This window comes from Neoarius graeffei, chromosome 4 (genome assembly GCF_027579695.1).
Source record: "Neoarius graeffei isolate fNeoGra1 chromosome 4, fNeoGra1.pri, whole genome shotgun sequence".
Taxonomy (NCBI): domain Eukaryota; kingdom Metazoa; phylum Chordata; class Actinopteri; order Siluriformes; family Ariidae; genus Neoarius; species Neoarius graeffei.
The window spans coordinates 66,091,824-66,154,646 of NC_083572.1; the positions used below are offsets into that span (position 1 = coordinate 66,091,824).

General features: G+C 41.6%; 2 protein-coding genes across 2 annotated transcripts in view; both read right to left on the reverse strand.

Annotated features, from left to right (window-relative positions):
• Positions 1-20,690, reverse strand: part of LOC132885150 (MICOS complex subunit mic25a-like) — a 97,684-nt gene extending 76,994 nt beyond the window's left edge. The window contains exons 1-3 of the mRNA XM_060919494.1: positions 20,514-20,690; positions 4,473-4,566; positions 4,248-4,296 (exon numbers count right to left, since the gene is read on the reverse strand). Coding sequence (XP_060775477.1) covers positions 4,248-4,296; positions 4,473-4,566; positions 20,514-20,597 — 227 coding nt within the window. The 5' untranslated portion in view covers positions 20,598-20,690. The remainder of the gene's footprint in view (positions 1-4,247; positions 4,297-4,472; positions 4,567-20,513) is intronic.
• Positions 20,691-25,464: 4,774 nt separating this feature from the next.
• tpra1 (transmembrane protein, adipocyte asscociated 1) lies at positions 25,465-53,381 on the reverse strand. The gene is made up of 11 exons (XM_060919495.1): positions 53,200-53,381; positions 44,199-44,369; positions 41,987-42,119; positions 41,734-41,820; positions 34,689-34,761; positions 34,019-34,098; positions 33,803-33,913; positions 31,690-31,750; positions 31,483-31,585; positions 31,316-31,396; positions 25,465-27,040 (listed from the first exon to the last, which is right to left on the reverse strand). Exons 2-11 carry the CDS (start codon positions 44,366-44,368, stop codon positions 26,794-26,796), a joined length of 1,146 nt encoding a protein of 381 aa, XP_060775478.1. The 5' UTR covers position 44,369; positions 53,200-53,381; the 3' UTR covers positions 25,465-26,793.
• Between the last annotated feature and the right edge of the window lie 9,442 nt (positions 53,382-62,823).

Here is a 62,823-nt window from a genome sequence, read left to right on the forward strand (position 1 = left end):
AGTATTGCTGATCTTGCCAGTGCATTCTCTCTTTTTAAGAATGTACCGAATTGTTGATTCGGCCACCTCTAAAGTTTCTGCGATCTCTCTAATTTTTTTTTTTTTAACCCCCCAGTCGAATGATGGCGTCCTTCACCTGCATCAACACCTCTTTGGGCTGCATATTGAGAGTTCCCATGAACAGCTGCCAAATACAAATTCAACACTTGATATCAACTCCAGACCTTTTATCTTCTTTGTCATGAAACTACAAGGAAACATGTCACACCTGGCCATGACATTACATTGCCCAAATACTTTTGAGCCTGTGAAAACGGAAGGACTATAATTTGTCAATGGTTCGACTATTTTGATAAACCCCTTGAATTAAAACTGAAAGTCTACACTTCATCACATCTGGCTTACTTCACTTCAAATCCATTACGGTGGTTTACAGAGGCATCCATCCATTACCTGTAGCCACTTATCCTGTGCAGGGTCGTAGGCAAGCTGGAGCCTATCCCAGCTGACTATGGGCGAGAGGCGGGGTACACCCTGGACAAGTCGCCAGGTTATCGCAGGGCTGACACATACGACCATTCACACTCATGGTCAATTTAGAGCCACCAATTAGCTTAACCTGCATGTCTTTGGACTGTGGGGGAAACCGGAGCACCCGGAGGAAACCCACACAGACACGGGGAGAACATGCAAACTCCACACTGGCTCGAACCCAGGACCTTCTTGCTGTGAGGCGACAGCGCTAACCACTACACCACCGTGCCGCCACAGTGTACAAAGGCTAAATTTACAAAAACCTGTAACTGTCCAAATATCTATGGACTCAACTGTGTATATGTTTCAAGGGCCAGGCAAAACATTTTCTACTGTATATAGTTCTAAAAATTACAGGTTTTAATGAAATTAAATATCTACATCGTTAGCATGTACAAGGTGCGATCAAAAAGTTGCAGGATCGTTCCTGTTGCAAACTAACGGAGCGCAGCAAGGTCTTGCGCATACAGCAAGTCTGAATACCATGTGACATCACGCTGTCAAGACTGGGACCTGCGCTCCACCCATTTGTGATTTCCGCAGTGCGCAAGCATTTGTAATCGGCAACGGAGACACTTGGAAAACGTCAGCAATCCTACGGCAATGAAGCAACGAGCTGCACAAGGTGCTTTGAGTGGCATTTGTGCTTCAAGAGGAGCAGAGCGAAGTCCACTGGAGGACAAAGTTCTGCCCCTCTTGACGCACGAATGCCACTCAAAATATCTTACACAGCTCATTGTTTCATTGCCGTAGGCTTGTTGAAGCATTTCCAGGATCTACGTTGCTGATTCCCTGAGTCGGACACAGAATTTGGTGTTCGCTCCGTGGTCCATAATAAAATCTCAAATTCACATGTTCATATTGCCACAAAAACTTGTGAACACATGTCCCAACGTCGACAGCTCAATGTCACGCGGCATACAGACTCATGAGAGTTACCGCTTGCCCCTGCTGCCCGCATCTCTGTTTGCAAATGGAACAATCCAGGAACTTTTTGATCACACCTCGTATCTAAACCAGAAGTAAAGCTTATTCAAAGCATAGATTTTTAATGCCCTATATGGCCAAAAGTCTGTGGACACTCGACCACCACGCCCATATGCCCGAACTGTTCTAAAGCACATAACTGTATAGGATGTCTTTGTTGCTGTAGCATTAGAATTTCCATTCGCTTGAACTAAGGAGCCCAAACATGTTCCAGCATGGCAATACCAAAGCAAGGTCCGTAAAAACATGGTATGCCAAGGTTGGTATGGAAGAATTCAACCTCAACCCCACTGAATACATTTGGGATGGACTGGAAGGCTGACTGTGACCCAGGACTTCCTGCCTGATCTCAGTCCCTGACCTCGCTAATGCTCTTGTGGCTGAACGAACACACATCCCCACAGCCACGCTCCAAAATCTAGTGGAAAGCCTTCCCAGAAGAGTGGAGGTTATTATAACAGCTAAATCTGGACTGGGACGTTCAACAAGCACATATGGGTGTGATGGTCAGATGTCCACAAACCTTTGGCCATATGCATACCTGCCAACCTTGAAAAAATTTTATGAGTACAATTTTACAATTTCATGAGTACCCCCCGCGTCAACCTCACCCCAACCCGGCGCGCATGCGTCCCCACAGACCACAACCAGCAGACCAAAAACACACTTTCAATCCAGTTTTATTGATTGACCTTGGGAACATAGTCCAGTTTTGTAAAACATTCCTATTGATAGACTTTGGGAAACTGTTATTGATGGCTCTTGGGAACTTCCTTCCGTTTTGAAAAGCACAACAAACATTAAATACATGTGCAAATGAAATGAAATTAAACCAGAGCCACTCTTTCAAAATAAATAACACATTAAATTAATACAGTATGTAAAAAAGGCACCTTCAACACAAAACATGGTATGCACAAATTTCCCATGCAATATTAGACTTTTGCATTTTTTAACATGTTGGAAGTATACTGCATTATACAGTAAAAATATTGCATTATACAGTACACTGCAGTATTTTGTAGTATGCCTTTTTCATGTGCAAACTATTGCATTTGCATTCGAAATATTGCATTTACTGCAGTAATACTGTAGAAAAAAGCATTTGATACTGCAGTACCACGCAGGTTTTTTCATAAGAGGGGTGACCAATTTTCGACTTCACATCATCTGCAAACATTCTAGGCTACCACTGACAGAAGTTAGCAACTGCCCTTAAGATATACAACACGCTACGTTTTGTTGAGCACATCAATAAAGTGGTACTTATCATAGTGATTCAACGAGAGCGCGAGAGGAATTGTAATCAGGTTTCGTTGGTTACCGCATCTATTATGCAACCTCGAGTGACGGCTTCCAAGTTAAATGAAGAACTAGCCTGTACTGTTGGTGGTGTAAATGCACAAAATAACGGCTAGGAAGCTCGAGTACACGTGAAACACAACCGTTTCTGTTACAAATATAAAAACGACGTCTCTAACCGACGTTTCAATCCCCGACTCGCTCTAGCCACCTGGCTGCACCGCTGCACTCAAGTCAGAGACGCGAAGGAGGAAGGGGAGCGGGTGAAGAGGGCAGAGCCACACGCTCTGGAAGAGGGGCGGGGGGATTGGGCAAAGCGTCCCATTCTGGCTTTGAGTTTTCTCACAGATCAGCGGTATCAACTTGAGCGAGAACTTGACTGAAATGCGAGTTCGGACGATACGCGTACTTTTTAATGTGAAAACGTACAGTCGTACAATGAGGTCAAAATTCGTAGCGGCTACTCAAGATGCGTAGAGGTCGGCAGGTATGCATATAGCGTACCTGGTTACCCTCAAAAGTGCAGGAGCATCAAGGACATTTTGACAATTGGCATCCGATTACGCAAAAAAAACCCATTAGTTTCAGTATGGCATGCAGCAATCCAAAAACATTCATCGTGTCAGGAAATCACATTTAACTACGAAGGTCTTAGCAATCTTTAGACAGAATAAATATTTTTAAAGCACCACATCTGATAAAAAGGTTATATGATTAAAAAGTAAATAAAATCATTTCCGTGCTTTTTTTTAGTGAAATAGTTATGATTTCTTAAAGTTCAGGTATTCATATACGATTTAACTATAAAAAGCATAATTTTTACGTTGGGTTTTTTTGGCCAGAATTCAGCCATAGAGACTTGCAAGTTTTCCCAGACCGTCACACACTTGCATCCATCACCGGATAGTGAAAGTGCTGGGTTTAACATCTGAATTTCCATCTTTTCAGCTTGGAAACAGAGAAATGTTCAAGAGAAAAAGGCTTAATTTTTGCTTAAGTTAACATGACCTGAATCAATTATCTGATAATGACTGGAGAAGACACGCTGATGGCACTGCATTAGCAGGTATAAGATTCAACGGATGACAACCGAGGCACACATTTTTCGACACCAGGGAATATCAGTGTCGAGTAGCAAACTGAAGCAGAAAATGAAAATATAATGGCAATTATGTCAAGAGAAGAAAAGCATGCCTGGGAGATTTTAATATGATCCACAAATGATCTATATATTTTTGCTTTGCTTTTACATTACCGGCAATTTCTGCTCGTCACAGATGAGATCACTACAGACTACCACATAACCACGGCATAGAACCTCTAACCAAACCAAACTCCTACAGACCCCCATCATCCCAGTTCAGACTCTGTTCATGCTTCAAACACACTTACTCACTCTCTCGGGGCTGGAAAATATTACTGACCGTTTTCTTAGCTCCTCTGGCATCTCAGCTGAAGAATGTCCACCTGGAGCTGTAAAACATGCCATGAGTGCATTATATGAAAAAAAAAAAGAAGCACCACACCCTTCATCACTGTTGTTTTATGAGTAAATGGCACAGAAGCAGAAATTACATTATGACAAAGTCGTTGAATAAACAGAAAGAAAGTAGTGTCGAGGGTGAGGTGGTGGTGGTGGCGGTGAATACCTGGGTCAGGCTTCCGACTCTCTGGTTTTGGGGACTGAGGTTTTTCTGAAGAATGGCTCGCCTCCCGCATCCTTTGACGAACATCTTCAGACAACTGAAAGCGCACACACACAAATTCACACCGCTGCTCTTAGTCTCATCTCTGCGAGAACAGCAGCCCTACTGCAGATTCAATTACTGAGCTCCAGTAACACTCACTCACCCTTTGGCAGTTCCAAATTTAATCTAGTAAAATGATCTATGAAAATGCTAAAACAATCTATTCCATTGTAAAATGAGGCTCGCATGCATTTCATCTTCCATTCAATATTCATTCATTCATTTTCATTAACTGCTTTATTCTGGTCAGGGTTATGGCGCATCCAGAGCCGATCCTGAGAGACAACGGACCTGAGGTGGAAATATACCCCAGTCCATCACAGTCCATCATATACGCACACATTCACACCGAGAAGCAATTTAGCAAAGCTATTCCACCTACTGATTTACGGGAGGAGGAATACCCACTGCACCATGTCACCCTTTCGCCTTACACTTGCCTTTCATGTCGTAATTCACCAATTTGCATCTGTTATTTGTTTATTGGCGCTACGGTGGTGTAGTGGTTAGCGCTGTCGCCTCACAGCAAGAAGGTCCTGGGTTTGAGCCCCGTGGCCGGCGAGGGCCTTTCTGTGCGGAGTTTGCATGTTCTCCCTGTGTCTGCGTGGGTTTCCTCCGGGTGCTCCGGTTTCCCCAACAGTCCAAAGACATGCAGGTTAGGCTAATTGGCGGCTCTAAATTTTCCATAGGCGTGAACGTGTGTGTGGATGGTTGAGAGGAGAAAACCTCTATAATAATCCAATAGAAGGCAACAGGAAACCATCAGAGCGGCCACGTCACTGTAGTGATGTGCCAAAATGGATGGATTTATTTCTTTATTTTTCTATAATAGATAATTGTCCTGTTTTTATTCATTATTTCAGTAGCATTATCGCCTCACTGCTCCAAGGTCCCTGGTCCAATCCTGAACCGTTTCGATCTGGTTTTGCACTCTCATGTTCACATGGGTTTCCTACAGTTTCCTCCCAAAAACATGCTGGTGGATCGGCTACCTAAAATTGCTCCTAAGAGTGAATAAGAGTGTGTGTGTGTGTGTGTGTGTGTGTGTGTGTAGGGGGGGATGCAATGGACTGGCATCCCATCCAGTGTGCATCCACCTCATGCCCAGTGACCCTGGAATAATGCTGTGTTCAAACTCTGACGAGGAAAACTCAAAGAAAACAACTTGGAATTCCTGATTTGAAACAGGATGGTCTCCTCGAGTCCGAGTTCAGCAAAAGACATCAAATTAGCATGACTGCTCAGGCATCAGCAGTAAATAAAATAGCATTTCTTCCCCTTAAATGAGCTACGCTGTATACACTTTAGCACTGACTTTAGATGAACCCACATACAGACATATTTGCTTGTTAAATCGAACACTGACAACACAGTCCACTGTTTTGAGGAGACAAATATACATCGCTCATTACAGTTAGGCAGCTGGCTTGTCGCTAACAAAAGATGAACATGGAGATGTCCACGTTTTCTCCCCACTCTGTAGCTCGAATGCAAAGCAGCTAGTGAAGGTGAATGTATGTTACTCTTGTTTTTTAATCACTGGTTAATTGAGAGCATTAATTTACTTGCTGTATATGTGTGTGTATATACATCTCATCTCATTATCTCTAGCCGCTTTATCCTGTTCTACAGGGTCGCAGGCAAGCTGGAGCCTATCCCAGCTGACTACGGGCGAAAGGCGGGGTACACCCTGGACAAGTCGCCAGGTCATCACAGGGCTGACACATAGACACAGACAACCATTCACACTCACATTCACACCTACGCTCAATTTAGAGTCACCAGTTAACCTAACCTGCATGTCTTTGGACTGTGGGGGAAACCGGAGCACCCGGAGGAAACCCGCGCAGACACGGGGAGAACATGCAAACTCCGCACAGAAAGGCCCTCGCCGGCCACGGGGCTCGAACCCGGACCTTCTTGCTGTGAGGCGACAGCGCTAACCGCCGTGCCGCCGTGTGTGTGTGTGTGTATATATTATATATATATATATATATATATATATATATATATATATATATATATATATATATAAAAATGTTTTTCTTCTCATGATTCATCATGATTGTTGTCTACAATTATGTTCATAGCCTGTGTTTTTTGGTCACTTTACACACACATTCCATCCTCATTATTTAAGTTATACTGTGCAATAACATTCACTACCTGGTGCAATATTTCTACTTCAGGTGAAGTACGACTCTTAAAGTTCCACTCTTATTTTGTTGTGTACATTACATACATGGCTCGTGTTTTTACTCTTATACATAGATGTATACAGTTTTTTTCCTATTGGATTTTTTTTATACTTTTATTGCACTTTTTTTTTGTTACTGTCTATTCCTGACTCTTTCCAATCTGTGAGCTGCTGAAACGTAAATTTCCTCACTGAGTGATGAATGAAGTTTATCACATTTTAGAATTAAAACCCCGATTCCAAAAAAATTGGGACAAAGTACAAATTGTAAATAAAAACAGAATGCAATAATTTACAAATCTCAAAAACTGATATTGTATTCACAATAGAACATAGACAACATATCAAATGTCGAAAGTGAGACATTTTGAAATTTCATGCCAAATATTGGCTCATTTGAAATTTCATGACAGCAACACATCCCAAAAAAGTTGGGACAGGGGCAATAAGAGGCTGGAAAAGTTAAAGGTACAAAAAAGGAACAGCTGGAGGAGCAAATTGCAACTCATTAGGTCAATTGGCAATAGGTCATTAATATGACTGGGTATAAAAAGAGCATCTTGGAGTGGCAGCGGCTCTCAGAAGTAAAGATGGGAAGAGGATCACCAATCCCCCTAATTCTGCACCGACAAATAGTGGAGCAATATCAGAAAGGAGTTTGACAGTGTAAAATTGCAAAGAGTTTGAACATATCATCATCTACAGTGCATATCATCATCAAAAGATTCAGAGAATCTGGAAGAATCTCTGTGCGTAAGGGTCAAGGCCGGAAAACCATACTGGGTGCCCGTGATCTTCGGGCCCTTAGACGGCACTGCATCACATACAGGCATGCTTCTGTATTGGAAATCACAAAATGGGCTCAGGAATATTTCCAGAGAACATTATCTGTGAACACAATTCACCGTGCCATCCGCCGTTGCCAGCTAAAACTCTATAGTTCAAAGAAGAAGCCGTACCTAAACATGATCCAGAAGCGCAGACGTCTTCTCTGGGCCAAGGCTCATTTAAAATGGACTGTGGCAAAGTGGAAAACTGTTCTGTGGTCAGACGAATCAAAATGTGAAGTTCTTTATGGAAATCAGGGACGCCGTGTCATTCGGACTAAAGAGGAGAAGGACGACCCAAGTTGTTATCAGCGCTCAGTTCAGAAGCCTGCATCTCTGATGGTATGGGGTTGCATTAGTGCGTGTGGCATGGGCAGCTTACGCATCTGGAAAGACACCATCAATGCTGAAAGGTATATCCAGGTTCTAGAGCAACATATGCTCCCATCCAGACGACGTCTCTTTCAGGGAAGACCTTGCATTTTCCAACATGACAATGCCAAACCACATACTGCATCAATTACAGCATCATGGCTGCGTAGAAGAAGGGTCCGGGTACTGAACTGGCCAGCCTGCAGTCCAGATCTTTCACCCATAGAAAACATTTGGCGCATCATAAAACGGAAGATACGACAAAAAAGACCCAAGACAGTTGAGCAACTAGAATCCTACATTAGACAAGAACGGGTTAACATTCCTTTCCCTAAACTTGAGCAACTTGTCTCCTCAGTCCCCAGACGTTTACAGACTGTTGTAAAGAGAAAAGGGGATGTCTCACAGTGGGAAACATGGCCTTGTCCCAACTTTTTTGAGATGTGTTGCTGTCATGAAATTTAAAATCACCTAATTTCTCTCTTTAAATGATACATTTTCTCAGTTTAAACATTTGATATCTCATCTATGTTCTATTCTGAATAAAATATGGAATTTTGAAACTTCCACATCATTGCATTCCGTTTTTATTTACAATTTGTACTTTGTCCCAACTTTTTTGGAATCGGGGTTGTAGTTAAAACCACTATGTGGTGTTTCCGTGTGCACAGTATCGAGTGCTTTATTTTTTACAAAAGTTTGACTGATACAAATGGAACAAACTAGGAAGAGGACTCACATTTAGGAAAACCCCCATATCCTACTGTCACACAAGCATATTTATACCATCAGTCACATAAGCCAAATATATTTGGATTTTACATTTATTAAAATACGCAGTTAATAATTAACATTACACACTTTCTACAGAAATCAGGCGTATATATTTTGTAAGCAGCAACAAAAACGTACGTCTTGGTCGACGGAATCAAACTGGAGACCTTTTGGTCCCAGAGCTGCTTCTCGAAGCTTTAGGCTATAGCTTCCCCATGGAAGTAATTAACCTTTTTTCGACTTGTTTGGATTCGAAGCTTTATTGGTTCAGAAAGCTTCACTGCCCCATCACTACTAGGTATCTTCGCAGTGAATTTTGTGGCTAAAAGTTTCCTGGGAGCACATAATCCTCTGGAGATGGGCCAAACTTGTGCAAAGCTGTAGAGCTGATTTTATAATAATCTCAAAAATTCTCTCGTACACAACACGCCTGAATCGGTTTTTACAGAAGTGCTGAGAAGGCAACAACCACGATTAGCGAGTCAGGTCGCTGGAATTCAGAGATACCTGAATGGAGACTGTACTTTCACTGTGGATGACATGAAGTCACCAATTAAACGTCTAGCTGTTGCTTTAATAAGCTTAATAAAGCCACTGGTCCACTGTCTTACAGTATGACCCTGTTTGTCTCTGGCAGGACGTCCCAGCCATTAATCACCAACTCACTTACTTTAATCTGTCTCCGTAGGTCTCGCCAAAAATCTATTTGATGGATTAGTTGATGAAGAATGCTGCAGAAAGTCTTGAGCAATATGAGAGAGAGCCTGTGTCACGCCAGCGCTTGTTCAATTGTATTGGCTACATGGGAATTTCAGAATCAATTTTCAGACTGTCTTGTTTATAATTTATTTTAATGGCTGTGTACAAAAATGTGTTACAGAAAGCCCTTTAAAACATCTCCCATTCTCTACTCGCAGCTTCTCAAGTGACAGCCCGCTGCACCGGCATGTTTCAGAAACTAAACAAAACAACCAGACAGTGTTTTTCTGTTACAAAATCCCACTCTGACAGAATGAGGCTGCGCCGTGAGGCTACTACACAGTTTATCATTCAGCTCACGGCGTGCATTTGCTTTTAATTAGTGTCAGTGTTAATTAGTGATTTTTCTAAAATACACTAATTTACCTCTTTTTTTATATCATTTTGATTTATTATTTTACCCATTTATATCCTAATTCAGTATCGTTTTACACCTGGAGGCACTGATTTACTATTTTTCCGTTTTTGTTGAAAACCATGAATGAGATTACAGTATATTAACATTATTGCCAGAGCCCTTGAACGTTTGTAGGTCAGCTATAAGTGGCTCTCACATCACATTTATTTTGTTCAATACGAAAACTTTAAATAAGCTCACGAGTTTTGCACGTTTTCCCTGCATCTGTGTGGGTTCTCGCTCACCCTCTAAAATCATGCCTGCAGGTAGACCGGTCACTTTAAAGTCAAACAAAACCCAAAAATAAACACCGTTTGCCGATGACGGCAAGTGTCCTGATGTGCATGTTTAAATTTCGTGTGTGTGTGTTCACTGCTTCAGCAGGGTTAAATGCAGAGAAAGAATTTTACCGTGCTGTAATGTACGTGACAAATAAAGGCTTCTAATTCTAATCACAAATTCTCTGCAACCATGCGATTTTTACTGGCAGCAAAACACATGAATCAACAGACTTCACTTTTATGAAGTTTAAATCTCACTCGGCTAGATAACGCATACGCAGTACTGACACAGATGCTCGTAAACAATGGCTGTTGTCATAGCAACTTGATTCTTGCCATCTAAAAAGATTGCTTTGCTCAGTAAATAAACACAAACAAAAGCATGTCACATGAAAATACAATTACATTCATTGAAAGAAAGGGAAAAAAAAAAAACACTGCAAGTAGCCGGCAATTGAGGTATTTCACTCACATGACCAAGTCATGTGATGCTACCATTTTGGACGTCACGGCTCGAATCAGTTTGAATGCGAGGAAGGCGACAAACGAAAAACATAAAAGAAAAAGGAGCGAGATGCAGAAAACACCTTCACTATCCAGCGACGTAGGGCATTTACAGGGCAAGCAGAGGGAGAGGTATTTGCAAAAATTGAGGTTAGCAGGCTTAGAGAACGACGTTTACCTGCTTCCACCAGGATTGCTCACTGACGTACGGAAGTACACGAAGCCCTCGTCTTTACCTGACTTCGGCCCACATGATCTGTATACCTATGTCGTTAAAAACCCATCGCCATACACAGGTATTGATCTGAAAGCGTATACGAGTTTGGATGCCTACAAATATTTTGTGTCAGGCTGGGTAACATGCCTACATCAGCGGGTCGTCCCTGGAGCCGGTGGTCGCTATCTTATTACAGCTAAGGTTTGTTCACATTTTCATTTACTTTCGGTCCTCAGGATAAACAAAATGTTATTAAATGTCATTGAAATAACTTCTTAGTCTGTTGAGACATGGCCCGTTATAAATTTGCTGTTACCAGGCAATGACTAAGAACTGTATTATTAGGGTCGGTGTAGTTGTAGCAGTGTATTAGCAACTAGCTGTTAGCACTAGCTAATGTCAACAACATTGTAGCTGGTATGTTACTGTAGCAATATTTACGTTCAGTCATTTGGATGACTGTTAAAACCTTTCAGTCTCAAGTTTTTCCTTTACTGGATTTACTAGTTTACTGAGCTAGCGTGCTCGGCCAAGCCGGGAGCCATCGCGCGCTCTCCGGCCGAGCCGGGAGCCATCGCGCGCTCGCCGGCCGAGCCGGGAGCCATCGCGCGCTCACTCAGTAAACTAGTAAATCCAGTAAAGGAAAAACTTGAGACTGAAAGGTTTTAACAGTCATCCAAATGACTGAACGTAAATATTGCTACAGTAACATACCAGCTACTGTTGTTGACATTAGCTAGCTTGCCGTCCAAAATGGTGGACACCGGGGCGTCACGTGACCCTGTGACGTCAGGTGAAATACCTCAATAGTGTGTTTATAGGCAGTAAACAGCCACCTGGCTGGGTGTGCGCGCACTCACTGCTCACTTGTGTGTGTGTGTGTGATCACTGCTTCAGTGATCTGGCTTATTTTCTTTTTTTTTTACACACCCAAATGCTTGACATTTGGGCATCTTTAGGGTTGTTTACAGCAATTTAGAAGCAATGTATCCACTAGATCTCAGACTCGGTAAGTCATGTAGTGAGTGACATCGCAATCTCATATTCTCTCGTGTAATTTGTACTCAGAGCGTGATACTTGAACCTCAGAGAGAGTGAGATGGCAGCGCCCAGGGGCACTGTTTTTCTTTTAAAATAAAATCTGTACACGATATGCAGGTACAAATGTGAACATTCAAACTAGTCTTGTATGGATATTATCTGTCAGAATAAAATAGCTGAATTTTTGGGTTTTGTTTGCCTTTAATTGCCCTAGGTGTGAATGAGTGTGAAACAGACACACACAAAATATACACACACGTGTATGCAAGTGTGTGTTTGTATATACACACACACACACACACACACACACGTGTTGCCCTGAGTAGACTGGCGTGCGTTCCATCCAACCAACCAGCAAGTGAATAAAACAAGCTCAGACTCCAAGTAGTTTGCTGTGAGAAGTCAAGTTATGTGTCAAAGGAATCAGGAAGACAGCCATTACAAGAACAGACAATATTAAATTTTCAGGGAATTGTAGAGAGCTATGGGTGGTGCAGTGGTTAGCGCTGTTGCCTCACAGCAAGAAGGTTCTGGGTTCGAGCCCAGCGGCCGGCGAGGGCCTTTCTGTGTGGAGTTTGCATGTTCTCCCCGTGTCTGCGTGGGTTTCCTCCAGGTGCTCCGGTTTCCCCCACAGTCCAAAGACATGCGGTTAGGTTAATATGGGATGGCCTTGGGCTGGGGTGCCCTTGAGCGAGGCGCCTAACTCCCGACTGCTCCCCGGGCGCTGTTAGCATGGCTGCCCACTGCTCTGGGGGTGTGTGTGTGTGCTCATTGCTCATGTGCGTGTTCACTGCTTCAGATGGGTTAAATGCAGAGAGGAATTTCACAAGTGCGTGATGAATAAAGTTGTGCTTTTTCTTCCTTTCTTTAAAAAAGTAGCACACCACCAGTGAAAGCCATTATTCAGAAACGTTAAACACCGATAAAAAGAACTGAAGAATATCCCGTAACTGAAGAGCGAGACTTACAAAAAATCCAAAACAAACACTCAGAAATATTAATTAGACTATTTTGGTATTAATATCCTAACATACATCAGACCAGATTTTTTTGTGAACTGGGATGATGCCAAGAATAAAATCTGTAAAATGAACAGCAGCTTGAACAGATGCAGGAGGTTTGCTTCCCTTGTATTGAAGGAAACACAAATTTGTCCATCTCAGCTGGTAGCTTTCGTGTGATAGAGGAGAGTTAGCTAGTGGGTGCGAATTTGCAAGACCAAATTGGAGGAGGAAAAACCTGTAAATCCAAAGATTAGAAAAAAAAAAAACTGTGCAAACTTTTGACTTAATTTGGACAGGAAAGGCAGACTCTTATGGAGAAGATTCTGTGCCAGACAGAACACTGAAAGAAACTGGCTCACTCCCAAGTCCTACTCTGTAACACTTTTTAATTATATTAACACTCACAGTAAATATTTTACTGGATCCGGAGCCTATCTCGGTAACACGGGGTGAAAAGCAGGAGTACGCAATCGCTCATACCTAGAAACAATTTCTCTTAGCGAATCCACCTACTGGTATGCTTTGATAGTTGGCGGGGAAAACCCACACGGACACGTGGAGAAGATGCACAGAAACTCTGCACAGACAGTAACTCGTGCTCAGGATCGAACCCAGAACCCTGGATCGCTGAGGTAGAGATGCTACCCGCTATGTCACCATCATGTTAACCTGAATAAAACATACTGTTGTAAAAAATTTTACAAAATATTGATTATGGATACAACAAGCAATAGAGAAGGAATTAAGAAACCAACAGGATACTTTAAAAGGGCGTTTCTTTATATGGACGGAAACGCCGCGTGAAAAAATTATGCATTCGGGCCCTTCTCCATGCCACCAAGTAGGGCTGCAACGATTCACCACAGTGCACCGAAAATCGACTTCATACCTGTTGTACCGATTATCGATCCATGTAGCTGTATTTTCGGTTCAATTCGGCGACATTTTTCATTTCAATTTTTACTGATTTATAAATGCACTTTTACCGCGTAACCATTACACTTACATTGCTAAATCGATGCGAGAACGTGATCGGCTGGAATAGAGCACAGCTCATCTCATCTCATTATCTCTAGCCGCTTTATCCTTCTACAGGGTCGCAGGCAAGCTGGAGTCTATCCCAGCTGACTACGGGCAAAAGGCGGGGTACACCCTGGACAAGTCGCCAGGTCATCACAGGGCTGACACATAGACACAGACAACCATTCACACTCACACCTACGGTCAATTTAGAGCCACCAGTTAACCTAACCTGCATGTCTTTGGACTGTGGGGGAAACCGGAGCACCCGGAGGAAACCCACACGGACACGGGGAGAACATGCAAACTCCGCACAGAAAGGCCCGCACCGGCCACGGGGCTCAAACCCGGACCTTCTTGCTGTGAGGCGACAGCGCTAACCACTACACCACCGTGCCGCCCTAGAGCACAGCTTTGCTTCTAAATAAAACGTGGAATTTGATGGGTTTGGGTCCTTGCTCTTGTCCAATCAGAGTAGTCGACACTTTACATGGCAACGCTGTTGCTGGGCACCAAAATGACGGAAACGAAGCTTAAAGATCCTTCATCTCATATTAAATTGAAAGTTTGGCGACATTTTGGGTTTCGAGAAGACATGAAGGACATTGCAACGTGCTGCACGTTATGCTGATGTGAAGTATAAGGTAGGGTCGACTACAAACCTCGCAAATTATTTAAAGCGAAAACGCAACATGGATGTAAGCGAAGTAAGTGCCGCCGAATTGAAAACTGAAAGTGTTACGAAAGTAGTAAAACCAGATACGCGGGGACCGTTAAAACTGACCGATGTTGTCAACAGACCAAAACTGTATGAAACTAGAAATAAAGCTATTTTGAAGGCTGTTGGTGGCTGCCTCGCTTATGATATGCGGCTAGACTCTACCGTACAGAATGATGGGTTTAAAAACGTCATAAATGTCCTTGAGCCAAGATATTCCATTCCTAGCAGGACATATTTCAGCAAATGTTCAGGAATTCATCATCAATTCAAGTTGCCAAAACATCCTTATTGTAACTTATTTTAAGCATTTTACACTTACATATCCTGGTCCCTCATCAGCATTTGGAAAGTTTTCATCTTTCCAGAAAAATTTCAATGGGATTTTACTAATTAAACTTTAAAATCTGAGGTTTGTTTGCCCTTTATATTTAGTTGCAGAATCGAAATGAATCGAATCGGTGTCTTAGTGAATCGTTGCAGCCCTACCACCAAATACAGCTGAGAGCTTGATTGGTTAGTGAGCTGCAATAATAAAACAGGGAAATACTTTCACTTTTTTTGGGCGGCACAGTAGTGTAGTGGTTAGCACTGTCGCCTCACAGCAAGAAGGTTCTGGGTTCGAGTCCAGTGGCCGGCAAGGACCTTTGTGTGTGGAGTTTGCATGTTCTCCCCGTGTCTGCAAATCTTATTGAACGGGAGAAAAGTATTTAAAAAAAAAAAAAAAACGCTGCTGTGGTCATCACTATCGTCTTGCAATAGGACCAGTTTGGATGGCAAAACCAGTGCTAATAATACCTTCAATTTAACTGGCCCTTTGTCACTGGTTCTGTTCATAATCTTTATGGACAGAATTTCTAGGCGCAGCCAGGGGCCGGAAGGAATCCTGTTTGGGAACCACAGGATTTCATCTCTGCTTTTTGCAGATGATGATGTCCTGTTGGCTTCTTCAAACCAGGACCTTCAGCATGCACTAGGGCGGTTTGCAGTCGAGTGTGAAGCAGCTGGGATGAGAATCAGCACCTCCAAGTCCGAGACCATGGTTCTCGACCGGAAAAGGGTGGCTTGCCCTCTCCAGGTTGGTGGAGAAGTCCTGCCTCAAGTGGAGGAGTTTAAGTATGTCGGGATCTTGTTCACAAGTGAGGGAAGGATAGAGCATGAGATCGACAGGTGGATCGGTGTGGCCTCCGCAGTGATGCGGTCACTTTACCGGTCCGTCGTGGTGAAGAAGGAGCTGAGCCAAAAGGCGAAGCTCTCGATTTACCGGTCGATCTACGTTCTGACTCTCACCTACGGTCATGAGCTTTGGGTAATAACCGAAAGAACAAGATCACGGATACAAGCGGCCGAAATGAGTTTCCTTCGGAGGGTGGCTGGGCGCTCCCTTAGAGATAGGGTGAGAAGCACAGTCACTCGGGAGGAGCTCGGAGTAGAGCCGCTGCTCCTCCACATCGAGAGGAATCAGCTGAGGTGGCTCGGGCATCTCTTTCGGATGCCTCCTGGGGAGGCATTCCAGGCATGTCCCCCCGGGAGGAGGCCCCAGGGAAGACCCAGGACACGCTGGAGGGACTATGTCTCTCAGCTGGCCTGGGAACGCCTCGGTGTTCTTCCCGAGGAGCTGGCCGAGGTGTCTGGGGAAAGGGAAGTTTGGGCTTTCATGCTCAGACTGCTGCCTCCACGACCCGGCCCCGGATAAGCGGAGGAAGACGAGACGAGACAATAAGATCTATTAATCATGCCAAGAGTGTTAAAAAAGAAAAAAAAGTTTTGAGTGAGAAAAAGAAGGGTTCATTTCTAGCTTTACTGGCAGTGAGCATCAGGTTGCTTCCATCCTCAAAATTTCAAAGACGGCAGTTCAAAAGAACAAGGTCAAGCAGCAGACATCGGGGACAACAAAGTTACAGACTGTCAGAGGGCGAAAACGACTCTCTGCTGACCAGAATGATTGTCAACTCCTTCAAACGTCACTCAACAACCATAGGAGAACATCGAGTGACCTACAAAAAGAATGGCAAATAGCAGCTGGGGTTAAGTGCACGGCAAGGACGGTTCGAAACAGGCTCCTCCGGGCAGGTTGAAGTCATGCAAAGCTAGAAAAAAGCCCTTCATCAACAAGAAGCAAAGAAGAGCCAGGCTGAGGTGTGCTAAAGACCATAAGGATTGGACCGTAGAAGACTGGTGTAAAGATGTCATCTTTGATGAGTCCAATTTTCAGCTTTGAGGACTGGGTTTTCCAGCAGGACCATGCTCCAAACCACACAGCCAGGTCAATCAAGGTGTGGATGGAGAACCACAAGATCAAGACCCTCTCATCTCCAGACCTGAACCCCATTGGAAACCTCTGGAATGTGATCAAGAGGAAGATGGATGGTCACAAGCCATCAAACAAAGCTGAGCTGATTGAATTTTTGCATCAGGAACGACATCAAGTTACCCAAGAGCAACGTGAAAGACTGGTGGAGAGCATGCCAAGAAACATGAAAGCTGTGATTTTAAATGTCAGGGTTATTCCACCAAATATTGATTTTCTGAACTCATCCTAAGTTCAAACATTAGTATCGTGTTGTTTAAAACTGAATATGATCTTGATTTCTGTGTAGTATTCAAGGTCTGAAAACATCATCTTTTTTGTTATTTTGACCAGTTATTTTCTGCAATTAAATTCTCTCAGCGACAATATTTTTATGTGGAATTTGGGGGAAACGATGCCAGTTTTGTTTTCTTCCATAAAATGTTCATATTCCTCAAACACATACGTATAAATAGTGAAACCAGAGAAACTGAATTCTGCAGTGGTCTCTTAATGTTTTCTAGAGCTGTATAGTTATGTTTGTAGTGAGAATTTGCTCGCCTGAGGTCATGACTCAAACAGAATTTGAAAATAAAATTCTATCAGCCAGTTATATTTATATGGGTCCGTCTCAGAAACTGGTCTCTCATTTGGGACATTATGGTCAAAAAATACATTTTCAAATTTTACTTTTTTTTTTTTGCATTTACCCAACACTCAATATTTCTTTTGTCATGTTTAATAAGAATAAAGATAGTATCTTGCTTTATCTGGCCTCCACTGTGGAAAATGATTTTGATTACAATTCAAATGCTTTTGTAAAACTGATTTACATATAAAATAACTACATCATGAAGAATTAAAGCCCCTCCTTCACAAATGAGTGAAACTATTGAATAAATTTCCTCTTTTTGATTGCTTGGTTTAAAAACGCCAAGTTATGATGACTGAATTGATTATTCACTTAAATATGAATAATATGATACATTTTGGGTATTTGATATGGCGAAATAGGACAACAGGACACAATGGAAAAATCAAGAACACACTGGAAAGATGAGAATAATGGCGGTGGTAAAAGAACAGCGACTGTACCGGCTGAAGGTCGCGCGGGTCTCTGCTGCGGCGCGCGAGCAACGGGACATCACTACCGCACCGGACGGAGCGCGAGGCGGGGCAAAATGACTGGCCGTAGATTCTATCAAAAGTTCGATCTAAATTGACCATGGTTGCAAAACATTGGCCAAAAATATGCAAACACTACGAAATATGAACGCAAGATGAAAAAGAAACATTCTATTGCCTTATACTGCAAGACTAAAACAAAATAAAACTGTCAAAAGTCACCTTTTCAGTGATAACGTCCGAACAGATCACTCGCGTAACAGAGAGACCGCAAATGAAAGCACGATCAACTTCTAACTGTTGGAGTGGAAAATTCCATTCTACACATGCACACAAATAACACGCTACGGTAAAAAAATAGACCACAACTCATTTTATAGCTCAGAAATTCAGACAAGACCAGCTACCATCGTAACATATTCTGTAAGAAACACATTCTATACCTAACTTTCAGCTTTCGTTTAAAAAAAAAAAAAAATCGCAGATTTATAACTAAATTGTTATATGGCGTAGTGATTTTAAGTTACTACTTTTGGTGAGGTCGTGACCTTGACCCTGAGGCTTTCTGTTTAGACCAAAGCACACGATCGTATTGGTTTTGGGTTTGCGGAAAATGGAGTTACAACGGTGATCAAATATTTTGCATGATGTTTTATTACGGTTAATGATTATTCTGTGAGCGCACCGATCCTTAGGTGTATAAAGTTACAACTTAAAATACAATTAGTGATAACTGTAGACTTTTCAGTGGACTACAACCTTTTAAAGGGAATGCGATGGAGTCAACCATTTATCATGTCCCAGATCAAGACGCCATTTTTCCACAAATCTGCAGAATTTTTTTGCCAAATTCTGAATAGAGTATTCATATCAAAGATTTAGTTTTATCTGTATTATTTCTTTCATCATTTTATTTCAAATTAAAGCCAACATCACCATTCACGGTGGTGTAGTGGTTAGCACGGTCACCTCACAGCAAGAAGGTCCTGGGTTTGAACCCAGTGGCCGGTGAAGGCCTTTCTGTGTGGAGTTTGCATGTTCTCCCCGTGTCTGCGTGGGTTTCCTCCAGGTTAATATGGGACGGTTTTGGGCTGAGGTGCCTAAAGGCCTCTGCATGCTCTTGCAACAAGGCTTTCGCAGATAGCTTTTCGCAGACAGTTGTAATTTATTGTTGAGCGGGGGAATAGGCGTGCGCGATGTTATTCACCGGCACAACGCAAGGGGGCGCGAAGTCGCTAGGAGTAGTTGGTGGGTGTGGTTAGTGGAGTGTTTATCCTCCGGTTACTTATAATGACTAGAACTTTTTTTTTTTTAATAATGACTAGAACTGGAGTCGTATAGATGTACGTACTTCCTCAATCAACCGCTCTTCATGCTGCTCCATCTTCGCTCGTGTTTTTAAAAATGCCGGTCGTGAAAACAAAACAAACCGGGAAAGTAGGGAAGCGGAAGTGCGTGTACAGCGGATGTAGAGTGGACCAATCAGAGCCCTCTTGTCTGCGGCGCTGTCTGCAAGGCTTCTGCGGTGGTCACAATTTTTGGGAGGTGCGCGCAGAGCGTCTGCGAAGGTGGGGGGGCTACGCAGACACTGTCTGCGAGGACTGGGTTGTCAGCATAAATTGGCCTTAACTCCCGATTGCTCCCCGGACGCTGTTAGCATGGCTGCCCACTGCTCTGGGGGGGTGTGTGTGTGTGTGTTCACTGCTTCAGATGGGTTAAATGCAGAGAGGAATTTCACAAGTGTGTGATGAATAAAGTTGTGCTTTCTTTCTTTTTCAAACCCGTATAGTTTATTGACTGAGTATATTTAGTGGGGTACCCTCACAGTCCCCAGTTTCTGAGACAGACCCTGATATAAACGAGTTTTAGTGGCATAAATAACACGTAAAGGCAGATTCTACGTGAGAGCTTCAGCAGAAACGTCATCACCACCGCCATCTTGAAGAGGGCAAATTTCATACAGATTTAGCCTAATTCACAACGTCAGTTAAGACTTAGTCTACGCACTGTCCAGCATTTGAATGTTATAATGGCTAGGACAACAAAACGAGAACAACTCCAGGGAAACATGAAGTGGTCAAAAATGAAATTAATTATAAGTGAGTCGTCCCATATTGTTTCAATGGCTTACGATTACTTTAGCCCCTTCCAATATGGCGGACGCGTTGCCATATTATAGCAGCTAGCATGCACTGTGTTTCTACGGTAAAGCAGCTTTATAGTGATGAGTTAAACAGACCGGGTTCACTCATTCCCTCTAACCCGACCTCATGCTGTATGCTAAAGCTAAAAACAGGACAGACAACAGCCCTCACAATCACTTCGCCATATTAGTGAGGACACAGGATAGCATTCCAGCAGCTAGCTAACCTGCTAAATGTCTTTGAACTTAAAAGGCAATAATTCCTGCGTTCACCTTAATTCCTTGCAAAACAGTAACGTTATCTTCTTCGTTCAGACCGAAAGATACTTTCCTCCCCGTGCTTTCTGTGCCTCCCATGTCCTGCAAAAGAAACAAATAACCTGCTGTACGGTCACGCTCACAGCTTGCTCGGACAGTAGGGGTGACTTTGCGACACAGGACGCTGATCTCCAAATCCAATGGCGTGTTTCTGTCGCGTCACGTGATGCTGCGGTGTTCTATGGGAAATGTAGTGAAAATCAAGATGTCGCCCAAAACTGTCCCGATCATCAACTTTTAAAGTGCCATTCCACCATTGGATGTATTTTTTTTGGCATAAAATACAATATATTTTATGACAACATGACTAGACAGAGAAATCTTTTAGCTTCAAAATGATATATCAAACATAATTTTTTGACAACGACAAGTACACTAAGTAGGGCGGCACGGTGGTGTAATGGTTAGCGCTGTCGCCTCACAGCAAGAAGGTCCTGGGTTCGAGCCCCGTGGCCGGCGAGGGCCTTTCTGTGTGGAGTTTGCATGTTCTCCCCGTGTCCGCGTGGGTTTCCTCCGGGTGCTCCGGTTTCCCCCACAGTCCAAAGACATGCAGGTTAGGTTAACTGGTGACTCTAAATTGACCGTAGGTGTGAATGTGAGTGTGAATGGTTGTCTGTGTCTATGTGTCAGCCCTGTGATGACCTGGCGACTTGTCCAGGGTGTACCCCGCCTTTCACCCGTAGTCAGCTGGGATAGGCTCCAGCTTGCCTGCGACCCTGTAGAAGGATAAAGTGGTTAGAGATAATGAGATGAGATGAGAAGTACACTAAGTAACTTTAAAAACGCACATTGATAAAACTTGCTGAGTTTATCTCAAGAAGAAAAGAAATATATCACAATGGAAAAATAACTTCGTTCCGCCCGAATAAGTTCCAAATCTGTGCTCAAATCAGAATTAAATCCCGCTTTTCCACTACAAACGCGGCTGAGTTGGGCTGAGCCGTGCCGTGCTGAGTCGAGCTGAGTGGGGCTGTTGGAGTTGCATTTCGACTACAACCGCGCTGAACCGTGCTGGCTGGAAGTGGGTGGACACATTGGGTGGAGTTAGCGAAAGTGGGTGGACGTCACGTGATGTCGTTAAGCAGCGCAAACAGTGACATCAGTGATCTTTTAAGCGGTAGTCTCACGACCCGGATAGTAAACAATAAACATGGAGGACATGGAGTCGTTAGTGTTGCTGGTCTTGGTGCTGTGGCTTGTTGTCACCGACAACGCCAACAGATACTGGCAAGAGCGTATAGATGAGGCGAGGCGCATAAGGCTTCATAATTCTCGTAATTCTTCTCCTTCCGGGTTTACGGTGTTTACAGATCCCAGCGCGCTCGCGGGGCGTGTGTGGGCATGTGAGGACACTCCTCCTCACCAATCAGTGCACAGGGGAGTGTCTGCTCACGCCCCCAGCCTCACTCGGCACGGTTTGGCTCGCTTCAGCCCCACTCCAAAACCGTGCGAGTTTTAGGGGCTAAGCAGGGCTGAAGCGAGCTGAGTCGTGCTGGTTTTTGGTAGTCGAAACGCGAGCCGTGTCGGGCTGAAGTGAGCTGAAGAGAGCTGAAGTGAGCTGAAAAAGGGTAGTGGAAAAGGGCCATAAGGGAGTTGTACTCAATAACGTACAATATGACTCGGGTAGTCAATGACATGGACAGGCTTTAATTTTCAAACAAATTTTGCATACACTGTACACACACAATCTTGCCTATAAATACCCGGGGGAAATGATGGGAAAATTGTCATTATTGAAGATGCCACGCCTAAGCCAAAATCAACGTGAACAGGCCATCGGGATGTTGCGTGCCGGAAGTACACAGACAGAGGTCGCCCGGCACTTCGGTGTTCATCATTCGACCATTTCCCGTTTGAGTCAGCGTTACAGACAGACAGGGAGCACCAGGGATCGTCCACGCCCTGGTCAGCCTCGAGTCACGACGCCAGTTCAGGATCAGCACATCAGGCTAGCTCACCTCCGTGACAGATTCCTGACACCCTCAGTCACTGCTGCTGAGACCCCTGGACGACACGGACCCAGAATCTCCAGCATGACGGTCCGAACATGGACCAACTGTCACTTTGAATTTTTTTATTGTGAATTAATTCTTGAGTTTGACAATAAATGTCCTTTATCGATGTTTCAAGATGTGTGTGCATTACATACAATATCATAAATTTCAAATATATGGGGGCGTCGTGGCTCGGGTGGATGGGGCACCGTGCCGTGGATCCGGGCGACCCGGGTTCGGTTCCGGCCCGGGGTCATTTCCCGATCCCTCCCCGTCTCTCTCTCCTGCTCATTTCCTGTCTCTACACTGTCCTATCCAATAATAAAGGTGAAAGAAAGCCCAAAAAATATATTTAAACAAATATATGCATGGATCTAAAGTGATATCATGTTGAATTCCATTGTGTGTTTTTAAAGTTACTTAGTATATATTAATTTTGCGACCAAAGTCACCTACCCTTTTAATTTCCGCACGGTAGTGAAACGTGATGTCATCGGCAGGTTCCCCTTCTTGTGTACCACGTCACGTGTGACGTGGCACAGATTATCAGCAATGGCGGATAGAACGCGATTTCCACTTGTCGATTGCTGTGCCGATATTCACCATCGACCGTCTCCTTTGGGCATCACTTGCTATTTTCCTTCGCTTCTTTTCCGAAGCTGACAATCGCGTTCTATCCGCCATTGCTGATAATCTGTGCCACGTCACACGTGACGTGGTACACAAGAAGGGGAACCTGCCGTCACGTTTCACTACCGCGCGGAAATTAAAAGGGTAGGTGACTTTGGTCGCAAAATTAATATACTTGTCGTTGTCAAAAAATTATGTTTGATATATCATTTTGAAGCTAAAAGATTTCTCTGTCTATTCATGTTGTCATAAAATATATTGTATTTTATGCCAAAAAAATACATCCAATGGTGGAATGGCACTTTAAAAGAAAGCACAACTTTATTCATCACACACTTGTGAAATTCCTCTCTGCATTTAACCCATCTGAAGCAGTGAACACACACACACATACCCAGAGCAGTGGGCAGCCATGCTAACAGCACCCGGGCGGGGAGCAGCCTCACTCAAGGGCGCCTCAGCCCAAGGCCGTCCCATATTAACCTAACCACGTCTTTTGAACTGTGGGGGAAACCGGAGCACCCACACACAGACATAGGGAGAACATATGTAAAGTCCACACAGAAATGCCCTCGCCGGCCGCTGGGCTCGAACCCAGAACCTTCTTGCTGTGAGTGCCACCCTTAGGGGAGATGGCTGATATAATAGTTAGCAGGGCCGAGCTGTCATGTCATTCAAAAAATAAAAACAGATCAAATTGGGTGGCGCGGTGATGTAGTGGTTAGCACGGTCGCCTCATAGCAAGAAGGTTCTGGGTTCAATGTCACTCTAATCATATTGTCATTTTATTTATTTGCCATATTTTATCTGCTGCCTTTTTTTTTTTTTACTTTGTTACTGACAACAGGCCTGCCATTGTACATTGTACATCTCATCTCATTATCTCTAGCCGCTTTATCCTGTCCTACAGGGTCGCAGGCAAGCTGGAGCCTATCCCAGCTGACTATGGGCGAAAGGCGGGGTACACCCTGGACAAGTCACCAGGTCATCACAGGGCTGACACATAGACACAGACAACCATTCACACTCACATTCACACCTACGCTCAATTTAGAGTCACCAGTTAACCTAACCTGCATGTCTTTGGACTGTGGGGGAAACCGGAGCACCCGGAGGAAACCCACGCGGACACGGAGAGAACATGCAAACTCCACACAGAAAGGCCCTCGAACCTGGACCTTCTTGCTGTGAGGCGACAGCGCTAACCACTACACCACCATGCTACCCACATTGTACATAATACACTGTTTTTTTTTGTAATTTTATTTTCTTGCTCTTTTAATGTACCGCTCTTCGCCCTTCTAATTGCCCTTCGGGGATAAATAAAGTTTTGTCTAAATCTAAGTCAAACCCAGCAGCCGGCGGGGGCCTTTCTGTGTGGAGTTTGCATATGTTCTCCCCATGTCTGTGTGTGGGTGCTCCGGTTTCCCCCACAGTCCAAAGACATGCGGTTAGGTTAATATGGGACGGCCTTGGGCTGAGGCGCCCTTGAGCGAGGCACCTAACCACCAACTGCTCCCTGGGCGCTGGTAGCATGGCTGCCCACTGCTCTGGGGGTGTGTGCGCGCATTCACTGCTTCAGATGGGTTAAATGCAGGGAGGAGTTTCACAAGTGTGTGATGAATAAAGTTGTGCTTTCTTTATTTCACATGATTGGCTGATTGAATAATTACATGAATAAACTCTCAGATTGTATGTCTGGAAAGAACATTACTCAAAAGGACTCCTGATAGAACCGTTATTGGTTTTGCAAGAAAGGGGTAACACTTTCACACGTTTCCCATGTTTGGTATTCGGATGATTAAGGACTTAAAACACACTTCGACATCATTCTTATTATGACACTGAGAATATATTGTTCAGCCTTGAAAGTAGACAGCCTTTCGGTTTCATAAAATCAGTGAAATTTAGTTCTCTCTCTGAAATTTGGTCATTCTGATATATGTTTATTTCTATAATATCTAAAAAAAAAAAAAAACCCAGGCCATTCTGTGGCTGGGAAGTTATTTAATGTGAGGGGATTCCCTAGCGAATAATGTGCATGAAATGGCCTGCTTCGCACAGTCAAGCAGACAGAGGAAGTCCATGTGCGCATGCGTACTGTAGGTTGACCTTAATTATCGTCGTCTTTTTCTTTTGGGTTTTCCAGCAGCTGGCATCCACAGTGTTGCATTACTGCTATCTACAGGTTTACCTTGACATTCACTGAAGCTTGTGCACTGCATATTTTTTTAATGTTTGTCATATTGTGTTCAAAATAGTACTGGAAATGAATATCCAGGTTTCACAGGGTGTTACCACACAGTAACAATTTTTAATGACTAATTTCAGTCACTATTTTTACAAAACCAGCGTTCAGATGTAGGATGCCATGAGGTGCAACGTGCACTGCCACAGTAAACAGGCTATATGACAACAGGCAGGAAAATATACAACAGCTTTTGCATCTATGTACATACATGGAAAAATAACCTTTTTACGAATACTGTATGACAGCATTTTGTGGAAATAATCCAGTTTTCTAAATGTAATATTTTATGCACTATTATTGTGCTCCGGCCTTCCAGGGAGAGATTTATACTTGATTAGAAAGAAGTCTTTTTAGTAACTGTGAAGTGGGGCCTGGTTTAAAAAAAAAAAAACAAAAGCGCATCTTAAGTGTTAGTGAGTGCTTTAAATTATGCTCAGCTTACCATCTTAGTCCTCGATAACACAGGTAGTGTGCATTGTTCTAAGGCAGGAAATTCACTCATTCAGCCAAAACAAATACACACAAAATCTCAGAACTCTGGCCAGTTTTCATTCTATAAATATAAAAGATCTGGTGTTGCCATCACCCATAAATAACCCTCTATATGTCGATGTAAAATATGCAGTGTATGTTGTAAGGCTTGGGTATGTTATTAGAGCTCAACAATGATTTCACAATACAAAAAGTGCACAAAGATTAAAAGTCAAATATACATTTTTGGTCATTAAAGCCCAGCCATTGCTGCAGAAACAGCATGACGGACCAAAAAAAAAAAACTTGTTCCTTTTTATGCTGCTTGGTTTGTTTCTCAAAATGGAATGATAATGGAACAGGGTAAAAATATAACAAGCATAATCACTAAAATAAAAATAAAAAGTGAACCCAGAAGCAGTTGATCTGAGCACAGTTCAGCACAATATATCCAAATTTTTTCCTCCTTCTATGATTTTGGGGGGGGACCCTCATTACAAAGTTTTTTTTTTTTTACAATACCCGTTCTGCAGCTCATCATTCAGCAAATTCTGTCTCATCTCAATTACAGCCGAGCCATCTGTGTTCCTGACTATTTCTTCAATAATACTCTAGGTACTGTACAGGCCCCATAATGCACTGGTGCTGCAGCTGAAAGTGTACAGGAGTATTTAAAGATCACTAATTAAAAAAAACAAACAAAAAAAAAACATAGCAACCTTGACTGAGCACAGAAACCGTCATATACTGAGCTGTCATGCAAGCTGAGCTCAAACCCAAAGCATATTCATTGCGTTAAAGGGAATGCAGTTTATTGGGTGAGGGTCAGTCATTAAGTTGGTCAAATATGGCCAATCCTTTTGTTCTCCAGTCCATCCTGGTCCATCCTCTAGGCATTGAGCACCCTCCATCGGTCACTGTCGATGCTGTTGATGCTGTGTCCAGTTCCATAGGGGCCAGACACCACGTCGTCCAGATAAGCCCCTGAAGTGTCTATCTGTGTGCTGGAGTAGGAACTGTGCTCCAGCTCCTTCCTATTGCCCAGACCAGAGGAGGAAGTGTGAGGCAGGTGCACATCAGGCTCGTCCGGCTCGTCTATCTGAGACTTGTAGGAGAACAAGATCTTTGGCTCGGAGCTGAAGTCAAGATGGATATTGAGAAGGAAAAAGGGAGAGGAAAAAAAAATATGCAGGATCTTACAAGGATGCAATGTTGATTTACTATAGTTATAAACTAGAACTGCTGCCTAGGCAGGGGTTGGCAATATTTCAAAAATATGATATTTTAAAGACATTTTTCTGATAGCGCAATGTTTAGATATATAAATAGCACAACACACTTATTTGTGTTTGATTTACACACTCTAGGCTCTAGACTTCGTTCTAGCTTTGTTGGCAGATGAGCACAGCCAGCTAAAAGTACACTTCTGACATACACTCGTCAGAAACTAAGGCTACATCCACACGACAACGGCAACGAGATTTTATTTAAAAAATTATCGCGTCCACATGGGCAACGGATCAGTAAAATATCAGGTCCATATGGCAACACAACGCTTGCTGAAAACGATGCAATACACATGCCACACCTCTACGTGCGCTGTAAGACGGTCCCATCGGAGACGCCAGAACAATAGAAGAAGGACGCATGCGCATAAACCCCTTCTTCTACCTGGTGTGAAGCACTCACAGGAACAAACACACAACAACAAGAAGAAGATGGCTGCGACTACGTGAGGAAATCGTGCCTTCTGTGTGTACAAATTAGTTTTTATTAGTGTGCAGTTTTATATAACTTAATTTTCTTATTGTGTGTGAACATTTTGAAAAGCATTTTTATATAATTTATATAACTTTATATTGTGTGTGAACATTTTGAAAAGCAGTCTTATCCAATAAAAAAAAAGAAATTCAAGAAATGGTTCAGTTACTTGTTTATTTAAAAGAAAAGCTGTATACAAAAGTGAATGCAATGCAGTGGTTCATACAAAACAGCGAGAGTGCTGCTTGTTCTAGTCATGTGGTTGTGACGTCATCGTAAACAAATCCGTTCTACTCATCCAGATGACTTCGCAACGGCGCTGTTGCCAGATTTTTCCACTCTGGAACCCGTTCTCAAAAAATATCGTTTTGGGGCACCCAAAACGTCGGTGCCGTGTGGACGCCAGGCCGAAACGATAAACAATTTTATCAGATTCACCTGAATCCGTTGCCGTGTGGACAGGGCCTAATTCCTTCTGAAGTCATCCCCCCCGTCACCTTGTCTATCGCTAGTGTGACCGTTGGGCAGATGGTTAAAAATCTGTGTTCCTTGGATTCCTGGCTCAGCCAGGAGCTTTAAGAATGAAGTTAAGGCTCAGCACTGATGGAAAAAAAGCCATTTTAATTTATTCTAAATCAACTACTGCTCTAACATCAGATGATGACGATCTACATGAATTTATAGTAGCTAGAAAACCATCTCAAGATTCAGAAAGGAATGCTAAAAGACTAAAGGCAGGGAGAAGGAGATTTAAAAAAAAATAATTTAGTCCTGCTGGGTCAAGGCCTGATCTAGGACGGGGGTTCTCAATATTTTCTACTTTAAGGCCCACCTATTCATACTTGCAACGAGTTAAAAAAGATCCACAATTATTTTGGCTCATCTATTCTATTAGAATCTAATAATCTATTGTCAAGTGTATTAATGGAAGACATCACTCCCTGGTACAGATGGGAGCCCAGGGATTTTTTAAAAATGCAATAAAAACAAACCATTCAATTGTAGGTACTGTATTTAAAACTGTATGGATGTGCCAGAAGCCAATATAAAACCATGCATGCGTGAAACCAGGCATTCTCAGTCAAAAGGGATTAATGATCCAAAAGTGGATCCAAAAGTCTGGTCCATTAACACAAGAACTTATTGCCATGTTTGTGTACAGCGAACAAGCAAGTTATTAAAACCAAGACGTACACTCAAAAGAAGTGGATATCGAAACCACTCAATGGGATTAGATCATTACACGCTAACAAAGAAGGATTTTTCCTAAGAGTCGGAAAATTATCCATCCGTTGAGATGCCCAACATCTCAACGTGATAATGATGGCACTTCGCAAAGCCTTTATGAAAACAGCTTCCATATCTGTGCACGCTGATTGTGCTCAAATCAGTATCAGTGTTTCCCATAACAACTGGGTCCTACGGTAAGTGCACGCACAAGGCGCTCTGTGAGCGAGCGCCGTCACTCGAGCTGCGCCAGACTCAAGTACACAAAGGCGTGACAGTCAAGTGTTCACCTGCTGTACGACCACAACTTTTAGCTCAGGTGTATATCGCCATACATCGCCACCAAAATGCCTCATTTTCATTGATAACCCATGGCAAAGCATCGCGAGCTGTAGCGTGACCATAACTTAAAGGAGAACTGAAGGCAAATTTTTATTATCAAAATTCAAAATCAAAAATTTTGTAGCAAACAGATATGTAATACCTGTATCTACAGTATGTGTATGTATTAAAGGAGAACTGAAGGCAAATTTTTTTAAAACCAAAATTCTATTTCTCATTTTATTAAATATAGGAATGCATTTTTGATAGCTATTTTGTCGCTGCTATAGCAAGTTATGAGTGTTTGAAATACGTTCTGTAATATATCAGTCCATATGTCAAAGCAACTAGGGATGTTAACCGATGACCGTTTGACCGGTGGTTGACCGAATCAACGTCAACCGGTTAACTTTTTTTTGGTTGTCGGTTAAAAAAATAAAAATCAATCGTTTTGAAGCTGCCGATTTTGGAGCGGAGAACCTGGAATTCCGTGTTGTAAACGCTTGGGGCATGCCATACGGTGTAAGGACGACAGCTGACAAATCAGAAACACCCATTCAGTCATGTCCCGCCCTCCCGCCCCAGTTAAAGACAGCTGACAAATCAGAAACACCCATTCAGTCATGTCCCGCCCAGCTGCCACTCAGCGAAAGAAAACTGTAGACACCGGCTTTTTCGCTTACAAATTACTATTCTGTTTTTTTTTTTAATTATTATTAGAAGGCACATCGAGTTTAGTCCTGCCTTGGCCAGTGCATTCTGAAAGTATGTTTTGGTCTGTAGCCAACAATGCATGTTATTGCAGATCATATCTCTCCACACAAACTAAAGGCGCAGATGCCAACTTTTTTTTTGAATCGCGCAGATCCGTTTTTTTTTTTTTTTTGGGGGGGGGGCGTTGGAGTGTCTGATTGTAATTTCAAGGTGGATTCTGTATTAAAATTACTAAACAGGCGGGTGCCGTTGCAGTCCATGAGGCGTGGGGTGTGTGGGAGGAGGGCAGTGGATCGGGGGGCTGCGCGCGTTTGCGCGGAAGCAGCGCAATCAGTTTATTAAACTGTACATTAAAATTTTGCGCGGCTTCGGCGTGTGCGGCTTTCCGATTTGCTGTTTTCTTCTCGTGCTTGTACTTCCTGTGTTTCGTGGACTGTGGCGGCATTTGCTTATATGCAGAATTTGCTTTGATGAAGTTGTGGTCGGACGCTTGGGAAAGGAAGCTCGGATCTGCGCGATTCAGCTGTGGAGAGGGCGGCATCCGCCAAAAGGCGCGCCGTTTGCATCCCTGTAATAATTCCAATTCTAGAATTTTAAACTCATAGGTTAACCGACTTTAACCGGCTAATGAGGCTCGGTGGTCGGCCACGATTTTTTTTAGTTTTCGCCATCCCTAAAAGCAATGGGCGTAAACGAGATTCGCTGAGACCTGTGCGAGACATCGTAGGACGGAAGTAAAACGTACAGCGGAAATCAAAGTGACCGACATCTGCCAACGTTGTCAAAAGACGCGCGCGCCCTCTTTCGAATGCTGATGTAATCAAGCCAGAAGTTTTGCTTGTTTTGATAGCAATCAGGAAAGTTTGAAAAAAGTAGGCAGTAATTGTCATTTAAACTCGTTTGTGTGCAAGATTTCGTTTGGAAAACAGTTTTCAAAATAGCAGCACTGACACCTGGCTGACACTTCACGTTTCGAAGTCTCGCACAAGTCTCGTGAAGATCGCGCAGATACATGACGCCTGCTGTGGACCAAACGAACTAAATTCAACATGGCTAAAAACCGAATAGGCTGATAAGTATAATATATAACTGCAATTTGTTTCCAATACGAGTCACAACATAAGGTTACTAAAACCGAAACGGAATTGAATAACACGTTAATTAAGAAATAAAACAAGTTTAAAAATGATGTATTAAAGGAGTTCTCCTTTAATAAGGAAGATGTGACGTTGGATGCAACCCAGCAACTGTATCCTACTATGAGTAAAAATTAGCTTCAACTTGGAAAAAAAAAAAAAAAAATTGCAGCCACGACCCACGAGTAAATTTAAAAAAAAAAAAAAAAAAACACAGCACACTGATCCACTAGTCTGTAAATCTTTACTTACCCAAAGAATCCTTTGAGGAATGTTACGTAGATGAGAGGCGCAAACATGGAGAAATAGAGGAATGTGGTGACATCAACACAGCTGTGATCAAACACAGGTTTAGTGAGAACCGAATAAATTCCATACCTCAACTAAGATCACCGTTTGTTGGTGAAAGAGGGTCTTACCACAGGCCTTCTATGATATTAGCACAGAGCAGAGCACTACCCAGACCCTGTACCATATTCAGCAGCGACAGAATGGCAGCATACACGTAAAAGCTCCTCTTAGCTACAGAGAAAGATGAAAGACAGATTAATAAATACTTGATCATATTGCTTAGTTCAGCTGATGTTATAGATAAAGGGTGAATAAAGAATAAAAGCTTCACCCACATGGCAATGATATTCTTTCTCTGATTGGGGTTTTGGGCAGAACAACGATCAGAGAATAAACCTGTAGGGGGAAAAAAAAAGTGACACAAATACCATACTTTTCAGGCCAACACGATCCCGTGTAAAAGACAGACCGCTCCTAACACCTGTCTGTTTAGAGAATCCGAATGAAAACAGCACTCTGTCGACCCCTTGTGTAGCCAAGTTTAGATTTTATCCCCTGTGGCCTGGCAGTGTATCTGACTACAAGTCGGATGCCGTTTACAATCTCGTTCCACACTTAGGCTAATGGAAAAATTTGAACTTATTTTGCTTTGTTATCCAAGTCGCAGCACACAAAGAAAGCCAAAGATAAAAAGTGCTTTGTAATCCAGAAAAAATAGTCAGGAATAAGGAGTGCTACAACAGGAAAATAATCAACAACAGGGTGTTCATGGTGTTACACTACCACCCTGAAGTTATCATTTTTCCAATAACAGCACATCCTGATGCGTTTTACTCCTCTGATTCCAGTCATTTGCCGATAGCTGCAATTTATTATTATTAAACAATGACAGCATAAGTTGTATCCATTTATAGTTCCGTTTAATCATGAAAAATGTCTGCAGAGCAAGTGAGTTCCTGTTATGACTTAGATTACACATAGTGCTCACTTCTCTTTTTTCTCTCTCTGGAAGGTAATAATAAAAACGTGCAGCTTGTCACGTTACCGAGAAACTTCAAAGCTCTCGGCCCTGAAGACCTTCCTGTCAGAAAACTTATTTACAGCTTTAATTCTGACTGTTACAAAGCAGAGACTTTGCTAAATAAGGTGTGCTAAATAAACGTCACACCACAGAAAACATCAGTAATAATCTCCATATCGTTCATTACGCATATTCTATAAATATGTTAAGGTGGAGGAGCCGCCGTACGGTCTGTGTGTAACTTGTTACTATAGAAACGGACAGAACTATAGCATATTCGAATGATCACATGAATAAAAACCTGCAATTTGTCTTGAACCTGGCGTTATTATCTGTGCCACGCTATTGTAGAAAATTAATCAACCTCTTCTGACCAATCAAATGTCACTGCTGTGGTACAAGTCAATTTATCAAAGCCAGTCTTAAATTAATCTATCCACGGGGCGGCACGGTGGTGTAGTGGTTAGTGCTGTCGCCTCTGTGCGGAGTTTGCATGTTCTCCCCGTGTCCGCGTGGGTTTCCTCCGGGTGCTCCGGTTTCCCCCACAGTCCAAAGACATGCAGGTTAGGTTAACTGGTGACTCTAAATTGAGCGTAGGTGTGAATGTGAGTGTGAATGGTTGTCTGTGTCTATGTGTCAGCCCTGTGATGACCTGGCGACTTGTCCAGGGTGTACCCCGCCTCTCGCCCGTAGTCAGCTGGGATAGGCTCCAGCTTGCTTGCGACCCTGTAGAACAGGATAAAGCAGCTACAGATAATGAGATGAGATAATCTATCCACATGCACTGGATATGAGCAATTGCACGCTCTGATTGGCTACTCTACTACTAGGCTATCAGCTCATATACCATGAGTAGAGAAAAACAAAATGGCAGAGCGTGTTGCTGAACCAATCGAGGACAAAATAAAAACTCTACTCGAAAACAAAACCCCAAAATTATCAAGTATTTAAAAGAAACAGAAATAGCTAAAAGAATATAGTCCCCCCCGGACAGCTTCTGTTCCACACTCCAGCCCAGTTGGTGGCAGTAACGCTCCTTTAAATTGGTTTGCCAACCACCAAAAAATCCTGAATAAGAACCCCCCCCCAAAAAAAGGAATAAAAGTATCATTTTTTTTCCGAGAATTATGATAGCATTTTTCACAAATTCCGACTGTCATTTCACCAGTTTGTTTACATTCTAAGCAAAAATTATTTTGTTGGATGTTTTGCATAAAGTTTTCATTTATCAGATTTGAAAAAAATTAAAATGCCCCGTTTCTCAAAATCCAGTGAATGTGGACAGAATAAAACAGTTATTCCACTCAATCTCATCGCACGTGGCGCACCGCGCCTTGTCGGCTATCAGCTCATGTACGACTCGCTTTCGTGGAATAACTTAAATAAAATAATAACAATCTCTGAGTTAACACAAACTGTCTTGTTACCAGGAAGAAGAAGCACGAGCTGGCCAACCAGAAATGTCTCCCTCCATGACCGTAGATATTGAAATCATCAGCAGAGAGATGCTGATCTGGGTACAGGATCTCCAGCGTACCCTGTAATATATAAAAATGCGTTCATACATTTATTCAACAAATATATATATATATTTCAGAAATATGCTCATTAACTGACTGCGATGTCTAAGTCCTCACTCTCACCTGTGTAACTGAGTAACCCAGTGCTAACACTGCAGTTATGGCCAACACCCTTTTGATGCTCGACTTACTCTCCAAATGACCTGCCGCAATAAAGCACAACATCACAAGTCTATAGTGAACACGGTCAGTCAGTCATAAGCCTTTTCAACGGATTCACACCAAAATGATTTCATTTAATGCTAAACAAATCCTATATCATAGTTAGGCATGGGAACGTTGTCTAGACTTCAGTCTATTACTGACAATGTTAATCATGCGCTCTATAGTGTTGTGGGTGAACAAGGAAGTATCTTCAGTCAGACTGATCAGCATACAGCGTTCCACTGAACGCCACAGAAAATCCTTCCTCCCTACTGCTGTCAGACTTTATAACTCCCTCTTTTATTACACACCCACACAATAAGCTGCTCTCCCTGTTCCTTTTTATGCCGCTTTTTTTGGCTACTCATTTGTACCTTGTTTATTTTACTGTGTTTATTACACTTAGCTTTATAGTAGCACTATACTTTCATATTATTCTTTATCCATTCTGTGCATATTCAACATTTCCTTCAGGATCAATAAAGCTTTCTGATTCGGATTACTGAAAACTATTTCCTAACTGAGCAGTTTCAGATTCAGGTCATATGCCTTCAAATCCCCACAGTTTCCCCAGATTAGTGGAGCCTACCGAAAGCCAGTCCTAATATGATAACGCTGAGCTCGATGGTCAACAGGAAGAAGCGTGTGATCTCCCACAGCACCTGGAAGCAGGACACAGCTCTTATCACTTTTTATTACTATACAAACAGCAATAAAAAAAGAACCCACAATGACTCAGCTTGAGTTGCTCTCCACCTTCTTTACCAACAGCATAACCAACTCTCAGGTGTGGAAAGTGTTAGACTACCTCTACAAAGTGAAGTGAAAGTTAAAAAAAAAAAAGGGATGTGTTCTTCAATTAGCGTTACGTGTGTCTAAAGATAGCTTTGGTCTAACAGTACATTGGTTTTCCACTTCAGCAGAACAATGGGACTCATGTGACAGCACCTGTTCTTCGTGCATGCGACTACATAGCTTCCATTAGGTCAGGGTTTTTCTTGTTTGTTTGTTTTTGCAGTAGGGTAGTTCTTCAGTAACAGACTTACATTCAAGGCAAAACGTGGTAACTTTAAGTTGCAGAACTCAAGATAATGGTATTAAATAAAGATTTCACACTGTATGGGGTTTCTTTTGACCCTTAAAAAAAAGCATAGAAAAATTGGATACTCTGGACGCAAAATCTTTTATGAGAAAAGAAAAGTCAGGAACAGAATTACGTCAGAAAAAAAACCCCCTGAACTTTCAATCTTAAAATTCAAACCAAGATTTCTCTGAAGCAACATTGCTATAACCAGTGTTGGGCACGTTACTTTCAAAAAGTAATTATAGTTACTAGTTACTTTTCCCAAAAAGTAACTGAGTTAGTAACGGAGTTACTTTGTCATAAAAGTAACTAATTACCAGGGAAAGTAATTATTCCGTTACATTTTGTGCCCCCCCCAAAAAAAAACAAATTCAATTAGTGTAATCATAATAAAAGTGAATGTTAAATGTGTTTAATGACTGAAATGGACACCTAACAGAACCAATTAGTAACGTTATCTACACTATAAATATTTTTGTGGGACAATGTGAGATAAGACATCTATCAAATTTAATATATTTTTGTAGTTATTAAAATTGTTACTAATTACTGGCCACTGACGAGGACAAACGCTTTGTTCCTCGACATAATGTGCATTGCACGTAGACACTCTTGCCTTTTATTTCAAGTAATGAAAAGTCCTGTCTGTATTTCCAATGTGAAAGCGCAGTGTTGGGCTGACCGCTCGCCATCGCTGTCTCTTCTGATTGAAAGTGTGTGCAGTAGTGCAGTAGGCGTGGCCTACCTACGTATGTTGTCCAAATCTACTCTGATTGGCTTACTGTGCCGTTGTCTCGCGTCTCCCCGCCCCACACTAAAGCAGAGGAAAAAAGGCTGAACGAGCAGCGTGCCAGATGAAAACAGCTTTAATAAAGTAACGCATAGTATTTTATTGTAAGTAACGGGAACGGCGTTATAACGATGTAAAAAGTAATTAGTTAGATTACTCGTTACTAAAAAAAGTAACGCCATTAGTAAAGCCGTTTATTTCTAACGCCGTTATTCCCATCACTGGCTATAACTGGGGTGATTATTTTTAAATATGGCCTTCAGTACATTTTGCCTTGGATTCCATACTTTAGCAAAATCACTGATCCAACAAGTTAAGGCAATCTTAACTCTTTACCCCTTAATGACAACCGCGTGTATATCCCATAACGACGACATATGACGCCGGCGTATATGCACCATAATGACGACATTTGACGACTCTGAATTTGCCTCTACATATGCATTTTACCCTTTACAGGTATCCCAGGTGAATATTTATGATAAAATGTATGAATTTTGAAAAGATAATTGAACAACGTTATATAAAGCATATTTATAAAGTTGCAGTAATCATTTATTGTCCACCAGTTGACATGAATTCTTCATGTAAAATGTGAAGATTGGTTTTCACACAGGTATTCCTCACCTTCCAGACACTACCTGTGAGTTGGTGAATGTTGAAATGTAACAGTGATTTTCGTATTCTGCGTCATGTCCTCTTTTCAAAAATGTATGATAAGTCATGATTGTTTCAACATAATAAAGGAGAAAACTGATATGAACAAAACCTTGTCTTTAGACTTTTTTTCTTGTAAATATGTTCTAAGGGTGAACAGTATATACATATACAAGAGTGGCTGTAGCAACTGCTTTAAGGGGTAGAGTGTTAATAATTTCATATTTTTGGCCTCTCTGCTGAAGAACTGCCCAGTCATGTTATAAACAGAGGGGTCATATTAGCATATAGGCAACTTAAAAGAGATACGCGGAACCATGGCCTCATTTTTTGTTTATAAATGCCCTGAGACCTCAAGAATGGCACAGGAATAGTTTTAAGCGTTAACAATAAATCTAATACAGTAATTTTTACGATTAAAATGATTCATATAGGTAGCGGTCTGAGGGAATGACCTTGACATCTGTGACGTCACAGCAGGAAGGCTATTAGACTCATCACCATTTCCGCTATACTAAAACACAGAGCTGACTGCAACTCTGAGCCTCCATTTTGAGCTAATTTATCGCCATGCCATGTAGAGGTGTTGCTGGCTGGTGCAGCAACATGACAGAAGGTGGATTTACGTTGCATTCATGGCCCAAGAATGTTCAAACTGCAAAGATTTGGACGCGTTTTGCGAGAAATTCATGGGCGCATTTTAATACCGTACGAGACCTCTGATCTGTTGAGGAGCGTTGGCTATAAGCCCAGATTGAAAGAGGGTGCAGTACCAACAATTAAAGGAAAATAAAATGACAAGAAAAGGAAAGTAAGTCCAGTTGCACCAGTTCTTCCAGAGTGTGAGCCGAGCAGTAATGGCGGAGTACTCAGTATGGAGAAAATGGAGAATGAGTGGACCAACCGTCTGATTTCTCCGCTGGATATGCTCGCCTCAGCAGCAATATCTCGCCCTTACGTGGAAGAAGTGAACGAACGAAGAACTGAAAGCCAGATTTGTTTTGAAACAATCGGCCACAAGATCGGCCTTCAGGAAGCGAGAACACAGACGGCTAAGCTCCGACTCTCATTTGGTTACATCGCAACACTCGTTGTTTACCTGCATTTAGATTAATACATGTAACTTGTATTGTGTGTTTAAGTTACCGGTATAAGATTATTTAATTTGCTTCAGAATGTGATTGTCTCAGTTCATCTGAATATTTAATTAGCCTTTTACGTTTTATCAGTGAAAATGCATGCATGTACATGTATGTTGCGCAAGTTATAACGCCTATCCTGTTTTAATGAGAGTCACATGAGACTGTCAGTTCAATTCCATCCAATTCTCTAGACGGCTTTGTTCTCTGGCTTTATTTCGTAAGGTGGCCGACGTGTCACTATTGGATTCACTTTCCGATGGCTTGAACTGATACGGTTCTACATGTATAGCAGTAGCATGTACACACACTCCAATTTCAGGACTATCACAGTCAGATGTATTACTATCTGTGGAATCCAAAGAATCTCCAATAAATCCGAACGAAGAGGCCAATGCAACCACTCTCGCCTGCCGAGTCTGGCTTTGGTCTATAGCTGTCAAAGGCCTCGGCCTTATAACCAGTTACTGCAGTGATGTCACACACTCAGGGCTGGCTGGCTCAGTGGGGCAGCTCGAATACCAACTTTGCGGTCGATTTTAACTCTCAAAAATATATATTTTTTTATTCCCATTTATGCAGCATACAAGAGTCAAGGATAGAGATACTATACATTCAGAAATGTATTTAAAAATAAAGGTTCTGCATACCGGTATCTCCTTTAAAAGCTTAAAACTATTTAGATTTTCCAAATCAGTTAAAAGGCCAAAACAAGAACAAAAAAAAACAGGTAGTGTGTACATGCACACATGTTCACACACACGCAGATACTCAAGGAGTACTGTGGACCTCCACATTCATGCAATTACCTCATCAGCTAATCATGTGGCAGCAGTGCACTGCATGAAGTCATGCAGATACAGGCCAGTACGGTTGAGTAATGTTCATATCAACCATCAGAATAGGGAAAAAAAAGAATGGCGAGCTCAGTCAAGATGTTTACATGCACAAAATAGTCTGGGGTTTTGTATTTATTCTGAAAAAGACAATATTCCTACTTAGCTGTTTACACGATGAAGGAAAATAAAAATTCTACTAATGTTCCTGTTTACATGCAGCCGCACGTCTTGCAATCTGTTGTGTCGTTGGTTTGTGTACAACCATAGAGGAGCCATACACAGACCTGACTGTGAACAGGTAAGAGGCTGTATATCACAAACCGACAAAAAAAAAAAAACGTAATTAAGACCATTATTCCAAATGCGCTGTATATCTTTCCAAAGACTGCTCCTAAAGCCTGAATAATATCGGCATATCTCATACGTCTTAATTGGAAAATGTTAAATTCGGAAAAAGGCCAAATAATGGGATATGCTCTTTACATGCAAGCCTCAACGCCAGGCATTGCCTGAATGCCCGATTTGCCCGACCAGAAATATTTTAGCGAGTTAGGCCCGTTCGGGCACACCTATGGTCGGCTTCTTTAAGCACAAAAATGATTTTCGAGCAAGTACATCACAAAAAAACAAGACGTATTAACCAGCATCCTTGCCTCCCCTGGAATCACTATTTTGTTTTTTTTTCTTCCCGATTTGTAATGCCGATTCTGACTGGCTCACTTGAGGCGCACGTGTGCATTTGTGCTTTCATCACTACGAGTGGTCGCTGGTGCCCTCTACGGTTTCCCGGGTTGACTCCAGGACGTCCACACACACACACACACACACACACACACACACACACATACATACATACATACATAAAAAAAAAGCTAGTGGTAAGTACGTTCAATGAATGGAAAAGCATGCTTTTGTGTCTCAAATCGTAAACCACACCCTCTGCAGTAAATATATATCATTTACATAGTGAATTGTCCCACAGATAAATATATCTTACCCCATTTATCACTTGACATTGGCCCATCAAGACAGGACTGCAGTACAGACTCCTGTTTTATAATGTTTATAAATTAGACTAGATTAGATTCAACTTGGTCATTGCACATGTCACAGGTACAAGGCAACGAAATGCAAATTGCATCTAACCAGAAGTGCATAGCAGGAAATAACATAAGTGTAATATGCAAATATAAATGTACAGAAATTACAGGGGATGGAATGGTATAATGATATGATATACTGTAGATATTTAGTTTTATAATTCAGTATGTAAAAAAAAAAAAAAAAAAAAATTTACTGAAGTCTATAATTTTAGTTTTATAATTCATGTTTGCAATATTGATAGTCATTGTTAGGCAAAACAAAGTGTGTTTTGTGCCCTAAACTCTATATAAAAAGACGTATTACGTATTAGCACAGTACACAAGTCTTACATACAGTATATGATATTGATTTAAGTTTCATGTTTTTCAGGCTTGTCTTGTTCTGTTGCAGAAATAAATGTTGCTTTAAAAAAAAAAAAATCACGTACTTTTGTCTAAATAACTCAATTATACCCCTAGAAAACACATCAGCATTGCCTTGAACCGTGTACTTGAAAACTTGCCGAAATGCTGCAAAATTTTAGGGCAAAGGGAAAGTCAAGGGAGGGCAAAAAAATTTTTTGGCACCATTTACTCTGCAGGGCAAAAGGCGTCAAAAGTTAACGTCGAGGCCTGACATGACCTGTATCAGAATTCCAAAATTCAGAATATTATGCTGTGTTCACATATATACCGGTACGAAAGTGGTATAACTGTATCGATACAAAGTATACCGGTACAGTTTAGTGCATCTGTCCACACTAGCGAGAAATGTTTGCGGTTTTCTTTCACGGTAGTTGAAATGCGCGTGCGCGAAATGTTTCCGTGGTTACCGAGTAACTTCCTTCCGAGAATATGGCGGATGAAACAACGTGTGCGCTTTTTGTTGTCAATGTACAGTCTGTATTTCTGGTGGTCATTTATTCAGTCGAATCGTATAAAACGCGCGAGGCAGTTGAGAAAGAAACAAAGAAAACCAATCTCCCTTTCTCCCCCCCTTCCCTTCTCTTACCTTCCCTTTCTCCCTCTTTCCCCCTCCCTTTTCCCCTCTTCCCCCCCCCCCTTTCTTTGCTCCATGTAGCTCCACGGTCGTTTTGAGCCATTTTGACGTTTTATTTACAGCTGGAAAGCACGGGCGTATTGTATTGTATGAATAACCCGGAAGACGTAGGAATGGTTCATTGCGCATGCGCATTATATTTGTATCGATACAGAACCGCTTCATCTGTTCACACTACAGCGAAGCGCTACAGTACCGATACTGTACCGGTACGAAACCCATACATTTGTGGGTTTTGTACCGATACAGTTATACCACTACAGTTCCGGTATAGTTGCTAGTGTGGACAGGTGTTGCGGTACGAAAGTAGTATCGTATCGGTGCAAAATCCCTAGTGTGGACAGGGTAATAGTGTGCATGTAAACGTACAGAGTGATTTTGACCGTGGCGTGATTTTGGTGCCAGATGGGCTGGTCTGCGTATTTTCTATAACTGGTGATCTCCTGGAACAACAGTCAGTAGAATTTACTCCGAATGGTGCAATAAAGCCTCGTTGATGAGAGAGAGAGATCAATGAAGAATGGCCAGACTGGTTTAAGTATCAGATGCTACTACAGATGATTACTGTATCATAGTGTTCAGTAGAAAAGTGACTCAAGCTAGTGTTTTGCAAAAATAATGGTTGCCTGACTTGATTTCCAGTGTTTGACAAATCACTGGTCTACACTATTTCTAGCTAAAGTCATAGTCCATTAGTTACAGTGTGGATCATGTGGGGATGGAAATAGTGACTAAAGAATAAAATAATGGATTGCTGGTCATGCTGTCCAGAGTAAAAGCACTGCAAGTCATAATATGTTTATTATTTACAGCATTACACGTCAGCATAAAATTTATCACTTGCTCCAAGTCTTTCTCTTCAGAGCTATGCTGTTGTTGTAGTTTTTAAATGGGTTTCTACAGCAGCAATCACAGATGTGTTTTCTGGACAAAGCAGAGTCCCTACTGCTTCCTTTCAGAGCAGATGTGTGGATTTTCTTTACCTTGTCGATGATGATAGCTGCACTGGATGCACTCACAGTCATGGAAACAATTGCTCGAGTGATTCCGACAACTGCCACGACAAACACCTACACAGAGAGTATGAGACAGTGAAATAAAAACGCACACACAAAAATAAAAAAATAAACAAATAAATAAAAAACTCAGGCTGTCACACTGACAGAATGAACATGTCAGGGCTTAGATTATTTTTCTCCAAATGTCAAACTGTCACAGGTAAACGGATCAACTCACCAGAATGTAAAAAGTGATAAAGATGGGGCTGGAAGTAACGCGGATCTTGGCGCGAGCTGATGGAAGCTTCCACATCAGGAACACGAGGAAGGCTACATTTGGCACCAGCAGCAGCAGGTCCCAAAAGCGCACCCTAATGCAAGATTAAGACTGTGGTCTTAATTTAATCACATTTGCATAAACACTTGAACCTACAGACAATCCAGAATAAATGAAAACTCCACCCTGAATGAATGAATGAATGAATGAATGAATGAAATTAAATATGTTTATATTGGAATATTCAATATATGCTTAGCAATTCTGGTGCTAATACGTTGGTCTGTGCTGTTAACATTTTGGAGTTAACTCCTAAAAATAAAAGGAAAAGAGCTTGAGCTAAAGGACTAAAGTCCTGCTGCGTCGTTATCTTAAAGTGCATATCCTGGACCAATTTCCTTTTTTTTTTATAATATGAAAGTATGTCGCTTTGCACACTCATCCAGAAGGGTAATTTTGCACAAGGCCATCTGTCTACAGCAGAAAAAAATACAATAACAAAATGCGTCTGGAAAAATCCCAAGGGAGTCTGGAGCCAGATTCGTGACGTCACCTGTGGAAGCGCCAGCAGGCTGCGATAGCTTGCATGGTTTCAGTGCACAGCCTGTGTAGACCAAGCGCTCCCATTTCTCGCTAACTGTCCGGTCTTTTGGGAAACGATGAGTACTAATCCCATCAAGATTGGTGTTGCTACACCCTCCTACGATACATCTGTTAACCATTTTAATAATTACATGATAACGTTGAAGAAATTTGCAGAAAACCACCAGGTTGTTTTCTCATAAACAAACCAGCGCTGACGTAGGATTCAGAGGGAGGTGTCCCGCACGCGACGTCACGAAAATCAATGTTTGCCGGGAAATCCAAATGCCAAGTTTTTTCAGAGGTGGACCAATTCACCTCAAATGGCTTGATTTCAACTGAATTTTTCTGGTATTGCGCAAGGTAAAAAAAATTGCACAAAATGCAAAATGTGACAGATATTTGACCAAAGTTTAATATAAAATAGGAGATTTACATTGATCTTGCTCCTTCGCAGTCCGGTTTCCGTCAAATCCTGCGCTCTGATTGACTGGCGAGCGGGTCCGTATCAGTTACGGACCTCTGGCGACTCGCGCGTTCACAACAAACATAGTAGCATTTTTTGTCAACATTTATCTTTTTTTAATAAGATTTATTTATAAGATTATCAAAAATGTTATAAATTTTTGCCAGCATTTCTCAGGAGAATAGCATTAATTTTACAACATGGGTAGCGATAACGACAGTGTTCACAGTGAAAGCGAGTTTTACTACCCTGAGGAAGATGAAATAAAAGAAAACATTTCAGGAGAAAGCTAAAAACCTCTAACTGTTGCTAACGCCGAGCAAAAACATGGCTGAATCCTGAATGACTCCTATTTGTATAAATAGGGGACTACATAGGCGGCAAAATGTAGTTTTTTCCTGCCATGGAAGTGCACTTGTATACCGAGGAGGAAGCAATTTGCATTACAGCCATGAATGAGGATTCAAAATGGCGGCTCGGCTCGGTTTTCCCTTTCGGGCGCTCTCATTTTCTGTTAGAATTTGGTAAAGAAAAAAATATATATCATTTACCAGCTTAAGGTTGGTCCGTATGGTGAAATACCCTGACCTCGGCTTTGAATACTGACCTCGGCCCAGAGGGCCTCGGCCAGTACTTTCAAGACCTCGGTCACGGTATTTTCACCATAACTAAAACTGAAAGTGTATCTTTTAAACAAAATGGAAACTTCTCAGTAAAACAGCGGACTTTCCAGCGAGACACATGCACACAAAAAGGGAAGTGAAGGCTCACTGTAAAATCAAAAACCCTAATAAAATAATACAATATAAGCAGCATTTTGTGTGCCTCAAGACCAACAATACGATAGCTATACTGTTAGATCTTTAAATAGCATACAGTTTAAGTGATATGGAATTAGATTTGATGAAGTAGTAACCTGATATACTGTTTCCACATGCAAACACGAAGACGACTTCTTAATAAGAATCTTACTCGGTGTGGATCACACTGAAGTGACACACACGTTAGACTGCAACAGTGATCCACTGCACTGAAAGCAACAGTCATCACACTGAGCTTTCAATCAAATAAGAGCTAACAGATGTGAGCCCTGGGTTTATTCTTGCTGTGTACGGATAAACCTACCTGGAGGAGCCGATATCCTCGTAAAGCACCCGCAGGCAGCCGTGTGGTTGGGTGATGTTGGCTTGGGATGGCCATGTGGGCAGAACTGAGGTGTTCTCGATAGCTGGAGGCAGGGTGCCGTTATTGTGCTGCACAAACCAGCTCACCGTCACCGACACTGCATCGAGCATTCTGCATTCACAGACGAAAACATGTGTTCAATCACACATTGTACATGAAATTTCAAACTTACATGTGCCAATTAACAATCTAGTCTCAAACAAGGTGCTTCCCTGCCTTGCGTCCAGCGTTCCAGGGATAGGCACTGAATTCACCACAATCCTGACCAGGATAAAGTGGCTACTGTGCATATAAATAAAGGAATAAACAAGTAGTACACAAATGTGCACATAGCTACACAGTAGAGGTTTGTCAAGAAAGTAAAACAGGGCTCGACATTAACTTTTTAATCCACTTGTCCAGTCGGACAAGCAGCAAGATTTTTCACTTGTCCTGACCATAACCTTTTTATTACTACGTAATTACTAGCGAAATGAAAGGAAAGCGAATAACAAAAGTTGATCAAAAAGCAGGTATACTAATGATAATCATTATGCTTTAATGATTTATAGTTTTTCAATAAAATTCAAACTTTAACTGTAACAATAAACAAAAACTATTCTGGTGCTTGTGTTGTTGTAACCCATTACCTGATCTGCAGTTTAAGGAGTTAGACTCACCCGAATTCAAAGCTTTTCGAGGAAATAGTTAAATCTTGATTAATCCAGTAAAATCTGAAGTATAAATTAATTTAAAGAAATGAAACCGAAAGAAAACAAGTTGGACATGATAAGGGTGACAGAATCACATTGTGAATGAAAGCAAACTGAAAGTGAGTTTGGCGCTGTGGTAAAATTCCCCTGGAATTACAACATTTGGGATGGTTAACATCTCATCTCATCTCATTATCTGTAGCCGCTTTATCCTGTTCTACAGGGTCGCAGGCAAGCTGGAGCCTATCCCAGCTGACTATGGGAGAAAGGCGGGGTACACCCTGGACAAGTCGCCAGGTCATCACAGGGCTGACACATAGACACAGACAACCATTCACACTCACATTCACACCTACGGTCAATTTAGAGTCACCAGTTAACCTAACCTGCATGTCTTTGGACTGTGGGGGAAACCGGAGCACCCGGAGGAAACCCACACGGACACGGGGAGAACATGCAAACTCCGCACAGAAAGGCCCTCGCCGGCCACGGGGCTCGAACCCGGACCTTCTTGCTGTGAGGCGACAGCGCTAACCACTACACCACCGTGCCGCCCGGGATGGTTAACATGAACCATATAAAAGAAAAATACAACAAGTGTCTGAATGAAATGAAGATTCACCACAGATATTTATTTTATTAAGGTATTTGATCGCCATTTCTCTGATTTCAATTAATTAAAAGTCTAATAATCTATTTTACAGTTATTCCAAGAAATCGAGTCGTACATGAGCCAATAGCCGACGAGGCACGTAGCACCGAGTTGGCTATAAGCCATGTATGACGAGATTGAGTGGAATAACTGTTTTATTCTATCCACATCCACTGGATTTTGAGAAACAGAGCATTTTTATCTTTTGCAACTTTGACAAAAATTTATACAAACCGTCCGACAAAATCCTTTCCACTTAGAATGTAAACAAACTGGCAAAATGACAGGAACAATCTGTGAAAAATGCTAGAATAATAATTCTTGAAAAAAAGATACGTTCTTACCATCAAATACTTTAAATATTTTGTTGCTTTTTTTGTATTTTTGGGATTTTGTTTTCGAGTCGAGTTTTTGTTTCGTCCTCGGTTGGTTCAGCAACACGCTCAGCCAGTTTGTTTTTCTCTACTCACGGTATATGAGCTGATAGCCTCGTAGTAGAGTAGCCAATCAGAGGCGTGATTGCTCGTATCCAGCGAATGTGGGTAGAATAAAAATAGATTGTAGTTATTTTTACACACCGACCTGCTGTACTTGGCTTCCCCGGAATTTCGTAAACAATAACACAGCCGGCTCACTGAGGGGACTGAACTAGTTTTATTGGAACTTTATCAGAATGCCCTTTATTCTCATTGCATATTAACATACAATGAAATTTATTGATGTAATTATTCAAGAATTACCATAAAAATGGTGAATTTCAGCAAATATTCAACTTGTCCCGTCGAACATGCAGATGCGGATTTGACTTGTCCAGACCAAACATTTGGTTGTCCCGGACAGTCGGGCTACTGTTAATGTGGAGCCCTGTAAAACAGTAACTGTGCATGCGACAGCTAGCTGCGCAAACACAAACACACGTAGCTAGCTAACATGACTATGGTTGTGTAACACTGGTGAAAATAAGACTGCTGGCAAATTGAGTTATATCACAAAGCACTGCTGAATGCTCAAATCTGATTGGTCAGAAAGTACTGACTACATTCACTGCTCTAGTAGCTCTAGCTGTAAGGTTTATATTATTTCCACTCATTCTATCATTTCTAGAATAACAACATGCACAGGGACTTTCATGGCAGTTGCTTCACGTACATGGATTTTAAAAATGTGTGTAATTATTGATAGTGATGTTTTCTCCGAGGAAATGTTATTTAGCATTTTTGAAGGAATCTCCAGAGTCAGAGCTTTGTAACAGACCGAGGTAAAGCTGTAACTTTAAGTTTTTACGACACAGGAAAGTCTTCAGGAGAGCTCCTCACTCCCACTGCTCCTTTCTGTCTGTGTTCTTGGTAGAAATTACAGGAGTCTGTAAATATGTTTGTGGCGGAATGACCAAAGATGATTTTGTCCTCAAAGAAACATTATAATCTATTCTATTCTAATAAAACATAAATTCTATACAGTTCTGATAAAAACAATTCTATTGACTTATTATAACACTTCTATTCTGATAAACTTGGCTCAGGTGGATAAGGCGCCATACCATAAATCCGGGGACCCGGGCTTGATTCCGACCCGAGGTCATTTCCTGATCCCTCCCCGTCTCTCTCTCCCTCCCGCTCATTTCCTGTCTCTACACTGTCCTATCCAATAAAAAAAAAAAGTGAAAAAAAGGTCCAAAAAAAAAAAAACGATCTAATGAACATGAATACTACCACATAATATTCAAAAACTGTTCACTGAAAGAGAAGGGAGTTATAATTTAAGGGGTTTATTTAAATTTAAAAATTACAGGCTGCGCACAACCAAGAAAAGTTTTTGTATTTCTGTTTGTGGGGGTGAAGCGGTGGAACAGTTTAAATGAGGAGCTCAAGGGATGTCCAGAACTTGAAGCGGTTTAAAAAGATGTACGATTTTCACAAGGTATAAGGATGAAGGAGGTTAATCATAACTGGCTGTTTACTGTGTATTTTTTTATTTTGTTCTTTTTTGAATCATCATCTATTTGTTTTGTTTTTATCTTGTTCTTCTCCAATGTGAGCGTGGTATTAGTAGTAAACTTGTGTGTAGACATATGGATATACATTAGGGTTGGGCGGTATCCAAATTTTGATACCTTTAAACCGTCTCTGTGTTTTCCCGGGGTATACGGTATTACCGAGAAAAAAATATTTTGTTTCGGCCTACTGTGTAACGTGCGCCTATGCCTCAAATGTACTATTTAAAAGCAGCATAGCGAATTGTGTGCATTGTGGTATGGATTAAGCAGCAAAGCGAATTTTGTGCATTGATGAATGGATTAAGAGATATTTCAAAGCATCACGCAACTCTTCCTTCATCTTGAAAATAGCATTCAACTGTCGTTTACACATGTCTGCGTTGAAACGCCATTTGCAGCACTATTTCACCTGCTCCATCAAAAAAAAGTACACGATGAGCAGGATCATACCCTTTCAAGCATGGGAAATAAAAAAAAGAAAAAGAATCAACCAACACCCAAGTCCGTTTAGACTGCGCGATAAACCATATTCTTCAGCGCAAATGAGGCGAACCTAATTCAAATGCGTGATAGCTGCACAAGGCAAAATCATATGGGCCCACGTCATGCCATGGCGGGGAAATTAATAATCAAATGGCCTTACCTTGCTTAAAACGTTGTCTTGATCACATAACTCCTTACAATTATTCCACTTAAATCCATACGGTTTAACACACCCAACAAAGATAGCAAGCGCATTGCTAATTCCCACCAGAAACCTAACAGTTTACGCTACGATGTTTTCTTCCGTTTCTTCAGATGATGACATTTCAAACGTTTATTACCCACATCCCAAATGTCATACGTTATATTATTTTACCTTGTTGTTACTCATGTAACCTACTCAAAACACAACTCATTGGAGAGATCTCGTGGAAGTGGAGTACCCCAGGCTATGGTGTGCCTTAGGGGACATATTAGATTTTTCGTTTGGTTTGAAACCAAAATACTGCCACACTGCCGATGTTGTATTTTTTTTTGCCACTAACTCGTTATCTTGACTTGCCATCTTTCAACCGCGGTCTCGGTCTCTTTTTTTTTTTTAGATAGGACAGTATAGAGAGACAGGAAATGAGCGGGGGAGAGAGAGACGGGATCGGGAAATAACCTCGGGTCGGAATCGAACCCGGGTCCCCGGATTTATGGTACGGTGCCTTAGCCATCTGAGCCATGACACCCCCGGTCTCAGTCTCTTGCGAAGCTTTCTGTCAGACTCCAAAATGTCACGCAGGGTTGCCATGGTAACGACATAAACAACCCTGCACGCGATGAAAACTTCTTTAGGAAATTGATAGAATTAGTGAAAATACGATCACACAGTTATTCGGGATGATCTTCAATTTATTATTTTATATTATGACCTCATGTACTCCATATTTATTTAGATATTATATATTTTTTTAAAATGACGGTAATGAGACCGATACCGTTGGTACTTTTGGATACCTCGGGATACCTTCTTACCGTAATACCGCTCAACCCTAATATACATATGAGTGGTTCCACGCTTATGGGTACTGAAATGGGGACATGAACTTATTCACCTAAAACCATTTCTTTTTTTACCATCAGGTCACAAAACATGTAATCTTTAATGAATGATATGTTAAAAGATAACTTTAATTTTCTGAGATGTAATAAAAACATATTTATATGCCAAAGTCAAGCCTATGAGTTCCAAAATGATGTCTGTTACATTACTTCTGTTACGATTGTCCATCTCGCGTCTGTTACAAATTAATTACAATCTAGCTATATACCATGTTAATCTTATTGAAAGAATGTGTATGTTTATTCTACTACACATGTTTATTAATTATATTTGCTAAAACATCACCTTCCTATGTTTCAAAAAGTAATTCTACATTGTTAAAATTGAGAATATATATGTCCACAACACTTCTGTTACGTTCTGACTTTGGCATATAAATATGTTTTTATTACATCTCAGAAAATTAAAGTTATCTTTTAACATATCATTCATTAAAGATTACATGTTTTGTGACCTGATGGTAAAAAAAGAAATGGTTTTAGGTGAATTTTTAAAAATAAGTTCATGTCCCCATTTCAGTACCCATAAGCGTGGAATCACTCATATATAATTAATTATATGATATAGTCATAGAGAATTGATATCTGAATAGTTGAAGTAATAAGTAATATACAGTGTTTTTGGCTGCTCCCGATTAGGGGTCGCCACAGCGGATCTTTCGTCTCCATCGCTCCCTGTCTTCCGCATCCTTCTCTACCACACCTGCCACTTTCATGTCCTCTCTCACCACATCCATGTTTGGCCTTCCTCATTTTCGTGTGCCTGGCAGCTCCATCTTCAACATTCTCCTTCCAACATGCTCTGCATCTGTTCTCAGGATGGGCCCATACCATCTCAGTCTCAACTTAATTCCCAAACTCTCTACATGTGCTGTCCTTCTGATGTGCTCGTTCCTTATCCTGTCCAACCTCATCACTCCCATCGCAAACCTTAACATCCTCAACTCCGCCACCTCCAACTTTGTCTTCTGTCTCTTCATTAAGGGTACAGTCTCCAATCCATCCATCACAGCTGGTCTCACTACTGTCTTATACATCTTACCTTTCACTTTTGCTGGGACTTTATCACAAATAACTCCTGAAATCCTTCTCCACCCTACCTGCACTCTCTTTCTCACCGCCACTATTGCAGCCCCCGTTTTCCTGCACAGTTGACCCCAGGTGTGTGTGTATATATATATATCATTATCTCTGGTCACTTTATCCTGTTCTACAGGGTCGCAGGCAAGCTGGAGCGAAAAGGTGAAAGGCGGGGTACACCCTGGACAAGTTGCCAGGTCATCACAGGGCTGACACATAGACACAGACAACCATTCACACTCACACCTATGGTCAATTTAGGCCAAGTTTACATTAGACCGTATCTGTCTCGTTTTTTTCGCGGATGCACTGTCCGTTTACATTAAACCGCCTGGAAACGCCGGGAAACGGGAATCCGCCAGGGTCCACGTATTCAATCCAGATCGTGTCAGCTCCGGTGCTGTGTAAACATTCAGATACGCGGATACGCTGTGCTGAGCTCTAGCTGGCGTCGTCATTGGACAACGTCACTGTGACATCCACCTTCCTGATTCGCTGGCGTTGGTCATGTGACGCGACTGCTGAAAAACGGCGCGGACTTCCGCCTTGTATCACCTTTCATTAAAGAGTATAAAAGTATGAAAATACTGCAAATACTGATGCAAATACTGCCCATTGTGTACTTATGATTGTCTTTAGGCTTGCCATCCTTCCACTTGCAAGTAGTAAGTGATATGCACCGGGATCTCACACACACAGCGGCTCAGTCCCGAATCGTGGCTCGTGCACTTCACTAGCGCGCTCTGTGAGCTGCGCAGGGCCAGAGTGCACACCCTCCAGAGGGCACTCGCTGTTCAGGGTGGAGTGATTTGGAGCGCAGGATGCCTGCGGAGCTGAGCGTATCCGTTTATTGGCGTTGCTGTGTGCAGGCGAATCGTGTATTGGTGTTGCTGTGTGCACACTAATCGTTTTAAAAACGTTAATCTGATGATCCGCTGATACGGTCTAATGTAAACATGGGCTTAGTCACCAGTTAACCTAACCTGCATGTCTTTGGACTGTGGGGGAAACCGGAGCACCGGGAGGAAACCCACGCGAAGAACATGCAAACTCCGCACAGAAAGGCCCTCGCCGGCCACTGGGCTTGAACCCGGACCTTCTTGCTGCGAGGCGACAGCGCTAACCACTACACCATCGTGCCGCTAGATAATCAATTTATATTGACTAAAAAAGAGGGGTGGGGGACATGTAAACTCAAAACTGCTTAGTGTCAAGTCAAGTCAACTTTATTGTCAAATATGCTATACATGCTCGGCATACAGCACAGATGAAATTTCAGTCCTCTCTGACCCACGGTGCAAACAGGCAATGCAATAAATAAAAACAGAATAACTGAAATAAACAATATAAACAGTACAAACACTCTAGATAAGAACTAGTGCGTCCTTGTTTGTATTTTTGTTTTGATTTTGATATATTATTATTACCTATATTATTTATGGTTTGTTTTCTAATTTGGTGGCTTTTTACGTATTCTTGTGTGAATGCTGTTTTGCTTTTCTTGTTTTCTGATTATTTATTCATCGTTTGTTTACAGATTCTAAATAAACTATCATCATCAATATGTAAATGAGTCTGTAACGGCATCCAGTGTCTGCCTGAGGAGGATTTAGATCCGGCTCCCTGAAAAAGACTTAGACAACAAACAACAACATTTTAGGAAATACACTACTGTTCAAAAGTTTGGGGTCACCCAGACAATTTTGTGTTTTCCATGAAAAGTCACACTTTTATTTACCACCATAAGTTGTAAAATGAATAGAAAATATAGTCGAGACATTTTTCTGGCCATTTTGAGCATTTAATCGACCCCACAAATGTGATGCTCCAGAAACTCAATCTGCTCAAAGGAAGGTCAGTTTTATAGCTTCTCTAAAGAGCTCAACTGTTTTCAGCTGTGCTAACATGATTGTACAAGGGTTTTCTAATCCTCCATTAGCCTTCTGAGGCAATGAGCAAACACATTGTACCATTAGAACACTGGAGTGAGAGTTGCTGGAAATGGGCCTCTATACACCTATGGAGATATTGCACCAAAAACCAGCAGCTAGAATAGTCATTTACCACATTAGCAATGTATAGAGTGCATTTCTGATTAGTTTAAAGTGATCTTCATTGAAAAGAACAGTGCTTTTCTTTCAAAAATAAGGACATTTCAAAGTGACCCCAAACTTTTGAACGGTAGTGTACCTTGTAGACTAAATACTTATTCTAGACCTATACATGACTAAAATACGTTTGGGAGATGTAAATAATGTTTAAAAGAAACCAGAATATGAATGCTAACCGACATTAGCTCGTCCTTTCTGTTCGAGTTGAAGTCAGACTGTTTCTGTAGAAAAACATAGCCATCGAGATAAAATACCAAGTTCCTCCTTTAGCTTCAGCTCTTTCACTAACAAACAAACAAACAAACAAACAAACAATCCCATAACTGGAAACTCACTCACTGCTTTACTGACGATCTAAAGTGTATAAATATGTCACTGATGATCTTCAGCACTGCAGCTTTCTGTCAAAAGCTCAAGTCACTAAAGTTTCTGCCCCAAACCCGTGATGTTTACATAACACTGAGGAATCGAGCTGTTGTTAGCTTGTGTTCAAATCTCATCAAAACAACCAGCAGCAGCAAAACGACAGAAAAGTAAATACATTAAAACGTATGTAAAGCATTCCCTGCACAACCAAACACTGGCTATCTGACGCTGAATCTTAGTAAAGAAACATTATCCAGCAGAACAGCTGCTAAACTTCGAGCTAACAATATCCGCCTTATGCTAACACATTTTCTCCGTGGTAATATTTTTAGTTAAAGCTATGCATTTGTCAAGGTATATTCCCCCCAGCTATGCTAACTGTCCTAGCTAACCAGTTCCTAACTTAGCGTAGATGCTAATTATTAGCCGCGACTCTGTGAAGAATCTGACTTACCTTCACGAGAACTGATTTCAAATCAGGAAAAAATGTATTGCACAGAATCAGTCAAGTTGTAAGCAAGCAACATAGCAGCCCTTCTTCGGTCTGTGCTGATGTTTCCAGCTGACACAAACAGCAGCTCGATAACCGACATGAAACAGGTAGAAGCTGTGTGTGTGTGTTTTAGCCACACAGCCCTGTGAGGCACTGACAGTACAGCAAGGTTGCCATGTCTAACCAAACAAGGCAGCTAACAAACTCGAAAAATCCCCCTTTCAAACCAAATACACAGCCTTCATACTTGAAAGCTTGTGAACCCTTTAGAATTTTCTATATTTCTGCATAAATATGACCTAAAACATCATCAGATTTTCACACAAGTCCTAAAAGTAGATAAAGAGAACCCAGTTAAACAAATGAGACAAAAATATTATACTTGGTCATTTATTTATTGAGGAAAATGATCCAATATTACATATGTGTGAGTGGCAAAAGTATGTGAACCTTTGCTTTCAGTATCTGGTGTGACCCCCTTGTGCAGCAATAACTGCAACTAAACGTTTGCGGTAACTGTTGATCAGTCCTGCACACCAGCTTGGAGGAATTTTAGCCCATTCCTCCGTACAGAACAGCTTCAACTCTGGGATGTTGGTGGGTTTCCTCACATGAACTGCTCGCTTCAGGTCCTTCCACAACATTTCGATTGGATTAAGGTCAGGACTTTGACTTGGCCATTCCAAAACATTAACTTTATTCTTTTTTAACCATTCTTTGGTAGAACGACTTGTGTGCTTAGGGTCGTTGTCTTGCTGCATGACCCACCTTCTCTTGAGATTCAGTTCATGGACAGATGTCCTGACATTTTCCTTTAGAATTCACTGGTATAATTCAGAATTCATTGCTCCATCAATGATGGCAAGCCGTCCTGGCCCAGATGCAGCAAAACAGGCCCAAACCATGATACTACCACCACCATGTTTCACAGATGGGATAAGGTTCTTATGCTGGAATGCAGTGTTTTCCTTTCTCCAAACATAACACATCATTTAAACCAAAAAGTTCTATTTTGGTCTCATCCGTCCACAAAACATGAAATGAGATAGCAGGGAAAACCCCCTGTCATTCAAAGATAAAAATACACCAAGACAAGATTTCATTTTTGGTTTCATTTTGGTGTCCACATCAAATTATCTCATCTCATCTCATCTCATCATCTCTAGCCGCTTTATCCTTCTACAGGGTCACAGGCAAGCTGGAGCCTATCCCAGCTGACTACGGGCGAAACATCAAATTATTTGCTGTTAAAAAATGTTAAGAAAAAAACCCCACCATGAAATCAAGTGATTTAGATGTTCGAGATTTTTGTACATTCTCTTGGTGCTGTAGACAATATGGAATATACAACCCCAATTCCAAAAAGGTTGGGACACTGTGTAAAACATAAATAATAACAGAATGTGAAGATTTGAAAAACATGGAAAACCTACATTTCATTGAAAATAGTATCATATAGTATCAATATCAAATGTTGAAACTGAGAAATGTTGTTGTTTCTTGAAAAATATATGCTCATTTTGAATTTGATGTCAGCAACATATTTCAAAAAAGTTGGGACGGGGCAACAAAAGACTGACAAAATTGTGTAATGCTAAAAAAAACTAATTTGGTTAACTGGCAACAGGTCAGTAACATAACTGGGTATAAAAAGTGCATCTCAGAGAGACTCAGTCTCTCAGAAGTAAAAATGGGGATGGGTTCACCACTCTGTGAAAGATTGCATGGGCAAACAGTGCAACAATTTAAGAATAACGTTCCTCAATGTAAAATTGCAAAGAATTTGGGGATCACATCATCTATGGTACATAATATCATTGAAAGGTTGAGAGAATCTGGAGAAATCTCTGTATGCAAGAAACAAGGCTGAAAACTGACTGGATGACTGTGATCTTCAGGCCCTCAGGTGACACTGCATTAAAAGCAGACGTGTCTGTAGTGGAAATCACTGTATGGGCTCAGGAACACTTCAGAAAACCACCGTCTGTGAAAACAGTTCATTACTGCATCCACAAATTCAAGTTAAAACCATATATAAACAATATCCAGAAACACTGCCACCTTCTCTGGGCCCAAGCTCTTTTATGATGGACTGAGGCGAAGTGGAAAATTGTCCCAAGGTCTGACAAATCAAAATTAGAAATTATTTTTAGAAATCCTAGACATCATGTCCTCCAGGCTAAAGAGGAGAGGGACCATCTGGCTTGTTATCAGTGCACAGTTCAAAAGCCAGCATCTGTGATAGTATGAAGGTGCATTAGTGCACATGACATGGGTAGCTTGTACATCTGGGAAGGTTTCAGTAATGCTGAATGATATATACATGTTTCAAAGCAATATGCTGCCATTCAGACAAAATCTTTTTCGGGGAAGGAGTTCCTTCTTTCAGCAAGACAATGACAAACTGTTTTCTGCACATACAACCCCGATTCCAAAAAAGTTGGGACAAAGTACAAATTGTAAATAAAAACGGAATGCAATAATTTACAAATCTCAAAAACTGATATTGTATTCACAATAGAACATAGACAACATATCAAATGTCGAAAGTGAGACATTTTGAAATTTCATGCCAAATATAGGCTCATTTGAAATTTCATGACAGCAACACATCTCAAAAAAGTTGGGACAGGGGCAATAAGAGGCTGGAAAAGTTAAAGGTACAAAAAAGGAACAGCTGGAGGACCAAATTGCAACTCATTAGGTCAACTGGCAATAGGTCATTAACATGACTGGGTATAAAAAGAGCATCTTGGAGTGGCAGCAGCTCATTTAAAATGGACTGTGGCAAAGTGGAAAACTGTTCTGTGGTCAGACGAATCAAAATTTGAAGTTCTTTATGGAAATCAGGGATGCCATGTCATTCGGACTAAAGAGGAGAAGGACGACCCAAGTTGTTATCAGCGCTCAGTTCAGAAGCCTGCATCTCTGATGGTATGGGATTGCATTAGTGCGTGTGGCATGGGCAGCTTACACATCTGGAAAGACACCATCAATGCTGAAAGGTATATCCAGGTTCTAGAGCAACATATGCTCCCATCCAGACGACGTCTCTTTCAGGGAAGACCTTGCATTTTCCAACATGACAATGCCAAACCACATACTGCATCGATTACAGCATCATGGCTGCGTAGAAGAAGGGTCCGGGTACTGAACTGGCCAGCCTGCAGTCCAGATCTTTCACCCATAGAAAACATTTGGCGCATCATAAAACGGAAGATACGACAAAAAAGACCTAAGACAGTTGAGCAACTAGAATCCTACATTAGACAAGAATGGGTTAACATTCCTATCCCTAAACTTGAGCAACTTGTCTCCTCAGTCCCTAGACGTTTACAGACTGTTGTAAAGAGAAAAGGGGATGTCTCACAGTGGTAAACATGGCCTTGTCCCAACTTTTTTGAGATGTGTTGTCATGAAATTTAAAAATCACCTAATTTTTCTCTTTAAATGATACATTTTCTCAGTTTAAACATTTGATATGTCATCTATGTTCTATTCTGAATAAAATATGGGATTTTGAAACTTCCACATTGCATTCCGTTTTTATTTACAATTTGTACTTTGTCCCAACTTTTTTGGAATCGGGGTTGTATTAAAACTGCATGGTTCCGTAGTAAGAGTCCAGGTGCTAAACTGGCCTGCCTGCAGTCCAGATCTGTCTCCCATTTAAAACATTTGGCACAATATGAAGCACAAAATACGACAAAGGAGGCCCCAAACTTGAGCAACTGAAACTGTATATCAGGCAAGAATGGGACATTTGTCTTTCAAAAACTACAGCAGTTGGTCTCCTCAGTTCCCAAATGTTTACAGAGTGTTGTTAAAAGTAGAGGTGATGCAACACAGTGGTAAACACGCCCCTGTCCCAATTTTTTTTAAATGTGTTCCTGGTATCAAATTCAAAATAAGCATATATTTTTCAAAAAACAATAACATTTCTCAGTTCCAACATCTGATATGTTGTCTTTGTACTATTTTCAGTGAAATAAAGGATTTCCATGATTTGCAAATTATCGCATTCTGTTTTGATTTACAGCTTACACAACGTCCCAACTTTTTTGGAATTGGGGTTGTAAAAAAATACCAAAAAAAAAAGTTTTGTTGATACTGTTATTTTAACTTGACAGTTATTTTCCAGGAAAATAGTGAAAAAATCTTGATGACTCATCTCTACTTGTCCAATCTGAATCCAATTAGATGCCCCTTAGAACACATTTGTCCTGCCACTGTTAAAGTTTAAAAAACAAAACAGAAAATAAATGCTGTTTGCCGATTACAGCAAGTGCCCTGATGTGTCCCCACATGTTTAAATTAAAAATAAAACTTTAGAACAATGGTGGTGTAGTGGTTCGCACTGTCGCTTCACAGCAAGAAGGTTCTGGGTTCGAGCCCAGCGGCCGGCGAGGGCCTTTCTGTGTGGAATTTGCATGTTCTTCCTGTGTCTGTGGGTTTCCTCCGGGTGCTCCGGTTTCCCCCACAGCCCAAAGACATGCAGGTTAGGCTAATTGGTGGCTCTAAATTGACCGTAGGTGTGAGTGTGAATGGTTATCTGTGTGCGATGACCTGGCGACTTGTCCAGGGTGTACTCCGCCTCTCACCCATAGTCAGCTGGGATAAGCTCCAGCATGCTTGTGACCCTGCACAGGATAAGTGGTTACAGATAATGGATGGATGGACTTTAGAACAACAATTTATCCATTTTAAAAGTTATGATATGGCTAAAAATAGGCTTGCTGGGATGCAGCCGTTTGCACTGAAATCGGAAATCCACTTATGTTGTAACCAGCACACTAGTACATCGTTTACCTTCCTAACACAGAGCCGTCAAATAATGGCTTCTAATTCTTTAAAAAAAAATCCCCAGGCACCACTGCTCTCTCTCTCTCTGTGTGCGCGCGCGTGCGGGTTCACTGCTTAAGTGGGTTAAATCCAGAGGAAGAATTTCACTGTGCTGTAATGTATATGTGACAAATAAAGGCTTGTAATTCTAAAAATCTAATCAGAAATTTTCTATCACCATATGATTTTTACTGGCAACAAAATACGAGAATCAACAGACTTCACTTTTATGAAGTTTAAATCTGACTGGGCTAGATAACGCATACGCAGTACTGACACAGACAATGGTTGTTTTCATAGCAATGCGATTCTTGCTGTCTGAGGGAGTTTTTCCTTGCCACCGTTGCCACGGGGATAAAATTAGCTCATGTTTAAAGTCATTAAAATTCTGTAAAGCTACTTTACGACAATGTCTATTGTTAAAAGCGCTCTAAAAATAAACTTGACTTGACTTAAAAAGACTGCTTTTGTCAGTGAATAAAAACAAACAAAAGCATGTCATTAAAATACAATGAAAAATGTAATGCTTTGAAAAAAAAACAACAACGTGAGTAGCTGGCAATAGAGTTTATAGAATCAGAATCAGTATCAAGTGTATTGCCAAGTACATTCTCACATACAAAGAATTTGTTTTGGTGATTGGTGCCTAAACAGTTAAAATAGAAGAATTTAGCAAAGACAAAAGTAGCTGTATACATAGAATAAAAAAATAGAAGAATCTGTAATATACAAATTTGAAAAGTGGACATATTTAAGGGGTATGTGCATGAGTTGTTGAAGTCCAAGCTGTATAGTATGTCCCCAATGTGCAAAAATAGGTCACATGATGAAGATGGAGAAGAGACATGATAAGAATGCGTGAGAGGAAGAGAATATGTGTAATGGGCTAAGTCAATAACCAAGCTGTACAGTGTGAGCTGGAATGTGCAATAAAAGTCCAGAGAATGGAGACGTACGACATGACCTTGAAATGTGCAAAATTGCAGTTTGGAGACAAGGTGCATTATGTTACAGAATGGAAGTGTGAGGTTAGAGTCAATGGAGGTCTCTGACCTTACTGATGAGGCCAGCTTCAGTAGGCAGCAAAAGGCTCCCAGAGGTTGGGTATAGGTTGGCTGTCTGTTTACTTGTGTGTGTGTGTGTTTTCACTGCTTCAGTTATTTTTACAGCCAAACCCTCGACATTCCGGTATCTTCAGGGTTGTTTACGACAATTTAGAAGTGATATATATATCCACTAGATCTCAGCCTCGGTAAGTTATGTAGTGAGTAAGTGATGCCACAATCTCAGATTCTCTCATGTAATTTGTACTCAGAGTGCAAAATTTGAACCTCGGAGAGAGTGAGATGTCAGCACGCAGGACATAGTTTTTCTTTTAAAATAAAATCTGTGGGCGGCACGGTGGTGTAGTGGTTAGCGCTGTCGCCTCACAGCAAGAAGGTCCGGGTTCGAGGCCCGTGGCCGGCGAGGGCCTTTCTGTGTGGAGTTTGCATGTTCTCCCCGTGTCCGCGTGGGTTTCCTCCGGGTGCTCCGGTTTCCCCCACAGTCCAAAGACATGCAGGTTAGGTTAACTGGTGACTCTAAATTGACCGTAGGTGTGAATGGTTGTCTGTGTCTATGTGTCAGCCCTGTGATGACCTGGCGACTTGTCCAGGGTGTACCCCGCCTTTCACCCGTAGTCAGCTGGGATAGGCTCCAGCTTGCCTGCGACCCTGTAGAACAGGATAAAGCGGCTACAGATAATGAGATGAGATGAGATAAAATCTGTACATAGTATACAGGTACAAATACAAACAAGTGAACACTTGAACATGTCTTGTATGGCTATTATCCATCAGTATCTAAATTTATTTTTGGGGTTTTGATTTCTTTTAACAAACTGGGCAGGACATATCACTCTGCAGTAACAGCAAGTGAGCATTAAATATGGTTTGTAAATGTAGTCATGGTTGCACATGTTATTTTCCTTCCAATCAAACTTGTGTGTTGAAAAGATGGACGGTGTTGAAAAGAGATTACATGTTTTTGTGTCTGCACTCCTTCTCCTTAGAAATCTTGATCTTGGCTCAAACATGTAAGATCATTGCAGGCTGCACTAAATGTGATGGCTTCTCCCATAGCTAATCTAATGCTCTCACTGCTGCAAGATGATAACAAAGGACCAAGAGATATCAATTGGTACCAATCAGAGGTGCAGTGGTTGCTCTGCTCAACATGGCATAGTAATAATTCGAAAATTGGTACTTGTACAAGCTATGTTTAAACTGGTTGCCTCTTATTTAGCCAATTTGTTCACCTTTGTTGAATCTGTTTAGATTCAGTGGGAGTTGTGGTATGTCTTCCAACACTTTTGGCTGTTGTGGAAATCAATCCTTTGACATGCTCCCTCTATGACTTTCTATTTCAAAAGAAATATGTTAACATATAGAATCAAGTCACAGCTCTCAAGCCGTTTCAGGGGCACTGAAAGACAGCTCCATCCATCCATTATCTGTAGCCACTTTATCCTGTTCTACAGGGTCGCAGGCAAGCCGGAGCCTATCCCAGCTGACTATGGGTGAGAGGCGGGGTACACCCTGGACAAGTCGCCAGGTCATCACAGGGCTGACACATAGACACAGACGACCATTCACACTCACACCTACGGTCAATTTAGAGCCACCAATTAGCCTAACCTGCATGTCTTTGGACTGTAGGGGAAACCGGAGCACCCCCACACGGACACAGGGAGAACATGCAAACTCCACACAGAAAGGCCCTCGCCGGCCGCTGGGCTCGAACCCAGAACCTTCTTGCTGTGAGGCGACAGCGCTAACCACTCCACCAATTTTGGATTTCTGTGGAACCAAGAGGAAGAGCACCACAAGAAGTAAACACAGAATGCTGTGAAAAAGTAAAACCAGTGTTTATTTCTTTCTTGCAAGACTTCTTACAAGATTTATGCAGCCTGTCAGCGAAAGACATGTCAGGTGTTGAAATAGAGTGAAATGTCTGTTTCGTTTGGGCTGATATTTTTCAGCTTGCTTTCCTGATACATCTGCAACACATCATCAGCAGTGATTGTGAGGGTACATGTGAAATAGTTGCAGGTGTAATAAAGGCAAACAATGTCTATTTTTTACTTGACTATTCTTTTACCCTCAATGTGTCTTTGGAGGAGAAATTAAAGTTGACAGACGAAGCACACTTTGTCCAATCTAAGTGCAAATTGCACAAAAGGATAGGCAACAGAACTGTAAGGTTATTGGGTTTTTTTTTATTTGAACAAAAGGTTTTGTTGTTCATCATGTTTGTTATTTGCAGGAAACTGAGTGAAACCAGTCGAGCATTAAAAAAAAAATCCCTTACACAGGGTTTAAAAGAGCTTGAATCCATCAGTAAATGAAGATGAATGATTGTGAAAGCTAATTCTGTATATTAACAGTTGACATCTCCTGGTAATGTACATACATCTTGCTAGATCTGACACACATGCACAAGCACAACTCTGTGTTATAATCCAGTCTATAACTTTGGTCATCCACAATGCTTCAACTAAGATCATGATGAATGTGGTATTAATCGTGTTTAGCAACATGCAGAAAGTCAAGAAAATTCTGAAAAGAGGGCTGTGAAGTCAAAATGCAAGGTGACTTTAATGCAATTATCGAAAGCTACGCTTCAAAATACACTATATTGCCAAAAGTATTTGCTCACCCATCCAAATTATCGGAATCAGGTGTTCCAATCACTTCCATGGCCACAGGTGTATAAAATCAAGCACCTAGGCATGCAGACTGTTTTTACAAATATTTGTGAAAGAATGGGTCGCTCTCAGGAGCTCAGTGAATTCCAGCATGGAACTGTGATAGGATGCCACCTGTGCAACAAATCCAGTCGTGAAATTTCCTCGCTCCTAAATATTCCAGTCAACTGTATTATAAGAAAATGGAAGTGTTTGGGAACAACAGCAACTCAGCCACGAAGTGGTAGGCCACGTAAACTGATGGAGCGGGGTCAGCGGATGCTGATGCGCATAATGCGAAGAGGTCGGCAACTTTCTGCAGAGTCAATCACTACAGACCTCCAAACTTCATGTGGCCTTCAGATTAGCTCAAGAACAGTGCGCAGAGAGCTTCATGGAATGGGTTTCCATGGTCGAGCAGCTGCATCCAAGCCATACAACTTGACTGGCCTGCACAGAGTCCTGACCTCAACCCGATAGAACACCTTTGGGATGAATTAGAGTGGAGACTGAGAGCCAGGCCTTCTCGTCCAACTGATGTGTGTGACCTCACAAATGCACTTCTGGAAGAATGGTCAAAAATTCCCATAAACACACTCCTAAACCTTGTGGACAGCCTTCCCAGAAGAGTTGAAGCTGTTCTAGCTGCAAAGGGTGGACCGACGTCATATTGAACCCTATGAATTAGGAATGGGATGTCACTTAAGCTCATATGTGAGTCAAGGCAGGTGAGCGAATACTTTTGGCAATATAGTGTACATGGCATACTGAAGCTGCATTCATAATAGATGTCACTTCTTCTGCTAAGTAAGGAATAAAACACACTATTGGGACATGCTATTATTGGAAAACATTATCTACTTCAGGGTTTTAATTCCACTTTGCATCAGGGCATATCACAGCACCCTGTCGTGGATTATTTTCCTTCAACAGCATGTCCCCTAGTGCTTTACTCTTTACTTAGCAGAAGATGCTGGATTATGGATACTGGATGCTTGCTGACAGGAACATGGCTTCCT

Coding starts and splice junctions, on each gene's coding strand:
- tpra1 (XM_060919495.1), bottom strand. CDS start 44,368: ATGCTCGATGCAGTGTCGGTGACGGTGAGCTGGTTTGTGCAGCACAAT. Junction 34,762..41,733: donor CAGCTATCATCATCGACAAG/GTAAAGAAAATC, acceptor TCCTGCTTCCAG/GTGCTGTGGGAGATCACACG. Junction 27,041..31,315: donor TTCCTCAAAGGATTCTTTGG/GTAAGTAAAGAT, acceptor TCTTGACTTCAG/CTCCGAGCCAAAGATCTTGT.